The following is a 72,089-nucleotide window of genomic DNA, read 5'->3' as shown; positions in this document are numbered from 1 at the left end:
GACTTTGCAGGAATTTTTCTAAGTGACCTGATTTCAAAGCACTCCATTTCCCCAGCGCGGCCTTTTCTGTCACATCGTCCAACATCAACCTTGACATTTCCATATGTACTTCCACAAAAAAGGCTGTCCACGAACGTCTCCTGAGCAAGGCTTAAATAGAACAAGATTGAAAAGCTTGTCAGATGGTTTTCTCCTCTGCTTTGTTCAGAGAGAGGAACCTCCGCTGTGGTGGACAGATTCTGGATGCTCTTTCTCCACGCCTCTGCCTCTTCCTTCCACCGCTAATCTCTGTCTGCCTCAGGCTATGGGACCAGCTCTTGGGAATGAAAACTCTGGACAGTCTGAGCTCTTGGGGGTGCCATCAAATGCTGAGGACACAGCCTGAGTTCATTCTCAAGCTTTCTCAGCCAGTTGGTGACAACCCACAACCAACTTATGAAGGAACTTCAGAGTCACCAACCTGGCATTGGGTGTCTTCCTCCCTGCGGGGTGCACCCCATCTCCACTGCACTCAACAGCTCACTGTGCCACAGTCTTTTTGCTGGCTGGGGGTTCCAATTGTACATGCCACCCCCCCTCCCAGCGCAAAGTCCTCCTTCTCCTCCTGAAACCATACCTCACAAAACACCTGGGAAACTTAATTGTTCTCTGAATTCTCTTATCTTTTCATATTTACTGTTCTTTAGATCTTTATTTTCAATTTTTATTTTACCTGACACCATTTGTGTTCATATGTCAAGAGCCTGATATTCTTAATGCTTCAGAAGAGCCCGAACTCTCTTAATTCATGATCATATTTTTTATTTTATTATTTTCAGAATTTAGAATTTTTGATTGATATAATACTTGCACACATTATGAGGTATGATATATTTTGGAATATATTTTGGATAACTACCTAGTAGTTATCCACTCAGGGCGATTTGCATATCTATCACCTTCAATAGTTATCATTCTCTTCTGGTGAGGACATCCATAATCTTCTATATTTTGAGATATATAGTGTGTTATTGTTAATTATGTTTACTTGCTATACCACAGAACACCAGAACCTATTTCTTCTATCAAATAATAGTACTGTATCCGCTGACCAACCCATTGCTCTCTCCCCCATTCTGCACCTATTCTCCTTAGTCTCGTAACCAATATTCTATCATTGTCTACGAGCTGAATATATTTAAAGTCTACCTAAGAGTGAGATCATATCTTTTAACACAAGTAGAACACCTTGCCCACAACAGGTATTTCTGGCTCTGCCATGATCAAGATCGCTTGCTGCTCTAACATACAAGTTTCAAAATGTGCAATGGACCAATCATGGCAGAAGGCTGTTTGTCATTATAGATCACCTGAAATAAGTGACATTTTTCAGCAGGTGGCTTTCCTCCCTGTAGCAAGTCAAGAAATCCATGCTCCATTCATCGGGCATTCAGACTCTCCCCTGATGAGCTCCAGGCTCACCCTGGGGTTCATCTCCGTCCTAGAAGCTATAAGGGGGAAAGGCATGGAAGAGTGCTTATGGACTGGCACCATGTCTGCCACTCACATCCACTGACTGGAGCTCAGCCACACAGCCAAACCCACCGGCAAGTGGGCTAGAAATGCTGTCTAATTGAAGCCCAGAAAGAAAAGCAATGGCTTGGAGCCCGGAGTGCTGCCTCTGCTATAGGTCACCCTACAGCTGTGAGCTTCCTTCCCCAGGCTAGGCTGTGGAGGAAATGATAACGCACGTCAGGCAGTTGTAAATATTACATTGTATGACAGTCATAGAAACTTTCTTTTCTCTTGGAAAAATTAAAAAAAGATGAATGAAGTGATCCTTCTTTTCCTTTCACTGTTAACTAAAGGGACACTCAATTCAGCTCATCAGACTGTCCTACTACCCCACCAAGGGAGATAAGGGAAACTAGTGCAATGTTTTAGGGGGAAACACACACACACACGCACACAAAGATGTTCTCTGTTAATTCACTTAATCAGAAAATTGATTAATTAGTGACTAAGTGACTAATGGAAATTCTACTAAGCCTCGTGAGTGAAATGTGGGCCTGTGTGTGTGTGTGTACCCAACCTTCAACTGCCATCACCTATGCACTGACTGTGTCCCGTGCTTGGAATTTACACATTAGACTCTGAATTGCACCAATAGGACCTTCCCATAGAAGGCACTCCACAGATTGACACAAATCCTGGCCCAGAAACACATTGATCACGGTAGGCTGATGGCTGTAATGAACAGTCTAAATCTCGGTGGCCTGAAATAATAAAGCTTTACTGCTGGCTCATATCTCAGTTCAATATGGGCTGCGGCGGGAGTGAGGTTGGGGTGCCCTTACACATGCAGTCTTGGGGATCCATGTCCTTCCCTCATGGGCAGGACTTCTTTGCTTTCTCCAAGACACTTGGAATCCTCTACTGGATCCTAAGTCCCACTGAGGGATGAGGAAAAGCTGGAGTGCAAGAAAGCTACCCTCTTAACTTTGGCCAGGAGGTAAGACATCATTTTCAGTTACCTCCCATCAGTGGGAACTTACCATGTGCCTGAGAGGCAAAGGACTTGATATCTCTGAAATCAGTTTCCTCATCTATAAAAGAGAAATAAATGACAAAGCAACTGTGAACATAGCACACGGGAGGTGCCTAATAAATGTCTGTTGCTGCTGATTCTCAGTTTACTGAATGCAGTAGGAAATCCTTTTTGTTCTCAAGGACACACTGGAAAGCACTAAGCTAAGGCTTTTTAAAGAAATCCAAAGTACCATTAGAACGAAGGGTGAAGAACCAAGGGAAGAGGAGAGAAAATGAGCCAAAAGAAGAGAAGATGTAGCTAACCGAAGGTGTCAGTTGTACCAATGGTTGCTGCCCTGTTTTTCTCCATGCTTAATCTCAGGGAAGGTTTCGGGGTGACAAGGACCTATTACTCAGAATTCCCATGATGAGTCACAAAATAGGTGGAGGTAGGAATCATGTCGATGCTCGAGTCTTCAGCTAATTAACCACTAGACCAAGGGGGGAACTTGCATCAGGCCTACAGGAAAACAGTCACACTATTAATCTCTTTTATAAGAACAGTAACACCTAGAAGGCCACGCATCCTGGCCTCAGCAGAAGCAGCACTAGCCCAGTTTCCCACATGAATCACTCCCTTTGAAGGCAGACCCAGCCCCTGCAGAGACCTGGGACCTGTTTTTCCTCACCCTCCCTTTGGTTTCGTCTTTCACCACACTGTTCATGCCCAGCGTAGTGACCTATTTTGATTCCCTACAAATGCCTGGCGCTCTTGCACCTTAGATTTGCAAGGGCTCTTCCCTGACCCTAGACAATGCTTCAGTGTTTTCTTTCTCTTTCTTCTCCCCGAAGCCTCAGCCAAAAGATCACTGTCTCAGGGAGCTTCCTGTTCTACGTGGATGCTTACCCTGTGAGTTCTGGTGACTCCGTCTCACCTCTCCCAGCACCTGTGACAATAATGACACAAACAGACATTTCCCATACATGATGGATTTCCTCAGGATAAGACACTGACCTTTATGTACCAGTTGTGTGTCACATAACGCACATTGGGTCAAGTAACCATTACCATTCACAACGCTTTTCATTGAATGACATTTTTAATATCCACAATAACCCAAGAATGTAGGCACTATAAAAATTATGTTTATATATATTCTTTACAATAATAAGGTATTTGTGAATATATTACTTAGCATGTATTTATGCATATAAATGCATACTTAAATATAATTGTAATTCCAATTAAAATGAGAAAATAGAGCTTCTTTAGAAGTATATAAAGATGAGGTTCAAATGGACATCTGTTTAATTCCAAGGGAGCTGTAATTTCCTCAAAGAAAGAGACATCATCAATTAGTGGAATCAATATAATTAGTATGAAGAGTGTTACGGGGGATACAGTTCTGAGCTGTTTCCTGCCTGGGTTCTGGGCTATGGGTTTTCAACACTTTCCTCTGGGGTCACCACAGTCAGACTGGTGACTTGTGGCAGCTACAGGTGAGACACAACTTTCTTTCTTTCTTTCTTCTATTTATTTTATTCTGATTTGTTGTACATGATGGTAGAATGCAATTCATTTCTTATTACACATATAGAACACAATTTTTCGAGACACTGGTTGTACACAAAATATTTTCACACCATGCGTGTCTTATACATGTACTTAGGGTAATGATGTCTAACTCATTTCACCATCATTCCTACCTCTGTGCCCCCTCCCTTCCCCACCCTCCCCTTTGACCTATCTAAAGCTCCTCCATTCCTCCATGCTCCAACCCCAGTCACCATTATGCATCTGCATCCTAATACCAAAGAAAACATTCAGCCTTTGGTTTTTGGGGATTGCTTACTTCACTTAGCATTATATTCTCCAATTTCATCCATTTACCTGAACATGCCATGATTTTATTCTCTTTTAATGCTGAATAATGTTCCATTGTGTATGTATACCATAGTTTCCCTATCCATTCATCTACTGAAGGGCATCTAGGTTGGTTCCACAATTTAGCTATTGTGAATTGTGCTTCTACAAACATTAATGTGGCTGTGTCCCTGTAGTATGCTGTTTTTAAGTCCTTTGGCTATAAACTGAGAAGAGGGATAGCTGGGTCCAATGGTGGTTCCATTCCCAGTTTTCCAAGGAATCGCTGTACTGCTTTCCATATTGGCTTCACCAATTTGCAGTCCTATCAGCAATGTACAAGTGTGCCTTTTCCCCCACATCCTCACTAACACTTATTGTTGTTTGTATTCTTAATAGCTGCCATTCTGACTGGAGTGAGATGAAATCTTAGAGTAGTTTTGATTTGCATTTCTCTAATTTCTAGAGATGTTGAACATTTTTTTCATATTTGTTGATTGTATATCCTCTTCTGAGAAGTGTCTGTTCCATTCCTTGGCCCATTTATTGATTGGGTTATTTGTGCTTTTGGTGGCAAGGTTTTTGAGTGCTTTATATATTCTAGAGATTAGTGCTCTATCTGATGTGCTTGTGGTAAAGATTTTTTTTTTCCATTCTGTAGGCTGTCTATTCACCTCACTGATTATTTCTGTTGCTGAGAAGAGCTTTTTAGTTTGAATCCATCCCATTTATTGATTCTTGGTTTTAGTTCTTGCACTACAGAAGTTTTATTAAGAAAGTTGGGGCCTGACATGATGGAGATTAAGGCCTACTTTTTCTTTCATTAGGTGCAAGGTCTCTGGTTTAACTCCTAGGTCCACTTTGAGTTCTGTGCATGGTCTTTATAGAGGTAATTCAAGTAAAATGGGATCTTGAGAATGGGAACTTACCAAAAGTGACTGGCGTCAATAAGAAGAGATTAAGACTTGCTTAGAGGTGAGAGCCCATGAAGACCCAGGGAGAAGGTTGCAACCACATGCCAAGAAGAGAGGATGCAGAAGGAATCGACACTGCCAACACCTTGATCTTGGACTTCCAGCTTCCAGAACTAGAAGATAGAGAAAATCAATGTCTATTGCTTAAGCAACCCATTCTGTGGTACTTTGTTATGAAACCTCTAGCAAACTAATAGATCCTCCCTCATCCTTCAGTACCTTCCAAACAAGAGAATCAGGGGCACGTTGGGGAATAAAAATGGCTGACCTCATTTTTAGGGATGAGCCCATGGGTCCTGGATTCATAATCAATAAGTCTGATTCATTCATCTTTTTTTTATTGTAACTCATTTGCTTATCAACTAGTTGTTAGACGTTTACCAGGGGCCAAGCAGCCTACTTGTTAAAGAAACTCCAGCATCTTCCAGTCCTTTACGGGAATAGGACCAAACACAATTTAGGCTTCCAGATATCTCTCTAAGCTCCATTCTTCCTCCTTTCTCGTGAACACCATCTGGCTTTTTGAGTGTTGACATTATGGTAAGTGAACACCAGAACCCCATGTAGACAGAGGTGGCCACTTGACAAAATCTGGCCAATGGAATAGAAGTCCTGGGTGTAACATGGTGGACACTGGGACACCTCATATAGATCTTCCTTCAGCCAAAGGCTTGCTGCCCCAGCATCTGGAAGAACTGTGAGTGGACAGCCTTCGGGGGCCAGGTTCTTCAGGCATGGCCTCAGCTGTGGAGAGCTGCTGTCCTGGGATGGCCCATGAAGAGGCTCAGAGAGGCAGTGTCTTGGCCTAGTCATCTCAGCTGTGGCTCAGGAGCTGCGCAAGGAGTCCTCCATGGGCCTACGCAGAGGCTCTCCTTCCTCCTCTGCCAATTCCTGTTTCTGTCCCCCTCTTTCCAGAGTGTCAGTTCGATGGCACCCCTTAACCAACACCTCACACACCAACTCTTTCTCGTGTAGCTCCAGAAGCAGCTTCAGAAAGACGAGGCTGCTCCAGCTGGCATGCATTTTCCCCATCGTCCTATCCCCACTTCATACACTGATGCACATGGGCTGTGGTTCCAGCAGTCACCTTACAGCCATAAGGCAACGTCAAGAATGGAAGCCACACGCTACAGGATGTGGAGCAAAAACCAAAATAGCCAGGATCCCTGAAGACTACAAACCACCATGCTAGTTATTCTCGTCCTGCTTATCTCCACATGTCTTGTTACCCAATAAAAATGACACTCCTGATATGTTTAAACCACTGCTTTAGATTGTGGGTTTCTGTTAAATGCAGCCAAATATAATTTCCATCTGTACAAAGCATTAAACAGACATTAGTATAAATGATGGATTTGTTTTAATGCAAAGTCTACTATCAAGGAGAATTAATGTATCTAATAAGAATACGTAATTATGGATGGGGTGGGGCAACATTTTCCACCAGGGTTGAAAATGTCCCTTGAAGGTGGAAGGAGTTCAATGCTTTTAGTTTATTTTTAGCTTGTTTCTGATATTTTCTAATTCAAATAGTTGAGTCTTGACCAAAGAGGTAGGTAGATGGTAGATGAGGGATAGACATAGACAGATTGGCAAGAAGATTAAGGAGTGGATCCTCCAGTTTGCCCGGGTTCGCTCTGTATCCTTCTCTTCCCAGTTCTCTGCTCTGTGAAGCCAGCCTGCCTGGATACATCCATGGAAAGAGTGAGGACACTGGATAGCTATTACCCGGTTCCCTGCCTGTGGTACTTTCTGTGGGATGTCTGTGCCCGTCTACCAAAGGTCACTGTTCCTCTCGAGTGACTTCTTTATATGAAGCTGTCTTTACCTTAGATAGTGGTTAATCTAAGGTCTACAGATAGTCCAGGAGGTCTGTGAACTTTAATGGAGAATTTGAAAATACATGTTTATAATCACTAACCTCTAACCCACACTCATCACTGAGTTCAATGATCAAGTTAGGCTACACATCATACTGGAATTAGCAATGCCCATGGCTGGCTGCTGTAACACATCTTTTCATATCACTTCAAAAAAGGCGTAGTTACGTTGAAGATTCTTTTGTGCCCACCACTGCATCAGACCCACCACTAGATCTTTCATGTCGTGTGTTAATAATGAAGTTCCTCTGTTAATAAATTGCAAAGTTATTTGACTCAGACATTTTATTCATTGGATTCCAGTGTAATTAGCTTCTTTGGTAATTGTGAGTATTTTATCAAGTTCATTTAAAATCATTATCTCAGGATAGGACATTTGGAGTCTAGCAGAGTTACAAAAGGCTAGAAGCCCATGAATAAACATTTCTTCCCCTAGTTCTTTCAGCCTAGCAGCGGTAACTGCCTCTGTTGCATTCATCTTGTGGGGCTGCACCACCCCTTATGGTTTCCCTACATTCTCCACACCTCTGCAAGTCCTTCAGTTGTCCTAAGTTCAGCCCACACTGACTGTGTCTTTGTAGGATACTGATTGACAGACCCTACAAAGGATTTTGACATCCATGTCAAAAGTGGCACTGGAAGCTTGGATGGGTCACTGGATTGCTGTGAGCTTCTGTTTTTGTCATTTGTAAAAGGAAGAGAACACCCAACATCAAAGCATTCAGGCTGTTATTGATCAGGACGAATCAATGCAATACATTTGAATATTGTTTGACACACTGAAAGCATCACATATGTCACTTTGCTTATGGCCCCACTTTCTTTCCCTTCCTCTTCTACCCTTTTTGTTTAACCAGCAGGTTAGCAGGACCAAAATGGACCCCGACAGCCTAAAGATAGGTGGCATTTCGGGGAATAATTGGCACTTGTGTTGTTTCCATAGTTAGGACTTCAAGGCTGAGGCACAGAGAACTGTGTTCAGTCCCTTCCTCTGTAATTTTTTAATTACACGTCTGAATTAAGTAAGTTCTCATTTAAAAACCTAGAACAATATTCCTAAAGCATGGATAGCACATAGACACCCTTTCTAAGAACATTTAAAAACACAGAGTGATCTCTCAGTTTTGTCCCCTTGCTCCGATTTCAAGATTGCTCACATGTGTACAGATACGTTGAAGACATTCCCCATGCTTACCTTTCGTATACAGCTGCGAATCAAAATGAAGTTGCTGATTAACCACAGGAGAGGAGGTATTTAGATGATAGAACATATGTTGAAATGTCATTTTCCTACCTCAAATACATAGAAAAAATTATCTACAATATTGATGTAAAATAAGAATACTCCACAAAGACCAGAAATTATACAGAATTCCTGAGAGGCTTGAGGCAGATGGAATAAGTATAATTGACAAGCCATATAAATTTACCCAGGACGTCCATGCTTCCAATTGGGAGTGGTAGATGGTCTGTCTCGATGCTCAGGACAGGATGCTGGAGCCAGAGGAAGCTCTAGGGAACTCTCAGTAGTCAAGGTGACTTCTACAATGGAGAAACATGTCGTGCCTCCCTCCTCTCCTCACCATCACCCATTTGTGAGGGTCATGGAGGTGGGTCTGTACCTTGGCAGGAGCAGTAAACAGGGGCATCGGGGCTGAGAGGCAGGAGAGGCTTGATGCACTCAAGGAAAACAGAGTCTCCATCAGAATACAGGCACTGACCACACCAGTGAGTGACTCCTTCTCATCACTAGCAACAGGGAGTATAACCAAGGTGTCAAGTGGATAAGCAGAAACTCCAAAATGCAGAGACCATTACAAAATCAAGTATCACCAAACATTAAGAAAGTCAGTCTAATACGTGTAGACAGCACACCCAACTTAGTTCTTTGAGAACTACGAAAATCGAATGAACATACAGAGAGATGACGAGAGAAGGCATTGCATCCAAATGAAAAGAACCAACTAGAGAGCTTGGGTATAGAAAATCATTAACATAAAAGGGAAAATTAGTAGCTGTACTGAATGTCAGAATGTATAGAGCTGAGGGAGAAACAGTGACTGGAAAAGCCACTTGAAAAATATTCTGAGAATACCCCAAATGAAGACAGAAGTGGAAATATGAAAGAAAAATTAAGAAACTAGAAGGAGAATTCAAAAGTCCTTTAGAAGGGTTCTGGAAGAAAAGAACACAGAAAAATAGAAAAAAATGGTAAAATACAAACAGAACAATAAATTTGAAGAAGAAATGAGTATTCACCTTTAAAGGATCTACTAGGTACTGGCAGGAGGAATATGAAATGATCCCTATCAAGATGTATCATGGAACCAGGCACGGTGGTGTACGCCTGTAATTCCTGCCTCAGCCTCCTGAGTCACTGGGATTAACTCAGGAGGCTGAGGCAGGAAGAGTGTGAGTTAAAACTCAGCCTCAGCAACCTAGCAAGGCCCTAAGCAACTCAGCGAGACCCTGTCTCTAATAAAATATAAAGAAGGGGATGTGGCTCAGTGGTTAAGCACCCCTGGGTTCAATCCTTGGTACCAAATTAAAAAAAAAAATTATATATTGTGGAAAAAATTTCAGACCACCAAAGGAAAAGAGGAAATCCAAAAACATTTCAGATAAGAAAATTTCAGAAAACCCACCTACAAAAGAATCAGAATCATATTGACATAAATATTCTCATTCACAAAATTAGATGCAAGAATAAAATGTACAGTATCATCAGGTTTCTATACTCAGACAAACTATTGTTCAATCTGAATAGGAGGATAAAAAAGACACATATCAATCACTGACTTGGACATGTCATTTGATTGCTCTTGAACTCTAACTAGAAGTTTTACTTGGAAAAACAAACCACAATAAATCCAAGGGGGAAGATGTGTGGTAAAAGAAGAAAATGGAAATAGTAAAATATATTAATAATAAATAGCAGAGTTTGGTTTATTAAAAAGCCTGATAAATAAATCTCAGATGACCCCAATATAGTAGCTGAAAGTAGACCAAGGAAAAAGGGAAAATTAAAATATGGTTAGGTATTGTCCAATCTTGGAAGAAGCCATAGATACCAATTAACCTAGATGATAACAACAACAACAATAGACAACCGTGTTTAAAAGTGTGTGTTTGAATTGTGAACAAAGAACTTGCCAGAACTCTGTGCTCAGAGACTTGACTCTGCTTCATCCAGATTTCCACCCACATGAGGTCATGTCCCTGAAGACGGCCTCAGTAAACAGGCTGATTTTGTTCAAGAAAACACAATGCTGCTAGACCTATAAATGAACATTGCCCAGACCCACACCACCAAACCATTTTCAGATATTTCTATATGTCCCCTTCAGCAATTTTCCATTCTCTTTAGCCTCCCCTAGTCCCCACAGTTCCTTATTATCCTTCTTTGAAATCCCCTTCTGTTCCTTCCCTGTCCTCCCTTTAAAATCTTAGCCACATTTGTCTTAGCTGGAGTTAGTTCAGTTTATACTGGAGTCTCCTCTTCTGCAGTAGTCTGAATAAAACCTATCTTGGGGCCTTTAACAAGTATCTGGTGCTGTTTCTCACTGACAGTGTTTAAATATCTGGATAAGGATGTGTGTAATAAGTAGGGCGCAGTGGGGCATGTCTGTAATCTCAGTGGCTCCAGAGGGAGGCTGAGGCAGGAGGATCTAGAGTTCAAACCAGCCTCAGTAACAGGGAGGCACTAAGCAGTTCAGGGACACCCTGTTTTAAATAAAATACAAAAAAGGGCTGGGGATGTGGCTCAGTGGTTGAGTGCCCCGGGGGATCAATCACTGGTACCCTCTACCCCAAAAAGAATTAGTATGATAGACTATTTTCAGAGTCTGTGGTGACCTATGACCTACTTCAGAGAGTGTAGTCATTAAATAAGGTCCCTTTGAGGAGACACTGAAGCCAAGAGCCGAAGAACATAATGAGGCAGACTTCCCAGGAGCTGGGAAGAGGATTTCAGGAACAGGCTCAAGCAAATACAAAGGCTGGAGCCACAAGCAGAAGTTAAAATATGGGGGAAAAAAGAAAAGAAAAAGGGAAAAGTGAGCAAGAGGGAGAGTGGTTTGTGGGGAGTTTGGGGAGTAGCTAGAGGACCTTAGAGATCTTGGGGCTGCTTGATATTTTGGCCATCCATATTTCTGCCTCGAGGTTGGTGATGCTTCGGGATGCTTTTTGGCCCACCTGTGCCCTCATCCAGCTCTTGCCTCAGGTAGGAACTTAAAGAAACCAGGGACTGTGTCTCGTCCTTGACATTTTCCCATAATTCTACACATTGCTAGCTCATAACAAATGTTCAATAAACAAATAGCTATTCATCCCTGTGTTTTGATTTTATCTCTATTTAACAAAATTTGAAAATTCTGCCAGATTTGAAACGGAACAGAAAAGACAGGTACCACATACCTTCTAATGATTCTTCAAAGAAACCTTAGGCCATCTAGTAAGAAGAGCTATAGCTGCAGACAAACCCATTACGCAAGGTCCAGGCTTCAGTGGGAGGGCGCTCCCCAACATTTAACATGCTTCTGCTCTTTCCAGCCACACCCCACCATTACCTCCAATGTTCATCACCTCAACATTCAGGGAAGCTTAGACCCAGGAAGCTGGAAAACCCAGTCCCATTCTAAAATGCTAAGCACTGTGTGAACCACAGCTGACTTGGGACGCGTGCCCACAGCCTGCTCGCTGTCCCACTGGAACTATTCTTGCCAAATTCAAAGACTGACTCATGAAATTCTTCTCACCAGGACATCATTAGGCACCATGAGGCAGTGGGATGGATGGCGGTGGCAGTAGGCTGACCCTTCCACCTAGGAGAAGCATCTCAAAGGACTTTTGTACCCTTTGATCAAACAACGTGAAATTAGATGACATTTCACTCACTATGGTGAAAGATGCATTCAGATGAGAGTATCATCAAGGTATTGTTGACTAGCATCACGAGATGGATTTAGCCCCCTACCCTGAATCATGGAGGACATGAATCTGTTCTTTGAAAACGGAAGTCTTTTCATGTCTTACCTTGGAAACACTCAAAGGTGTTGTGAGCGCATGGCTTTGCATTTTATGAGGCTTTCTACTTACTCTTGTATGAGGGAAAAGTCTTTTGTCCCTTGAGGATATCTAGATAGTAGGCAAATTAGTTTTCTCCATATTAAGAAACAGAGTTATCTAAACTTTTAAATCAGTAAATACCCTCATCTCAGTCCATATTGCAGGTGATGCAGGCTGATGAGCAGAGAAGCCTCTGGCTTGGGCATTTTGAAAACAAAAATCTCACTGGATGATTCTGACACACCCTCATAATCAACTTATCATTTAAAAAAAACAGAATGTATTTTGACTTTCTTTTTATGCTTTTCTTGTGCTTGGGGTGTATGTGTGTGTGTGTGTGGTTGTGTGTGTGTGTGTGTGTGTGTTTGTGCTCACGGAGTGCCGGTGTGGAGGTGCATTTTGACTTGTGCTGCTCATTCTCTGGGGAAGGCAGTTTGAGAGGCATTGCACACTGGAATAAGTCCATGTGACAAATTTCCTTACTCAGCCTCTTATAACCTGGTTTAGACATGTCCATCATGAAGCCTTTTCTGATTCACCCAAGCAAATTTGATCCTGTTCCTCTTTTGACTCTGCTCTATTATGAGCAGACATTTACCAAGGGGCTTTTAACCCTGTGCAGTAACTGATGCCTATCTGTCTCCTCCAGCCTTTAAGGACCTCACGGCCTGTGTCGAATGTATCTCTCTCTAACTTCCATCCACCGTGAACGTTCGCTGATTAAATGAGCTTGAATGAGGTAGAAATAATTCCCAACCTTGGGGCTGCTGGTTCAGAGACAGACACAACAGCAATAAGTAAGATTCAAAAGCTATTTTTAGTGTTGAATAATTTTAGTGAATATTGCACATTTACTGCCACGAGTTTAGCTCTAGCTTCATGAAAGTTTATTTGGGTGGTAGTTGTTTTATCAACTTTGCTTTAATATTGCTGTCAGATGGGACATCGTTGGCTACAATTAAATCAATAATGAAATTATTAATCAGTCAATAAGATTTTCCTTTGTGGTAGGTAAAATCATTGAAAACATTATATCTTTGTAGGAAAAATAAAAATAGTAAAGAGAAGTAGACCACTGGAACTCAGGGGCCCATTGTCTCAGTAACCTGTAAGTAAGAGTTAGAGCTAGATGTGAGTGATTCCCTCAACTAACTGAAATAAAGCCAGACAGAGGAGCCTTCTGGGTTTAAAGGACCATGGAGATTTCTTGATTTCAAAATTTCCCCACACTCTCGCAAGGAGAAGCACAGAATCAACAAGCAGAACAAAGTTGTGTTGCTAGGCAACAGAGACCTAGCCTCCAATTCACTTGTGAGCAGAAGAGTAGAAAAGGGGAGGCCATGAGTCTCCAGAACAAGAGAACTTAGGCCACAAGCAAAATAAATCCAGAAATAGAAAGCCCCACAATAATTGCTAAAATACAAAATACAAGTTGTTTTGAAAGCACATGGCACTGTTCACGGAAAGGTTCTTCTGTGCACAAGAATGGAGGTGACATCATTTGAAAAATGTTACTCTGGAAGAGATATATATACAGAGAGAGGGGTGCCACCCGCTGGAGACAAACCATTGAAGGAAATAAGCAAAGAAGATAAAACACTCTTTTAGTGAAATAAACTCTCATGTGCTTCCTACCCCAATCATCCATTAAAGAAATTGCTCAAAGAGGGAGGAACTGAAAGAAAGGAGAGATCTTAAACAAGGAACCCCATTAAGGAAGGGAATAATAATCAGGAAAAACAGACCAAATCCCTTTAAAACTAACATAAATATTAAGAAAACAAGAATGAAAGTATTTCTGTTGATGAAAATTCTTACCAAGTAATCCAACCAACATGCAGAACAACCTGAGACATCTTTAATCAACACTTCAAACGGAAGCACTTTAGGAATATCGAAAAAGATCACAGGTCAGAAACATAAAAACTAGGAAGAGAAACAGACCGAAAAAGGAAAGTAAACAAATAAACAAACAAACCCACACAAAACCCAGAAAGAAACAAAATGAGCAAGAGTGGAATGGGAAAGACATAGATCCTAAGACAAAAATATATATGATGAAGACTAAATTACAAAGTACCTGGGAGGAAGATAGATTGAATACAAATTCAATGATGAATATAAAAGAAAAATAGGTAAACAATCAAAAAATTCAAATGAATAATACTGATATGAGGAACAAATTAAGAATATCAGAAGAGAAGTGGTAGAAATACAAAGGAGGTACAATACACCTATAACTGGCATCCCCAAATAAGAAAGCCAAAACAACAGACAGAGATAACATTTCAAATTATAAGTCCAGAAAAGTTACAGAAGTAAATGAGAAACTAAATTTACACATAATGATTTCTAGTGGGTACTAGAAAAATATTGGCCTGGTATTAGTAACTGTGGTACATAGACTAGAAAAATGAATAGACTTAAAAAAAGAAGAAGAAGAAGAGTTTTTTGAGTTTTTTGAGTTTTCTAGGCAAAAGATGGAGTAACTTAGGCAAGATAACCAGTTCATTATCAGACTTCTTAAAAACAGCCGGCAAAGCAGAGCAGCATTGGAGTAGCATTTTGTGTTCACTCAACCAAGACATAGCTGAGAGAACTTTGGCAAGAAGACTAATAAGAATAAAATATAGACATTACATCTTCTGACAAAGAAGAAAAAATGAAACTTTGAAGATGGTTGGAGCATCTGCTTTCTGGAAACATGGAAAAGACACCCTTTTCTGTATTCCTACTGTATATAATGCTGAAAACGTGAACATTGTATGTAGAACAAGGTAAGAATCAGCAAAGTGGGGAGAGGAGAAGAAAGCCTCCCTAGAGACTTCGAGATCCAACAGATGATATGGTGGTGTGTCCTGGGTTCTCCATTTCCTCCTGCAGCACAGGTTGGGTGCTGGAGAAGCCACAAGCTGGAAAAGCCAATGAGTACAGACAAAGCAGCTCTAGGACAGTCCTGCACTCCCTAGCCAAGTGCCAGACATGATAGCCAGCAAGAAAGGAAACTTTCAGACCAAACCACTGAACTCCCACAATACGTCACAGGAAGGCAAGGCATTGCTACTCCCAACCCCCATGGAAAAGACAAGTGGATGACCTGAATAAGATGTTTCAAGTACTGTAGAAACAAAACAAAACAAACAAACAAACAAAACCCCTGTTGATCCTAGAATTTAATTTAATCCTCTTTAGGAATAAAGCGTAAATTAAGGCATGTTATGAAGGAAAATTCAGAAAATTTTGTCTTTGAAGATCTACCCTAAAGGAACTTCTGTAAGAAACTTCCCCAAGTAAAATAATAATAAATAATGAGAAAAAGAATAAAGAGGAGAAATAATGAAACATCAGAAGGAGGAAAGATCAACGGAAATAGTAAAATTATGGGTAACTACAGCAGATTTCCTTAACTAGATGAAATGGTTCTCAGTGGATGAAGGAAAAATACATGACTATTGTATTATAAACTGGGACATCTAGGAATAGAAGTTCATTGGATTAGACAAAGGGGAATGAAGGGAAGAGAGAAGGGAGGGGAATAGGAAGAATGGTAGAATTAATTGGACATAACTTTCCCATCCTTGTATTTGAATACACAACCGGGGTAACTCTGCATCATGCACCACCACAAGAATAGAATCCTAATTAGAATACGTTCTATTTCATATATGTATAACATGCCCAAATACATTCTATTCTCATGCATCTCTAACAAGAACAAATAAAATAAAATAAATAAACTGGGGGCAGCCAGTAAAGGGACTTAAATGGAGGCAGGGGTTCTAGACTGTGATAAGTTACACATCTGTAATTTAGTGCCTACAGCAACCACTGACCAAGCTAACAAAGTGATACTGTCAAAAATGTACTCAGCCATAGAGAAGAATGAAATGATGGTATTTGCTGGTAAATGGATGGAACTGGAGAACATCATGCTAAGTGAAATAAGCCAGGCTCCAAAGTCAAATTTTTGTCTCATATGAGGAAGCTAGAGCAAAATGGGTGGGTGGGGGGAGTAGAGGTAGTCCTTATGAAAATAGAAAGGAGGGCAGCAGAATGAAAGAAGGGAACAGAGAAGGAGGGAGAAGGGGTGCAAAAAAGGAGGAACTGTGGAATGAGATTGATGAAATGATGCTGTGCACAATATATGAATATACCACAGTGAATTTTACTTTTACATATATCTATAAAGCACCAGTGAAAAAACAACAAATAAATAAAGACCAGTAGAGGAAGGGGAACTGGGAGAGGGAGGAAGGGAGGCAAAGAGGAATGACTGGAGACTGAAATGGAGCAAATTATATCCCATGCATGTATGATTATGTCAAAATGAAATAAGCCCCACTAGTATGTAGACTTATAAGGTACTAATAAAACTATGTTTAAAACATCCACCAAAAGCTGGAGAAAGAATATCTCAGACAGAAAACACAGCAAGTACAAATTCTCTGAGTCAGAAGCATGAAGCAAATCATACCAGGACTATCCTATAGATAAATCAAATTGGGATTCTCAGAAGTGTCCAATTAGCATATAGGAAAATAGAAAAAAAGAAAAGAAAATAGAAAAACAAAGGAAGCAAAACTATGGCAGACTCGAGTTTTATTGTGCCAATAATTGACAATAACAGTCTCCAAACCACAGAGATTCCTAGGGAAGGAGGATCAATTAGCAATCTCCAGTGTTTAGGAACTTGGGGAGGGAAGGAGAGGGTGGGATCATAAAGAGACAGCATCAGGAACCTCTCCGTGGTAATGGAATGATTTCGTATTTTTATTTCAGTGGTGATTATGCAAAGATACATACATGAAAAATGGGATAAAGCTATACATCATCATGCCAAGAGTAATTTGTGGTTTTGCTATGATATGAAAATGTTTATCAATTGTAATCATGTATTAGAAAATTGCAGACCTTTCTAACTTATAACTATTGGTAGAAACTGAGGGAAGGATGTTTGCAATTTCCTGTGGATCTAGAACTGGTTCATGAAGCTAATAAATAAATAAAACTCACAAAATAAGAGTATATAGTGGAAATGAGAATATATTTTTAAAATATGCTTTTAAAACTGACACAGAAAATAGTAAATATTAAGAAGGAAAATAGGAAATGAGTGGAATGTGAAAAAAAAGTAATAACAAGAGAAGTGCTATGCTAAAAATAATTTTGTTCTTCTAAAAATTGAAAGGGTGGGGGAAACATGCCAAATAGAGAATGAAACACAGTAACTATAATGCAATACTCACATACACCACACCATGAGGTAATAAGACAAAAGGGGGGACCACTGCATGTGGTCATGTCAATAAATGCAGATGGGTTTAACATATCTATGAAAAGAAAATGACTTCAAATTGGCTTACAATGGAAGAACTAACCTATAATATATACAGAGATATTTTTTAAAAAAATGAATGATTTTTAATAAATTACAAACAAAGGGATGGACAAAGATTATGTCAGGGAAATGGAAATAAATCAAGCCATGTACTTGTTGTAGAAGCCATTTAGTAATAAATCTCTGGCTCAGACTGCCTGGGCCTATCCCCACTTGTTCCCATCACCTGCTACTCCTCCCTCTAGCCATGCTGTCTTGCTGTCGCTCAGAAATTTCTCATACCTCTATCTCAGTGCCTTCTGCCAGGATCATTTCTTCTTGGGTACCCCACTTAATTTTTTCACCACTTTCTTTGTGTGTGCTTTCCTTAAGGAAGGAGATACCTAAGCCTATATGAAATAGTTATCTCTGGCACAGAAATATCGAATGGCAATCTCCATAGCACTTATCACTACTTGACATATGCCATGTATTAGTCATCTTGCTGCTGTAACAAAATCCCGTACACTAGGTGACTTACATAACTATAACTATAACTATACATATATATATATATATATATATATATATATATATATATATATATATATATATTATATATATAGATATTGGAAATAGATATATCATATATCAATATCTCTATCTATCTATCTATCTATATGTCAGAAAGAAAGCCCTAACCAGGAACTGAACACTGGTACACCTTGATCTGGAACTTCCAGCCTCCAGAACTGATATATATATAACTATATATGAACAAATATATATATATCCAAAACGTGTGTGTGTATGTATGTATGTATATGTATATATATATATACATCAGTTCTGGAGGCTGGAAGTTCCAGATCAAGGTGTACCAGTGTTCAATTCCTCAATTCCTGGTTAGGGCTTTCTTTATGATGTGTTCCAGGCCACCTCCTTATGGCAATTCTTGCATGTTCTTTCCTCAGAGAGAGCATGCTCTGAGTTTCTCCTTTTATATGGATACCTATTTTTATCAGATGAGAATTAGGACCACCCTTAAGACATCATTTAACCTTATTTATTTCCTAAATACCTTATCTCCAAGTACAGACACATAGGGCTTCCACATAGCACATTTGAGGGAAGACAGTTCAGTTCATAGAATGATGTATGTGTTTGTCATCTGTGTGATATGGGTTCCTTGAGGGCAAAAACCTGTCTTTGTTCTGCTCACTGCTATGTCCCCACTGTCTCAGAGATCACCTAACATAATCAAAGTTCCAGAAAAAGGAAAAAAAACTGAGCATTAACAAATACATGGAAAAAAATAGCTGATGACTTTAGGCATGTTCTTGCCCTCACTCATTTCTCCTCTCTTGCTTGTTAAAAGCAGATATTATGTAAACTGTCTCACAGTAGTGTTTAAAATTTAAGTGAGGCAATGCATGCAGAGCACTCTGCATTGTACCTGGCACATGGTAAGAGCACAAGGTAGATGAGTGTGGTTGTTCTTCTTGTCACCAATGTGACCGTTATGTTGAGGTTAATCCTTGCTGAGCTCCATTCCAAAGCTAAGAGGATGGAGGAGACAGGAGAGAGCGGGCAAGCGCAGTGCGAGGGATGCTGCTTACTGTTTCTGCGGGACATTATGGCAGGGGCTTTTCTTTTTCCCTAGTTTATACTTTGATGTGAAATTTGGATGTTTGCCTGGCTTCAGAATAAAGACACCCTGGGTTTTACAGCCAATGTAGGTAGTTAATATCCTGCACCACCATCCCATTTCAGGTTTTAGAATATTGCTCCCATCTGACCTCTACACAGGTCTCCATTTCCATGGGATGTGGAGACCTCATTTGAAACTCTGTGTGGAGGGAAATGTGGCCTTTTGCTCAGCTTCCCATCCAGAGCCACCTTGGCTGGGAGGACCTTGATAGTTCTGGACTGATCCTATGACACAGTTGACAGCCAATCATGCTTGGGTGGCCCAGACCCCTCAGAGCAAGAAAACCAACCAGGAACTCTCAGAGTTAGCCAGCTGCCTCACAGACATCTTTTTATTTCAATTTTATATCAGGAAAAAAAGAAAGCATCATTGTACCTTCCTGTCCATAATCCTCACTGTCCCACACCAACACCTGACAGAATTCTTGGTCAGAATCGAGACCCGGGTGAATCTAGACCTGTGCATGCTTGTGCTGGGGAACCTGAGAAGCATGTGCATGTGCATGTCACCCTCCTTCCTGCAGAGCTCAGGGAAATGTACAATGATGCCGGACTTTGGGGAAGGAAGTTGTCCCTAGCACCTGCTGATGAGAGATTTCTAGAGCATACAGGTGTCTATTTCAATCATCTAACCCAAAGGTGATATCCACTTCTCTGTACAGAAGGCAGCTGCAAATGCACAGACTTCTAGACCAAAATGTGGTCTGTCATACTGACAGACCTCTGATGTGCTTGTTGTGAGGTCCCAGGTTCCCTTGATGTCCACCTGGCAAGGTCCTCTGCCTCTGTTTGGGGGAATGAAAATATTGACAAAGCAACAGTTATCTTCTGATGACAAAAATGTTGAGAAAAGGCAAACCTTGAACAGTACCTTAAGCTATACTCAAAACAGAACAAACCACATCCAAAAGATCAGAATTACTACCGCTGTTACTTCAGACTGCCAGGAGATGGGGCCGCATCTAGTTTTTCTACATTCTTTTGCAAACTCCAGATATTGTAGGGAAAACCTCTATTTCTTAAGCTCATGCTATGGGGAACAAGTTAGTATAAACTGGTTTGCTCAACTTTGCCTTTGTGTCTTGCTTTTCTTTCGTATGAATATCACTGCATATTCATAGGGAATTATTAGACAGCTCCCCTCTCCCTCTTTTTCTTTTAAATACAAATGATGACAACTTCTCAAGCTGGGCTTTGAAAATAAATGAAATAGAAGTCACAATCCTTCCACTAGGGTGTCACCTCCTCCAGTCTTTTACTCAGGAAAATAGAGGTTTAACAGCATTTTCTGTACACATTTGGCAGGGCCTTATTTTCAGCCTCTGAAAGTCTCAGAAAAAAAGGAGAAACACCAGCAGACACAGTTATTATCCATCCCCAAGGACCTGGCCTGGGAGATCTCATTATCACCCCAGTCCACATCAGGAGGTAAAATAACAAAAGCTGGTGAAGCCGAGGCCATTGGTGAATGTGTTGAGGAGAAGGCAAGATCTTTGAAGGATGAAAAGGAGGATGTGGGAAGCAGGGAAAAGCAGGAGAAAAATACCCTGTTTTATTTTATTAAGTTTTATAATATACTGGATTCATTCTCTGAAATGTCCAATTGTGTGTGTGTGTGTGTGTGTGTGTGTGTGTGTGTGTTCTTCCATTAGTTAAGGTCTAATTTCCCCCTTAATGAAGGGGGAAAATTAAAAAAAAAAAAAATGACTGGAGCCTGGCAGGATGGGGCACGCCTGTAATTCCAGTGATTCAAGAGGCTCAGGCAGGAGGATCACAAGTTCAAGGTCAGCCTCAGCCATTTAGCAAGGCCTTAAGCAACTTATCACGACTGTTTCTCACAAAGAAAAATAAAAGAGGCTGAGGATGTGGCTGAGTGGTTAAGCACCCGTGTGAGTTCAATCCCAGTTCCAAAACAAACAAACAAAATGATTGGAATCAAGGATGGTGATAATTTTCACAACAATATCAAGAGTTTCAAAATCAAGTTCAGCACTTCTGAGTGAAATTACATAGTGGCTCCTGGAAAATCGGCCTCAGGGAGCAGATTCTGTGAAATCCTGATCTGGTTCCTAATCAGGACATGGCACACAGAGAATCCTTGTTATCAGAAGGGAGCATCTTTCCATGGGTTTGATTGGATGGTTGGACCAGCCCTTCTCAGACAACTTGGTAGCTCACATACAAGGAATTTGCAGATTTTACTGTCTAGTTTTGTTCATGATTAAGGTTCGAGAGTACGTAGTCCGGCTATGGCTAAATCATGCTTGGTTTGGAATCATTCTCAGGAGAAATCTCTCTCTCTCTAAATGGAATTAGCAGTTGGTTCATGTTTGTTTTTTTTGTTGTTGTTGTTTTGGATTTTTTTTTTTTTTTTGATGACACTCTGGTGTGGCTTAGAATCAGTCACGTCTTGGATTTCCACAGTTACATATGAGAGTGCACTGGCTAGAGATGGCATTTTCATGTGTCTGATTTCCTGGGCTAGCCCAGGGAATGTTCTTTGGGAGTCATTTCAATAGTAAGTCCTGAGTCACATTGTGGTCTGTTGGCGAGGTCAGTGATATTTCAGGGAATGCTAAAGCCTTGGGTGGTCACATCTAGATAAATCCTCCTAAGCCCAGGTTTTTGCCAGCCTCCAAACAATCCAATCAGAATGGCTAGGGCACTCACCAGTCACAGGTGTTACAGAGATTCCTATCAAAGCTCACCAATGACGTGAAGGCTGACCAACTGGCTAAGCCACCTTCAACTAACAATTCTTGAAAAATGTCATGCTTTGCCATTGACCTTGTGTTCCCACCAAGCAGGCAAAGGGGCAGGGGTGGAGGATAGTCCATCTCCTAACCTTTCTCCCTAGATCACTCCAAAGCTGGTGTACTTGTCAAGTCAGCTGACTTGAATCCCCATCTCGACTTTCCCCATCACTTCCTGGCCAGCTCTTATCTTTTCCTTTAAAGTGGGGAAATCACGGTAGCTGTGGTTGGCACTGTGCCTGGCACCTGATAGGATCCAGCACCCACGTTAGCCATTGCTCTCCTTCAACCTCATCTGCAGATGCAAGATGGGAAAACTGCAAGGGCTTTGTGAACCATCCATGTGATGATTTTCAGATTTTTTTGAACATAAACCCATGGAAAAAAAATCCAAGACTAACATTTCTGAAGAAGTAGTGGGACCTGAAAGATGAGGGATCCTGCTCGGCCCTGGTTCCTCTCCCTCTGCCCTGGAGCGTTCCTGAGAAGGTCTCCAAAACCCTAAGAATTCCAAGGTTTCTATTCCAACTGCCACTCATCAAACCCTAATCTACCATTTTAAAGTGATGGGCTGAGAGAAGGAAAGAGACGCATATGTTTCTAGATAGCTGTAGAAAGACCCAGTCAAACTGAAGAGTCTTTGTTACATACCCTTGAACTAGACCCTAGAGATAAAATATGTGGATCTTCATCTACTCTTTTCTGAAGTGAGCATCAGCTGTATGATTTTACAGCAAGCAAAATATTTTGATTCAAAATTGTCTGAACATTAAAGATGTTTGGTCACAGTTGATCCACTGTCCCCTGAGTTTATAAGCTGGCAGCTGAGACCAGCCATTGTCATGGAAACAATGACGAAGGCGTCCTCGGCTTAGAACCAAACATGTGGTCCCGACAACCCGATAGGATTCAGAAAGTGAAAATAATCCACAAAAGGCTTATGGGTCAGGCTTCATGAGGGACACCGTACCCTTGAAGGAAGCGTAGAATATCCACAAGGGGACAGAAGAACAAAGGCCATTCACTGCAGGCAAATCTTGTGGAAAGTTGAAGAAACTACGACTGCTCAGTTAGTTTGGTAGGAATGAGGATTCTAAATGCAAAGAAGTCGAATGGATAACATTGGAAGGACTGGGAAAACAATGGATTCCACCAAGCAGGACACTCCTGGAGACACTCAGCAGGGAGAAGCTGATGTGTAGCATCACGTTCCAGGGAGACGAACCAAGTCCTAAGTGGAGGGTGCACTTAGGGGAGGAATCAGGGAAACGAATTAGGAGGCAATTAGAGTAGATAGACATGACATCATGTGGGCCTGGACCTGGGGGGTGGCATTGAGACCAGAAGGAGGGGGAGGGCTGAGGAACTATGCAAAGGGAGAAACATACTTCAGTGACTCAGCGGATGGTGTGGGAGACAGAGGAGATGAGGATGAGCACAAGAGGTGAGGCCTGGGGGTGGCCAGCTCCGGTGATGGAAGCTGGGCAGAGCAAAGCACTTCAGAGGAGCCAGCTGGGTCTGTGGCTGGTTGAGTTTGCAGGGATGGGAGGACATGGATAAACCCAGAGGGTGTGTTTAGTACTGTGGTTAAGGCTAGGGGCCCAGGAGAGCCACGGATAGCTCTTCCGGTGGTTGTAAGGATGAACTAAGATAAGGAATATAAATCATAGCACAGTGACTGATACTGAGTAAGGATATCCTCTCTCTTTCTCTCTTTCTCTTTCTGTGCCTCCTCTGTCTCTCTCTCATCTGTGTATCTATTAATCTTGAAAGGATCATAGAATTCAAATCTAACACGGAACAAAGATAACTATATTGAAATCACTTGAGAGATGACAATTGAAGATGTTTCTTTCCTGGAGAAGAAGAGCGGGAGACGACTAAAGTCTCTATTGTTGCCAAGGGTCCTACAGGGAAGTCGGCAAAGAGGGACACACTGTCGACCCATCCACAATTTACTACAGAGGTGTTGGGCTGCGATTCTCCGTGGAGAGTTCTTGCTTAATGGAGAAGGACAGGCAGCAACACAGAGCTCCGGAGTCTGACCTTCACCGCAGGCCAGGCAGGTCTGCAGGCACTGGGTCCTTTCTTCTGGATCCCAGACTCTGGTCTGAGCCTCTGCCTGAGGTCTTACCATGCAAATAGTAATAAAAGGCAAAGTAGACCAAACCCAAGAGCAGAGCTGACCCCCAACACCATCGCTCTAGAAGCCAATGCCCATATTATTATAACTGCCATTTGGAGTTAAAGAGAGAAAGAAGGGGAGAGAGGAAGGAAGAAACCAGGAAGGAAGGGAGGGAGAAGAGTGTGATTTTATGATCAGCTCTCTCATTTGCTTACAAGAGCTCTCCTGTACCCCAGCGACTTTGCCCAATTATGTCCTTCCTGTGAGCAGTTCAGAGCCACCATCCTGGCCGGGTGTGCGGATGGTGCAAGAAGCAAGCTTCACCTCGTGCTATCCGTGAGCCACAGGGGGGTGGAAGTGAGTAGTTCAGAGACACAGAAGAGCAGCGTGTGGACAGGAAGAGAAAGTGGGCAGGGATGAAGCATGGGGAACAGAAAGTGGAAGGGGACCAGGGTGCACCCAAAGCCAAAGAGAGGATGGGAACAGGGCAGCAGGGGCTGGAGAAGCACAGTTGCTCCAGGGGGCCACCTCTGCCACTTAGGTGAAGTAAGCGTCACTCAGGATCGACGCTGGGTGGACATCTGTCTAAAGCCCCAAGGCTCCAAGTGGGGCTCTTGGAACCACCATCTTGGTTCAAAATTTGGGTGACCCCAGGAAAAAATGATTTGGCATGAGCACCGTATGCCAAGACAGCTGGACACCAGATTAGAAGCTCCAGGCATTCCCTCGTCACCACTAATCATCTCTGGAGCAGACCCCTGTGTTGGGGCCAAGGATGTCATCATCCATCACCACAAGCAAACAGCAGTTAATATGGTGTTTGCTATAAAATGACCTTGTAACAAAAAATGATAACAGAAAATAACTCCTATTGGTTTTGTTTCTAGCAATAAAAGATTGCTAAAGCCCCTGGCATATGATTTAGAGCTTGATATTTTTTTTTCCCCATGGTTTGATTCAAAGTTTACCTCTCAGGTCATAACATTTAAAACCCTAAGCACCTGGAGGTTTGGTCCAGGAGGAAGGGTCCCGCTGTGATGCAGAAAATCAGCTTCTGATGCCTGCCCCACCTTTCCTACTTTGTGACCTTAAGCCTGTAACAGCTTCTCTGAGCCACAGTTTTCTCCATAATAAGTGGAATGGAAGATATATCTCCTGGATCTTGCCCAGGCTTGTGGTGAGAAGCAAAAGAAATAAAAGGTAGAGTGTGATCTGGAACATAAATAAACTGGTTAGAAACACACAGAATATATTCAACCATTTGTTCCTACATCACTCATTAAACTCTGCTAGTTCTTAGTAGCAGTCGGTGCTGCAGCCAACCTTCCATCTGAAAGACCACTTTGGGCAAATGCTCTCAATAACATGTGTGTAGTTAGTAACAGATTTAAACTTGTTCCTTCAAGATCTAATAGTTTATGTTGGAAAAATAAATTAGGAACTTTGAAACAACAAAGGTTTATTTCTTGTTCTCATTGCATGCTTATCACTAGATTCCACTCCTGCCAATCACCTGGGGCTGGAACCAGTGGAGGCCCCGCTGTCCCCAGGCTGGTCACCGCACCTGAGGAATGTTGTTTTAGGGTTCTCATGTCTGTAATTGAATGCCCAACCAGAAGTGACAACTCTCGCTTCCATGCAATAATTTATTGGCCACAGAACTGACCAGGGAAGATCATGCTACCTGGAAATCAGAGAAATGGAAGCCTTTGGGGGGCAGCATTGTTAGGAACCACAAGTCACCTTGTATCCAGCCACAGAGATTCAACGTTGGGACACAGGTGGTGTTGACAGAGGCAATGCCTGTCTGCGTTGTATAACGAACGTTCACTGAGCACCTCCTAGCCATCAGAAACAGTGCTCAGCACAGGGGATGCAAACCTCAGACAAGTTCTGTGTCCTTGGGTGACATACTAGAAATACCCACTGGACATTTCTGTGCACCTCAACTAGCCACTTCATACAGTCCGAGGGCAGAGGAATGCATTCCTGGAGGTGGCGGGTCCTACTGGAGCAGTTGCCAATAAAGAGATGGGGATGAAAGGGGTTCTGGGAGATAAGGGCAGCACAAAGCAAGGGGCAACCTCCTCCAGCGTGGACTTGGTGCTGGGGGAGCATCAGGTGGGGCCAGAATGGTCAGAAAGAGAGTCTGTGTGAAGAGAGGACCAATCAGGAGACAGGGACAGCAAGGGGTTGGGGGAGAGACCTGCTATTGGACAGTAAAGGGGACAGAGGCAAAGAGACAGGCAAAAGAACCCTGGAATGCTGGCCTTCAGCTCTGAGCTCCCCAGAAACAGGGTGTAGCATGCTCGTGGGAGGGAGCCCGCTGCTGCGTCCACCTGCCTGGAAGCCACACTGAATGGCTGTGTTACCTGGACATGCGATTTGCCCTCTTCAAGGTTTAGTTTCTCCATCTTGGAAATAGGAACAATAGACAGCGCACTCGCATGTCTGAGATTCACCGAATTAGTATGGACAGAGAACGCTGGCCGTGGACGCTGGAGTCTGGCCAGGATTGCGGAAGTATGGACCGTGTTCGCAGTGGGGGGGTTCCCGCCTCTCCCAGCCAGGCCCAGCCTGCTCTGCCAGCTGAAGTGTCCACATGGGCGGCTCCTGACTGAAATCCAGGCCGACAAAGGACACTGTGCACCCAGGGGACCTGAGCAGGGTCCCCTCTGTTTGCCTCCCAGAGGCCTTCCTTTTCTGGAAGCAGCTGCTGGAGGGTCCGCGGGCTCTGAGCCGCAGGCTGTTTTCTGCTGAGTCACCTGCTGGGCTCTGGCGGGTGTGCAAGGTCCTAGCCCAAGGAGCCCGCTCCCAGAGCTGTTCTGTTTTGGGGGTGGGCCGGGGAGGGTGGTAGTCTTTTCTTTTATAAGGGTGATCAAAAGCCTCCAGTGAAACAATAGAGGTTGTTTTATGGGTTTGGTGGGCTGTGTGCCAGCGCTTGGCCTGCCAAAGCATGCCAGCAGAGGAGGGACTCTTGTCTCTGGGCTCCTTGCCATGAATTTGCATCAGCCCTCCATAGAAGGAGGCAACAGCCTGGGAGGGCTCGGGTTCCCATCTGATTTTTACAGCAGAGAAATGATGTGCCTTCAGTGGAGATTTGGAGACTCACAGCTTCCACAACTGTGCACACTGGGTAAAAAATGCTTGCTGGCTTCTCAAAGAAGTTGGTATGTGCCAAGCTCCTCTCCAGGACTTCAAAGCACCCTCTCATCCAGTCTTTACCAACTGGTAAACTAGGTTCTCTTCTTATTCCTATCTCACCTATGAGGATAGCAACTCTCAGAGAGGTTAAGTTGCTTGCATGAGGTCACACAGCCCGATGCCAGGACCCATATCCTGAGAGATATGGTTTCCAGGGGGCTGAGGGGACTCATGAGACGCGTGTATCAGCAAGTCTTACATACAGCGGGTGTGCAAGAAATGACCTCCATTGCTGTTATTGCTACTAACTAGTTCTTGGAACAAACAGACAACAGCAGTGAACAACCTCACTATGTTGTCTTGCGAAGCTGGTTTTATTCATGGAGGGCAGGAGAGCAGAGACCCCAGGGACATGGACACACTCTTCCCTCCTACTTTGCCCTGGTTCTATGTACTTCTGGACTATCTCAGGCTGACCTTGTTTGCAAGCCAAATGACCTTCAGTCTCTATATCCTCATTTCATGGTTCAGGACCCAAGTGTGTAGGTCGTAGAAATTTCACAAATTCCAGACAGGCTTACGGCATTTAAAGTGCAGCTAACAAATATGTAACGCCTGCCTTTTTTTTTTTTTTTTTTTTTTTAACCTCCGTGTGGGTCAGAGACGATTCTCAGGGAGCAAGAACTTTGCTAAAGCAACCGGGCTCTGGTCCAATTTGCTCGCCAGCTTGTGACCCGATAATACCAAAGCTGCTCAGGATGCTTTGGAGGGTGTCCTGGGAGAGAGCTTTTCTCTTCTGCCTGTCTCTCCTCCCAGCCCATGAGAAACTGGCCTTGGCTGCTGACACCCACTGCACTTTCTTCACTTGGTTACCATCACAATCAAATTACAGAGCAAGCAGGTGCTGATGAGGCCTGTCACTACACAAAATTAATTTAAAAAATTTTTTTAAAAAAGGAAGTGACCCAGTTTCCTGAGGCTTGTGCCTCCGGGGCTCTGAGCACGCCCTTCCCCCTGAAGTGCATCAGGGAGTGATGTCAGTGCACTCTGCAAGCCACAGAGAGAGAGAGACGGGCTGGCGAGAGCAGCAGTGAGCAGCCTGGGAGCTCAGTGCCATTTGGGCTCCTGTCCCCGCTACCGCCGAGACCATTAATCTTCAACCTACAGTGGAGCCTTCTCAGGGCTCTGAGTTTTCTTGTTGTGTTTTGTTCAGCAAGGCGTTCAAGATTCCTTCACAGACATCTGTGGTGGGGCCGGGAAATGCTGTGTGAGCTATGTCCTCCTGAAGTCACCATCTGGCCAATATCCATCTTGCTTAACGAAACACCAAGGATGTCCTTCAGCACAGATGCTGCAGGGCCAGAACACAGCACACAAGTGACCGCAGCCATAAACCAACATGCAATCAAGTGTAATTAACGCACCTGGTGCCTGCTCCGGCGTTCCAATCCCTGGCTCTAAGTGGGATGGCTTCATTTTTCATATGTGGCTTCTGTTGTTTTCCTCTTAGGGTCCTTAGGGTCAGGGGAGAGGTTTGTCGCTTCAATCAGCCCCAGTATCTCCTGCAGTAAATAAGCCGCAGACAAGTCACGGGGCTGGTGCAAATAGGAGTGTTTGAGCTCGGTCAAGAGGCTGCATCACGCGCAAACAATACAATACTGAGCGGCTTTCCAGGTTGTGAAAGGGCCATTGTCCCGGGCGTGTGGAATCTGCCCTGCTGTTGGTGCCCGCAGGATCCAGACCCACTACTGCCCTACATGGGCTTGTGCGCCAGATGGAAGAGTAAAGGCATCCCAAGCTTAGAAAAATAAAAGACAAAAGTTCCAAGCAGTTCACCCTGATTCCGCTGTCAGCAGAATTTCCCAGCCTCCCTCCTTCGCTTCCATGCCTGACCTGACTTGGCCGGGGTTTTGAAATGGTGATGGGGAAGGTGAAGTGTCTTGCCTCTGTGAAATGGAAAGTCGCAGGCTCTCTCTTTGGACAGCAATCAGCAAGGGTTAGCACACAGGGTCGGGGTGGCGGGCAGAAGTTTCAGAAGGGCCAGAGTAACCATGATGTCTCTGATCCCCAGAGCCCACTTATAGTCCAAGGGCCATGCAAGGCGTGGAGCAGGGGAGTCAGGCAAAGCCTGAACCTGGGGTTCAGGGACATAGGGAAAGAGACCCAGTCTCCTTTGCAGTGTTCCTGCTCTGTCCAGAGCCGGGGCATGCTGTTCCCATGGTGACCTTGCACAATCTGGGGGCATATGGAACTCTGGGCTCATCCTCTTGTGTCACTTGTACACTATTTAGAAATTGCAAAATTGCAGGCAGCAATTAAAGGTTTCAAAGGCCCTTGAGTGTCATTAGGGGCTTGTCACTGCTTTTCTCTGAGCTCCAGGATGAATGACTCCCAATTGTCTCCTATCAAATTAAAGCTCCTTATCATAGGCTGTAGCATCCTCTGCTAATTGGCTCCTGCTTACCCAATTCATCTTTTATTCCAAAGCACCTTGTCCCATGTCTGGGAGCCATCTCTGAAGCCTTCTAATTGCCAGCACTCTTCAAATCAATTCTATTCAACAGATGTGCCTTGCATTTCTTCTCCAGTGTCAGGCCCTGATACAGGGGGAGGCAGGAAGGTATATGAGCCAGAGGACCCAGGCATTACAGTATAGGGCAGCTTTCAGTAGCGCCTGGGAGTCGAAGGCAGTAGTTTGAGCCTTGGTCTAAATGTAGGTGCTGAATCATCTCAGGCAAGTTACTTAAACCCTCTGAGCCTTTGTTTGAGAAGCCTGGAGATAAAATGAGATACTTATGCAGAACTACTGTAAGAAGTTAATGTGGATTTCATTCATCTCTTGTCTCTCATCTGCTGATCTCTATATATCTCACTTATAAATGTTTCACACACACACACACACACACATACACACACACACACATTCCTGAAGATCTGTCATCATTTTCACTGGCTCCAGATGGGGCATGAAAGAGCAATAGTCACCTCTGCCTGCAGAAATCTGCAAAGCCTTCCTAGAAGGGAAGAGACTGGAGCCAAGTTTTTCTTCTTTGGTAGACCTGAGAGTTGAAGGTGGCTCTAGAGAGGCCCTGGGGGGGGGTGCACATCCTCCAGGCCCACCTCATCTGACTTCAAGATAAGCCTCCCCGTGTGGTGCTGGGCCATGCTGTCCTCCATGCTTCTCAAACTCTGCTTTTCTGTTCTATTTTACCTTCCAAGTTCAAGTGAGCCCCGAGCACCACTCAGGGCTGTGGCCAAACATCCTATGTCACCTCTCTGTGTTCGGCTGGGAAAGTCTTCCAGGATGGGGGCCTCGACTGGGATTCCCCCACAGCCACATTTCAACAGCCCTTTGCCTACAAGAGCACTGTCACTTCTCAGCAGGCTTAATTAGAGGATGGGGAAGAGGACAGGGAGGAAGAGGCTCGGGGTGGGGAGCAGAACCCAGATAGGAATCTGACACCCTTTTTCCAGTGACCTCAAATGAGTCACTACTTTCTTTGATCCTAAATCTTGTACCACCACTACAAGGACCTCTTGTTCTCCAGCAGATGCAGAGGGAAAGGTGCAGCCTAAAGAGAACCTTTATTTCCCCAAGGGAAAGAGCCCGTCCGGTTCATACTGGTGTGTTCACCTGGAAGGGCCTGGAGTCCCTAGAGCTGCCCACCTTCCCTCTCCTTCCCAGGTAAATGAAGACCCATTGGGGGCCCTTTTCACCAGTCACAGGGTGCTGATGTCACCTTTGGGCCCCCTTTATCAGAAGGTGGGGTACATGGTGGTAACCTGCACAGCTCCAGTGAGAAGCCTCAGAAAACCCGGGAAGGAGAATCTCTGCTTGGAGAGATTGACACTCGCCCAGGTTTCCCTACCAGTAAGTGACTGAGCTGGGATGGCACTGAGACTTTTCTGACACCACTCTGTCCACCAGCCCAACCAAAAAGGACGTCCATCCTGCTCCCAACTCGGAGCACCACGATGTCACTAGAGAAAAGCATGGGACCAGGAACGACATGGGGAACAACCCCAGGGTTGGAGCTTTCAAGATTCAAACTTGAAAAGTGAAGGGCAGAGTCACCACAGAGGGCTGGGGGTGCAGGGGTGACCCCTTGTGTGGTGGGTGAATGCTGTGTGGGGTTTAGAAATTGGGAGTCTAGACCACCAGGGAGAAGAAACAGGGGTATTGGAGAGAGGGTGCGACTGCGATTAGCATCTTTCAGAATGTACTTAGGAGCATGAGCAAGCACAGATCTGTGAGCGTATAGAGGAGAAAGAGGAGCAGGGTGTTCTCTCCCTTTACTTACATCCGAGGTGTCCGGGAGGCACCCGGGCTCCACCAGTTTTAATCTACAAAGTCTGGCTGTTAACACCCACACCAGGGGACCCACCCGGTGGGAGCAGTGTCTCCATTGTCCCTGCTCCATGCAGAATTGCCCAGGGCAGGGCTGCTAGGTGTTTCCCTCTCTTCTGAAGTCTCTTTCTCCTCTTCCCTGTCTTTGCATGGTGGGGGGCCTCCATCAGAACGTGGGGGAGCCCTGCCTGCCCTCTTTCTGCAGCCTGCAGCAGTGCTGATGGGTCTTCCAAACTTAAACCTTCTGACTCTTCCCAGAGGAACTCCCGCCACGCAGGTAAAGACTGCCCATTTTAACTTTTCCATCTGTCTCTTCGTATAACTTCACCGGGGCATTATCCCCACAGAATCCTGTCCATTTATTTCCTTGGTATTAATGAACAGTTCCTCCCCACAAAGGGCGAGAGGAAGAGGAAAAAGTTGTTGAGAGACAAAGGACAATTATGAAAAGCCTTGAAATGGGGAGACATCCCTGGCTTCCCCAGGCTGAGTGGACATGGGTCACACTTGGCCACAAGCTCAGCGGGTGCACCTGCAGTGTTGGGTGTGATTGATTCGTTTGTGTTCCTCTCAATGGACTCTGAGCTCACAGGACTGGCCCCCTCTTTATTCATGTTCCATGAAGATGCATAGTAAGGCCTCCGTAAGCACTGGGTGAGTTGAACACATAATGTAAGGTATGGTAGCCTCATTAGAGTGTTGCCTTAGGGCTTAGGCATTTCACATCCAGCAGTGTGGACCCTCCACCAGCATGCCTAGGTGGGAATTCACCCTCTCCTACTCAGCCGCATGACTTCAGACAATTCTCAGATCTTCCTAGTTTCTAAAACTATAAGACATAGGCAACAATGATACATACTTCATAAAGTTGTGGTACACATCAGATGAGATTATTCATGTAAATAGCCCTGGGCCTCTACTAAATGCACAACAAAGTTCAGGAGAGAGAGAGAGAGAGAGAGAGAGAGAGAGAGAGAAAGGTCGGTAGCTTTGTATCACGATTAAGGACATGGATGAGGCTAGACTTGAACTGACCTTGGTGGGCAGGGGGAGATAGTATGGGACACACGATGTGTTCTACGAGTCGGATTTTTGTCCCCACAACAAAATATCTGAGAAAATCAACTTAAAAAGAAGAAAGGTTTGTTTGGACTCATAGTTTTAGAGGTTTCAGTCCATAAGCAGTTGGCCCCAGTGCTTTGGGGTGTGTGGTGAGGCAGTAACTACACCATGGCAGGAGCACGTGGTGGAGGAAGAAGCTCACTTCGTGGCAGCCACAAGGCAAAGGGCGAGAAACGCTCCTTCAGGCTCCGCCACCTCCCCAAAGCACCTGCTGGGATGAAGACTTCGACCCATAGCCCTTTGGGGGAGATTCAAGATGCAGATTGTAGCTCATGACTGGTGTTTGTAGGATTTCAGTGTCTGGATGCTCTGCAAACTGCAGTCATGTCCTGTTTATAAAAACTGCCACCTCCGCCAAGAGAGCTCCCCTGACTATACAGTGCTGCTGGGCAGGCACTGTCCCAAGAGGCTGCGTCCTGGCCCTCCTCAGTGGGCTTCCCCAGAGCTGCAGTGGCTCCACAGTACAATTTCTTCCACACACGATGACCTCACCGCTCAGAACTTGTTTCCTTTTGCAAAATAGGGAGCACACAGAGTCCTCTGCTCCGTGTTGACCTTCGGAGTGAGCATGTGTGTGTGAAAAGTGCAAGGTCGCCCTCCAGGCCCTCCATTTGCCGTCTTGATGACCTGCCCCCTCCTAGTCCCACTCCAAGGTAGACTTCATTAAATCCAATAATTAGTTTCCACTTGAGAAATGGGTAGGGCACCAGTCGGCCCTGGGAATGCAGAAGTAAAACAGAAACGGTTCTGTCCTGAAACTTCTCTCTTGAATAGAGGAATCCCAAACATCAAGGAAAATGACCAAAGGCAGCCCAGATTCTTCCTCCTCAGCCCTCCCAACACTTGCGCAGCTGCCATGGGCACTTTCTAAGTACAAAACACCAGCTTCATTAATCATTCAAACAATGTTGCACCAGAGAAGTGTGCCCAGGGCCACCCAACCCCTGAAGGCCCAGTCAGAATTCAAACCCTGTCCCCCACCTTGAAACTGTCCTTCTGCAAACTAGTCCTATCTTGGTCAAACTCTTCTCTCCCGCCTCCCTGCCACTCTCCACCCTCACTGTGGCTACCCACACTGTGGCCACCCAGGCCAGGGCCCCCATTTCCAACAGATGACTCAAATCCCCAGTGCCCTGGGCTCCCTGCAATTCTCTTGTGAATTCTCAAGCCTCCCCCAACCACGGTCGCTGGAGTGAGACTTCTTAAATTCAGATGGCATCATGTCAGTGCTACTGAAGACTCTTCAGTGGCCTTCTGAGGGCCCAGGGAAAGGTCTAAGTTCCTTGATGTGCATCCAGAGCCCTCTCCCACCTTCCTGTGGAACCTTCTCCTGTGCCTCCCTGCCCCCTCCAGTTGAGAACACCAAACTAAAGTCAGCGCCCACCATGACCACTTCCTTGGGTCTCTGCTGGGTTTCTGCTTTCTCCCTCATCCTTCGGGGAAATCCTACTCATGTCTCTTCTTACAGGAATTTCCTTGGAGACACCATGTGCTCAGTGAGCCAACCCACCCTGCGACTTCCTGTCTACTCTAACTGCTAGTTATATTAGGAGGCAGAGGAGCTGGTGAACGAGAAAACCAGGGTGTCCCTGACACGAGGTGGGGTACAGGGAGGGTCCTTTAACTCCGTCATTGGTAGTGGTCTTGGGGAACACAGCTCACATTTGGTATCAGTGCTGGACTTGGAGGAAGAATTGGATTGCATTTAGGTCATCAGGCCCTGGATTCCCAGCTGTCACCAAGGAGAGTGTCAATATTGAAGCCTGTGGAGTAGGACGGAAAGTCCTCTAAATAAACCGCGATGGCCGTGTCTTTTGTCACCAGCTGGTGGCAACCCGCCAGGTGTCCTGCAGCACACTGACATTGTAAGAGATCTGGAACGAACAGCAAGTATGGGTGAATTTGATATTTATCAAGGTTCATTCTCTCTAGAAATATCACGTTCCGTCCATCAAGGAGGGGACCGACCGTGACTGTTGACGTTATTATTTTACTGACCAGGGACATCTTCTGTTGCCATCGGAAAACAAATGCCAACCCTCTGCCTTTGCCTTGAGCAGCCCCACGACTCTCCTAAAAGGACACTCTCAGGGCTGTTTGTCTCTGGGCCACCAGAAGCAGGTTCCGTGAGCCCCACTTCTGCCATCCAGTCACAAAGGGAACACAACACAGTCACCCCGTAGACATCACACTCTGTCTTTTAGGAGCCTCTGTCTGATTGCTGGATCTGACTTCTGTTTGGTTCTATCTAACTTTAAACATGCCAAAAAAGGAAGGCCTCCTTCCCGGGAAGTTGGTTCTCTATTTATGCACATTCATATTTAAATTTTATTGCAACCCGTCTTTCAGACATTTTTTCCCCTTTTAAAATTCTGACAACATATCTCCTATTCCAACCCCTTCATCTGCGTCCACGTGAGCCCCGACTGGCCTTGTTCATGGATTCTGAATACACACAGGCTATAATTGTATCTTTTGTCTCCAACACGTTTTTTTTTTTTCCCCCAGGTCTTACTTTCTTTTTGTTAATGTCAACCCTTCTATTCTCTCACTTTATTTACAGTGCTTCTGCCCTTTTTAGAACATGGGGCTTGCTAGAAGGGTTATTAATTCCCTGCCGCTAAGGCTGGACTAGGCCATCTGTCACGGATGCTCACCTGATAAGACAACATTAACAGCAACCAGCACTTAAGAAGGGCTTTGTACTCGCTGGTCTCTGTGTGATTCTTGATCCAAATTCATTGTCTTGTTTATTGTTAGAGTGACCCCAAAGGCTTGGTATTTCTATTGTTCCCAGCTCACAGGTCTGAGAAGGAGGCTCAGAGAGGTTGATTGACATGTTCAAGGTCCGTCAGGGAAGGGCAGCATTTGCCTGCCTGTGACCCAACATTTTATCTCGTACTTTTGTTGATGACTGTTTTTATTTCTCCTTCTTTAGAATATCCACAATAAATCAATGATGACAATTAGTACAGAAAAATAAGCTCTGGGAGTCCAACACTCCTGGACACCCTGTGATTTTTCTCACTCCTCCTTTAAGGTCTCCCAGTAGAGGTGAAATCTCATTTCCTTGTTTAAATCCGTTCAAATTCGTTTTTAGAAGTTACAATTCGACAAGCAGCTCCAACGACACACTGAAGTGGAGTCTGGGACTGCAGACGCCTAGCAGGTCTGCCACGGTCTCTGTTCCTCTCTGTTTTCCTGGCGTGATTGTCCTTAAAAACCAGCCTCGTCTGGGAATAGTGTGCATTTGTTAATTACCTTTGCGGAGCCAGCAGATGGTGCAGAAGGGTCTGCAGTGTCGGAGGACCTAAGCCAAAAGAGAGCGGGAGACGGGGTGGCATCTGTTTATTTGTTTAATTTCTTTGCGAGGGAAATGGTGGGTATAAAAATAAAGCCAGTCATCAGTAGGCATTTTAAAATGAGAAATGCTTTCACCAGTGGTTTAAAATAAAATCCCCTTTCCTGCCTCTAAAGCCTTGGCCATCAACAGCAGTATCTGAAACCCACAACTGGCCATGTTGAACTCAGTGCAGGTCCATTAGCCAGTCTTGGATCCCAGGCAAGTTTTACTGTCAGATGCAAATGAAGCTGCTCCATCACAGGTATGGCACCCCCCACCCTAGAAGTTCCCACATACAGGCTACCTGCCACCTCCTTCTCCTTCAGCCAGTGGCCAGGTCAGGTTAAATTAACAGAGGATAGTGGCCTCTCCACAAGTTTGGTGGTAGATGTCCAAAATGTAAATCTACACTACCATCCTTAGAGTCAGAGAACATTCCAGAATATTAAGCTCACCCAAATAGAAATAACTCATTTCAGAGAGTAAGAGTCTGGCACCCAAAGCGGCTGAAGCCTTTACTGCTGTCACTGAGGGCTGAAGCCTTTACTGCTGTCACTGAGCTATTCAGTGGCTGTCCTAGCCTACACGGAGCTGCTGTAACAGAGTGCCTGAGACTTTATGAAGAAACAGCATTAATTTCTTACAGTTCTGCAGGATGAGCAGTCTGTCAGCTTGGCCACAGCCTGTGGGGAGAGCTCTTCTGGTGCACCCTGCGGCAGTAGGGCAAGCCACACATGTACAGGAGAGCACGAGAGGCCTGCTCGTGTCAGACCACACTCTAGATAATGGGCTTCATCCATACACGAGGAGGAGCCCGGGGGACCCCAGCAGCTTCCAGCAGGCCCCTACATGGTCGCGTTGCGGATTGAGTTTCCAATGCATACACTTCAACATCCAGGCCACAGAAGTGGCTCAAATAGAATTAGAATTAGGCTCCAGGGCTCAGCTTGCTCCCAGACCCCCACTCATCAGGCAAGCAGAAGAAGGGGAGGGCCAGGGCTGTCAGGAGGGCAGAGTGGCCAAGCCTGCACAGGTGGCGGCCACCTGGCTCAAGAGACAATGACCTGGAATGACTGACATCAGGTGTGGGAGGTGCGAGAGAGGGGGTTGGGCCTGGCTGCAAGGGCCTGTGGTCATGGAAGGGCACCAAGGAAAGTGAGTGGGAAGGGCCCTGGCTGGGCAGGGAGAGGACGGGACCGGGACACACCCAGAGCCCAGGCGAGAAGCTCTGAGCCAGCATGGTGGGGAGCAAGTGCATAGGCTCTTCTCTGCTCAAGGTCACCCATGACCTTGGGCTCCCACACCCGGTGGTACCTTTTCTGACTCCACCTTCTTCCACAGTCAGTCACCAGCTTCTTCAGAGACTTCCTCTTCTCAGCTCCCAGGGCCCTGCCCTCCTCTGGTTCCCTCCTTCCTTGGAGGCCAGGCCCTGTCCACTGGTTCCTCTTCCTCTGTGGTGTCCCTGAACACGGGTGTCCACAGGGTTCTCTTCCTGGACTCCTCCTCTTCATCTGACTCTTCCCAGACGTCGTCAATGGACCAGTAATCCCCAGTCTTACGTCCCCAGCAGTGATCTCCGCCTTCCTGTGTAGACTCACAGAGCCGATGGCTCATCTTTTGTAATCGTCTCGACCTGCGGAGCACAGAGGTATCAGATCAGAAGGCTCTGCTCATGTCACACGTCACCTCCACAGATGGTAGTTTCCACTGTGTTCTCACATGGCACAGGGGCTAGCTCACCAAAGGCTCTTTTCATTATGGGTATGAGTTCCATTGGCGGGTGCTCCGCCATCTTGCCCTAACCAGCCCCCAGAGACTCTCTGTCCAAACTATGGCCTTGGAGTTAGATTGCCACAGATTAACTTGGGGCACACAGAGGCGGAGGCCATAGAAATGATCATTCCAATTCACATTCCCGCTAGCAGTGTGCCTGAGTTCTTCCTGTTTCACATCTTTGCCAACACTTGGCATTGTCAGAATTTAAATTTTTGTCAATTATATGATCATAATTTCACATCACATTAGGATCTTGATTTGTATTTCCTTGATTACTAATGAGGTTGAGTAGCATTTTAATGTTTATTAATTGCATGTGGTTCTTATTTATAACGTCTTTTCCTGTTGGTTTATCATATTGCATTAAATTATAAGAATTAAAATATTACATATATTTTGATATTTTATATTTTGATCCTTTATTGATTCTATTTACAAATTTATCAACATAATTTTTTGATTATATTGTACTTAAATTTAGCAGTGTCTTATGATGAGTGCTTTATGTCTCTTAAAATATTCCTTTCCTACCTTAAAGCAAGAAAGATATTTTTCTTTATATTGGATAAAAGTTTGAAAGCTCTTAGAATGAATCTTGGGTATTCAATTCGTCTGAAATCCTCTCTCAGTTTAGTGTAAGGAAACTATCTCATTTCACACCTTTTTCCCTTTTCAGTAGGAACAACAATTTCACCAGGACCCTTAATAAGTAACTTCTCATTTCCCCCCCCGGACCTGCCACGCCACCCCTCATATGATCAGGTCCTGCGTGTGTGCTGGCTTGTTACCTCCGCCCCTCTGAATGCATGGATGTAGTTTATCGCCTGCCCGTCCAACCCTCCTTTCCTTTTATTCTGGGTGACAGTCTTTTCTTTTTTCTTGATACTGTCCCTTCCCTACTTCCATAGCGTGAAAAAATTATGTATGGAAATCTAATCTCATTGGTGTTGGGATTCATGCCAATCCTAATACCAATTAAGAGTAGGTGCCCTCTGATTAAGTAATAATGGCTCCACCTTCATGAATGGATAAGTGTCCTAAAAAAAAAAAAGCTGGAAGAAACTACCTCAGACCAGCATTTACCCTCTCCTGTGAATGCAGTAACAAAGTGCTATCTTGGAAACAGAGACGGGGTCTTTAGCAAGCCCCAAAATTGCTACCCCCTTCACTTTGACTTCTGGCCACCAGAACTATGAGGAATATTTTTCTGTTTATAAATTATCTCAGGTATTTTATTATAGAAGTACAGACCAAAACACTTACCTACTGACCTTATAGCGCATGTAGACATATGACCCAAGCAGTTCAGTTAGCATTCTCCAACCTCCAGTCAAAGGATTAGTTGAAAATTGGTCCCCTGAAACTGACTTTTGAAAGTCAACCCAAGAAAAATTATAGCTGAGTGGGAACAGAGGTAACACTTTGATGATAGGTTTTTGAACACCTGGATCCAGCCATGCCTGAAGCAAGTGACTCTTTGAACTTTTCAGTGACATAAAACAGATAATGCCTCTCTTTGATAAATACATTTCAGGAGGGCTTTTTATCTCTTATGATGAACAAATACAGATGGCCATGCCATATCTACCTGCAGATGAATCAAGGGAACGAACATTCATGGCAGAGTAAATATTTTCCTCAATTCTCTTTCTCTGCTCCTACCTAAAGACATGTGGACTTCATAATGTGTGATCACAAACTGTGTGGCCTAAAGCAGCAGGAATGCATTGTCTCACAGTTCTGGAGGTTAGAGACCCAGACCTCCAGAGGCGTGGCTGAGGATATTCTCTAAGGAAAACCTGTTCCTTATTCCCTCCTGCCCCTGGTGGTCACTGACCAGCCTCAGCTTGTGGACTCATGGATCCCATCTCTACCTCCATTAGCTTCTTTTCTGTGTGTCTCTTATAAGGACATTTGTCATTGGACTTGGGACATATTTAGACAATGTAGGGTGATCACATTCTGAGACTCTTAGTTTATTCCAGGGACTTCGATGTGGACTTGTTGTTTGGAGAACCACCATTGGGCCTCTGACAGAGAGACTTTTATCTTTTTATTTTCTTTCTGAGGCTCAGAGATAGTAACATTTCCAAGGTTACACAGCTAGCTAGTAATGGGTGAAAACAGGATTCAAATCCCAGGCAGACTACCTTAGCCCAAGGTCCTAATCATCATTTTAAACAACCAACGATTGAAAACCAATGGCCAGAAGGCTAGATCAAGTCTTCACCTGAATGAAGAGTTTACTAAAATTATAGTAGCTGCTTAGATATCAACAATTTAGGATATCTTATGTAAAATTCTGGATTTTCAGCTATGTAGCAATAACACCAAAAAGACACCACACAGTGCTTCTTTGTGGGAGTGGCAAAGCCTTTGACCAGAGCTTGTTCCATAATCCACCATGCCCGCACCCTCTGGGTTGGGTTCCCGCTATTGCCTCTGCTCTTCATTTGATGGGCTGGGACCACCATTGATGGGCTTAACATGTGGTGCCAGAACAGAACTGAAGTCCCGGGCGACCTGGAGACCTCCTCCAGGAAGTCTTACCTAAGGGGCATCCGTCCCTGCCAAGTCTCAGGGCAACATCCTCTTCTGCTGCTTTTGCCCCTCTATTGTCCAGGCCAACTTCTGTGACCTTGACCTTGACCTTGAGCCATGGGTAACACCGACCATACTCTTGCCCCAGAGAACTCCTTGGCTTGGCTTTAGGCCACTCGCCTTTTCCCCTGCAGGTAAGATTTCTGGGAGCAGTGCTGGTCACATTGGCTTTTCAATTCCCCAAATAACAGCTTCCTCCTGGTATGTCACTGGACCTTTGCCACCTTGTATTTTGGTGGCCCTTTTTCTGTCTCTTGTACCTGCCCCTATTTGCCATTTGGAGTCTCAATTTAAATTCCACGTCCTTACTTTTTTGTCCAAATTAATAGCAAAAACATATGATTGAAAGAATTAGAGGAAATTTGGGGACGGTTTTGGTATTGGATGCTATTAAGGAATACTCAAATGTGTTAATGAGATCAGTTTTTAAGTTTATTTTTTAAAGTCTGTTAAAAATGCTTAAGTGTTTATGGGAGAAATGATGTGCTATCTTGGATTTTCTATAAAATACTCTAAGAATAGCAAAAAAAAAAAAAAAAAATGAAAGTATAGGGAAGGTAAGGGAGATAGATGGAAAGAGGTGGCCAAGATATTGAAGACCACTGATGCTGGGGTCCTGGGGGTGCGTCACCGGACCTTTGTGGATGCTTAAGAAATGTCATAATAAAAAGGCGGGGTGTATGTGCATGTGTGCACGTGTGGCTCTGTGTGTGTATGTGTGTGTGTGTGTGAGAGAGAGAGAGAGAGAGAGAGAGACAGAGACAGAGACAGAGACAGAAACAGAGAGACAGAGAGAGATAGAGACAGAGAGATTGAGCCTCACACTCTCCAGCAGGCCTCCCAGTGCACAGTCTAAAGTCAGGACTAACCACTCACCAAAACAACCTCCTGTTTTAATTCTCAGCACCCATCTTACCTATATTTTATTGTTTTCCTACTGGTTTGGATTTGTGTGTACACTTCATTATATCTCCTTTTGGCACTTGCCCTTCCAGAATTTTATGTCTAGTTCCCCCAACTAGAAATCCCACACTGTGAGCTCAGGGACATTTGTTTTTCTTGTGTTCACTGGTTCACCTCTAAGCAGCCCGTAGCACGTATTGACTATGAAGTCAACCAATCCAGATGACTGGGCTCTAGCACTCTGCTTTCTGAACTCCTAAACTGTGTCCTTAGGAACAGGGGTTAGAGAAAGGCTTCTCTTTGCTGGGCCATGCCTCCTAACAGCCTTCCCCCAGTCTGGCTTATCCTTGTGTGTGAAAGTAGTTTGAGGACCGAGATGGAGACCTGGGGGACTAGGGCCATGTTCTGAAGAATGCTTTAGGAATTCTTAAAATTATTCCTTAGTTATTTCTCTTATACCTTTGACACTGCTTTGAAAAAACAACACACACTTAAATGTCTCAGATTAAACTTTAGCTCAGCCAAGGCTACCAGTGAGTTACTTTTGGTTGTTAGCGGTGTCATTTTGGAGAAGGCCTTCTATGGACCTTTCCTGATATTTGTATTTGAAATTTTTAAAATGTGCCATTGACTCAGAAAGCCTCTTGTTTCTTTATCAGATCCTCTCACATAAAATTGCTTATATAAAGATAGTTTTTTAATGCAGTTAGGCATTCACATGTACTAGGAGAGGAAAATTGAAATGTAAGAAATAGTGTACCTTACATGGCAATCATCGCAGCACAGGCAATTTCTTAGCTGACTGTACACTCAAGCACTGACCATCTGATTTGGACATTTAAGTTTATGACAAAGATTGTAGGGTTGTAGTTAAATATTAAGAGAAATTCAGCTCTGACTCTTGGACTAGTTTTGCTAAACCCCAACTATGCCAAGTCTTCAAGATGAGCATCTGAGAACTGCTAATCCTTTGCAATGACTTATCTGCATAGAAAAGGAGTTTGTTTAATTCCATCCAATGAAAGCAAGACTTAAAATGAATGCCGAGGCTTACAGAAAACTGTAACGGTCTGAAATGACTCTTGGGTTTTATCCACTAAATGAATGGCAAAAGTTGAAACAAATAGAATGTTTATATTAGCATACCACCTACAGTTTGAGAGATAGTGTGCCTATTAGTGGTCTATCTAAGATTTAACTTGAAGACAATACTTTATAGGAAAATAAAAAGAGAGAAAAAACACTGGGCTGGTGGAGAGAGTGAAATTTCAAGTTGATGGTCTTGGGTTCAAATTCAAGCTTGTCCAGTACAATTTCCATAGCTATTAACGTCAAAAGTGTGGGCCAGGGAATGGTGACTTCTCCAGGATCCTTTCTTTTCTAAGTCATGCAGGGCCTAAGATCCTCTGGGTTCTCCTGTTTTACCTACTATTTCAGGAAACTTCTCATGTAAGACTGATGTGACCCTGCATATCAATCTAGAGGGACAAGAAACATTCATGAAAAAGCCCTGGGTCATCAGTCCTGTCTGGATCTGAGCCCAAGTGGGCAGCTCAGCTCCTTGGAGGGTTTTGTCTCTCCGAAAGGAGGCTTCCAGGACAATACAGGCCTTATGCTAAGTCAACTGACCAGACCTCACCTCCTGCTGCCACCCCCACCCCCCGCCCCAGCTTTGGGCACTGCCCATAATCTGTCTACCAGGGACAGTAACAAAGGCCAGTCTATTTCCCTCCACACTGGAGATGCCATCAGGGAAAACAGTGCATGTTTTCTTCAAGGTCAGCAATATTCAGTTTTCAGCCAGAAGGCTGCACTGGTTGAACTGGGAGGCAGTGGGAGCAGATGGGAAGCTGGGGGTGGCCACAGGTTTTCTAGCTTTAGATGGAGCTCAGGCTCCAGTGAGTCGGTGTGGGTGGGGCTCCAGGACAAGAAGGAGGAGGAGGGGACTGTGCCAGACTGGCTGGCTGCACCAAGCACATTCTTGGCAAGCAGATGGAGCCTTTGGATGAGGAATCACAAGAACCTGCAGGGTAGTCTTTTCTCTGCCCATGTGTTTGTGCAATGTGAAAGGCAATCACATGCTTTATTAGATTCTAAGCCAGAAAGTTGATCCTCTGCAAAAATAAAGCTGTAAAACAAAACCAAGATATCTAAAATAGGTCATCAGAAAAGAGACTCCTTGGCATTGACCATAGAATTTCCTCTTCAAGTTTCCTTTGTCGGCATGAAGTCTGTCTTGTTGTCATGCTGGGTCAGCTTCCTGCTCGGCCACCCTGACCCCGTGATCATTCTCTGCTGCCTGTTATGTGCATCTTAGGTGGCATTTTGATGATGCCATTGCAGGGCTCTAACTTTCTGTTTCTCCCCATTGTTTGCAAAACAGCCTTAGACTCTTGATCTCACCTTCAAAGTCTTCCTTAGTCTGCTCCCACACTGCTTTTTCAATCTTAATTGTTCCTGTTGCTTTAAAAGCGTATTCACAATTAATATTGCTTTTGGTTTTCTGTTCATGCACCCTGCTCTCCAAATCCACGTCTCACCTACTGCAGTTTCACTCTGTTCCCAAAAGACACTCTCCCGACTTCTTATGTCCAAGTGCTACCTACTCTAAAACATGTACTTTGTTATTTCACCTTCTTCAAAGGCTTCTCAGGGAACATCGATCATGAAAATGACCCTAACTCCGGATTTCCATTTTCATCTGCTAGCACTATGATTGGGGGCTGGTTAGGTAACTTCTCTGAGCCTCCATTTTTATCAGCTATAAAATGAGATAAGTTTACAGGGTGATGTGCAGTTTTACTGAGAGAATCTTATAGGTGTTCTGAGCATAGTGCCTGGCGTGTAGTGCTTAAAAATGTCTCTTTATAAATTTATTATTATGCTTACTTCGTTCTACCTTATTTTATGGTGGCAAGAAATATACGCCTATAGCTTTGTTCTGCCTTTGAAAAAATCCCCGCAAGAGTCTAGAAAGCCAGTGAAAGAATCCACATAATCATGAGGCAACTTCAGGCTTAAACGTGTTCATCCCCGGGCGCTACTCTGCTCATTCACACGTGGAATCCTGGTGTGGTGTCTGATTTACCACCTATGTCTCCACTAACCATTATATTTTACCTGCTCCCCAAAGGTGCTGTAAAACCACCACTTGCACGACTGTAGGAGTCTTGTTTCCTGCTCAGATTTCTTTCCAGAACATATCATCCCACATTTATAAAACCCTTCAGAGTTTTCAAACTGTAAGTCTTATGTGGGCACCACCATCCTGGGAGTGAGGGGTGCGCAGCACCATTTCACAGACGAGCAAAGACAGACCGTGATGAACTGAGACCACCAGGCTGATGTCACAGAAATAAGAATAATACAAGTCATGTGGGCTTGCTGTAGGTGCTCCGTGAGAATTCATGAAATGGATGAATGAATGAAGTGAGCGGACATCGCTTTTGCTGAGAGAATTCACTGGAGTTGGGAGAAAGTAATATTTATCCACAAAGTGGCTAAATAAATAAATAAATAAATAAATAAATTTTGAAGTAAAATCTGGATGGGTGATAGATAGCAACCTAACTCAAAAAATATTTATCCTAAAAATTTTTAGGAAGAACTGCATCTGCCAGGGCAACATCAGTTTTGATGGGGGTACTGTGCACACTTGCTTAAGACAAAGTGAGATTGACTGGTTCCTGTAGATGGAAACACTGGGACAGAGCTGTCTCCTGAGGAGGAGTTGATTCAGGGCTCAGGTGAAGTCATCTGTCCTCCCCCGTGTTGTGTGTGTGTGTGTGTGTGTGTGTGTGTGTCTGTCTGTCTCTCTCTCTCACACACACACACACACACACACACACACAATTCTGCCAGACAGATGTCCCCTCTGCAAAAGGGACAAGAGCTCTGTCACCTCACATCCTTCCTTCCCAAGGACAGGATGGTAACAAGGGGAGGGGAATGTGTCCTAAAACAAGGCCCTGGAGACTCTGTCTTGAAGTGCGTTAGAGTCTTTCGGGGGATGTCCAATGACCATTCGTTTTCTTCTGGATTTGTGTTTTCCATTCTAACACTGATAGCTGGGGAGGTCTCTGATGGTTAGTCCTGTGAACACCGACCCCTTCTTTTGTAACTGTGTAGTATCTCATTGATCCCGTCAAGCGACCCCATAAGGCGGCTCTGTTCTCATCGACCTGTATCAATGAGGAAACAGGTACATTAAAATACTTCTCCAAGGCATTACAGCTATTAAGTGGTAGAAGTGGGTATTCAACTAGACAGCTAGGGAGTTAGATGGGCAAGTCTGGACGGTCCAGCTCCAGGTTCCATGTTCCTACCCCCCACACAACCATCTCTCAGCACCATCTGTGTGACTGGTATATTTACCTGATCTTACAGTAAAATCTTCACTCTTTATCAGTGATTTCCATACTTAGTAGAAGAAATAATACAAGTGTCCCTGACATATGACACATGCTAGGGACTCAGTGCTATCTAAAGCTTTATTCCAAGAAGATGCTTGCTTATGGATTCTACTACAACTTAGGAGATTCACAGGAGAGACGTGGCAACAAGGACCAGAATCCTCGGTGGTTTCTAGATCTTTGTGTTAATAAGACTGTCCATGATATAAGGGTGCAATGTTAGACTATATAATTTTGAAGTAAAATCTGGATGGGTGATAGATAGCAACCTAACTCAAGTTGGCTGAATCCAGAAAGAGGAATTTGTGCCTTCTCACAAATGACACGGGTCAGGCTAGATGCAGCGTTTCTTTTTAGAATTATCTTTCAGTTTTAATTTCCTCTATGTTGCATATTTCTTTAGGTGGTCTCTATAGATTATCTCTCCACATTATCCCATTGTTTGTCACATGGACCCCCATCCCCAGGAAAAGAGGACATCTTCTGCCAATGTCTATCAAAATTCCTGCACAATCTCCCGTTGGTCTGGCTTGAGTCACACGCTCAACCCTGAAGCAATGATGATGGCTGAGGGATACAGTGTTCTGATTGGCCCCAAGCAGCTCCCCAGCTCACTCTCAGCTCCACACAGGGAATCTCTTCCAAGAGAAGGAGGAAAGAAAGACCCGGAGCAGGTGAAACCAAGACTTCCATCTTGAACCAAGGTGGAAAATTCCACAGGAGGCAGAGTTCTTGAGTTTCCTTTGAAGAAGGCAATGCCTTACAAGAAGTTGAGAAAGAAGAAAATTGGCCTCAATTTTTTTTCACAGCACATTCTTCATCCATTCAACATTTATTTATTAAGCACCTGCCGTATGGTCGATATTATGAAAAGAACTGAGGATACAAAAAGGAACAAACACAAGAAGGACCTGCTCTTCTAGAGCTCCCAGTCAAACTGTAAGTCTACCTACAGCTTTACAGATTTACACTGGAGATAGACAACCAATGTCTGGGTAGGGTAAATATTCAAATGTTAAATATGAAACTGTTAAATCACTAGAAATAAATATATATATATATATATATATATATATATATATACACACACACACACACTTATGTACATGCTAATTAACTTATGTCATGAGCTAAAGAAAAATATCTTCCCTAAAATCTTTCAGAAGATAGTGTTATACTTGATTAGAAGAAATACTGGGGAAGCGGCTTGGGTTCCAGGCCGAGGCTCTCAAGGAATGTTTACACACTAAAAGGCAACCAACCCACTAACTGCTCTGCAGAATGAAAGAACTTTTGGTGCCCATTCAAGAAAGAAATGGAGGTTTTGCAAGAAGAGGAAGAGGTTGTGAAATGCCTTGGACTTAATGGTGACCTTTCCTTTATCATAAAGCCCTCCCCTGGTACCTTATCCCAACCTCCACAGAGCAATCGGTGTGAGTGTACTTGTTGGGACTGGTGAAGGAAGCAAGCCACACTCGTGCCACAGTGGCAGTGTCTGTGCTGACATCTGGCTTCATTCACTTCATCACAGGTTGGTGCTGGGCTCTCCAAGTGTGACCCCAGAGAAAGAAAGCATAAGGGAACTAGGGATAGATGTGGCTGTGTGACACACAAGATTCTCAGTGGTTGACACATCAGACACCAGATCAAAATGTCGAAGACAAACTCAAGTGAATTTTGTGATCAAAGCTTGTCTTTTTAAAAATAATATGATATCACTAAAATACAAGGCAAATACTGAGAAAGAGAATATGAAATAATAGTTTCAAAAGAAAAAAAATCAGGTTGGGGATATAGTTCAGTTGGTAGAGTGCTTGCCTTTCATGCACAAAGTCCTGGATTCAATCCCCAACACCCTCCCCCCCAAAAAAAAATTGTGAATGCTCCATAAATATATTAGAAAGCCTAATATCATCAAAATAATGAAGGAAATATAACTTATAAGAAAGCAATAATGAAATACCATTGTTTGTCCATTATATTGGGAGAAAAGAAGAGAATGAAAATTTCTAGCGTTTGCTAGGTGCTAGGGAAGGGGACAACTGGAAAAATCACTCAGAAACATTTTGACAATATATCCTAAATCCTTAAAGATGTATCTACATTTAATGAAAAATTCAGTTCTGAGGATTCATTCTAAAGAAATATTTAGGCAAGCGGTAATGGTTTGAACATGGTGATATTCACTGTAATTTGCTTATAGAAGCAGGGAATTAGAAGTAAAGACCACAGATTGGTTATAAAAACCATGTTGCGGATGAACACAGTGAAGTCCTGAGCAGCCCAGTAACTATTACCGTACAGATGGATCCATGTGGACATTAAAGTTGAAGTCTAATGTAGATGTTAGGGCGGTACAAAGCAGGCTGGGAAATGATTTGCAGATTGTGAGCCTGAATTTGGTCATACACTCAGACACACAAACCACACATAGGAAAAAAAAAATGCCTGGAGAGCATCAAGCAGACAGTTTAGAGGTTCCTTTTTAGTCATTCGATTACAGAGGTGTCCTGTCCATTTGTGCTGCTCTAGCAGAATTCCACAGACTGAGCAATAGACGAAGAACAGAAACTTACTTTTCTCAGTTCTAGAAGTGAAGAAGTTCAAGACGGAGGTGCTGATGGGCTCAGTTGTCTGAGGGCTGCTCCTCGTTCCAACGTGGGATCTTATTGCTGCATTCTCTCGAGGAAGGAGTGCTGTGTTTCTCAAGACAGGTGGGGGAAGAACGAGAGGACAGATGCTCCCTGAAGCTTCCTTTACAACGGTTTCAATTGCATTCTCTAGGGAAGAACTCTTGCTGTCTACTCACCTCTCAGAGGTCCACCTCTTAAAACCACGTCGTTGACAACACCCGAATTTTGGGAAGGACACTTTCAAATCATATCAAGGTGTTAATTACTATAATATATAGGTATATTTAGAAGATATATATTCATTTATAAAATGTATATATTTATAAAATATATATCATATATATGTATATTAATTGGTCTCCATGTTCTAAATCTCCTAAAAGGAAAGCTAGATTCTGACATCTTAAAACAAAATAAATAAATAAATACAGAGAAGAGTGGATGGTGGGGCCTTGGAAGGCAGAAGCCCCGTGTATTGTAGGAGCACAAGAAGGAGCCTCATCACCCCCAGGGGAAACTCAGATATGCATCTGAGCCACCTTCCTTGGCCATTTCTCTTTCCTTAAGTTCTCTCTCCTACCACAGCCTGGCCTCCTCAAGCAGCATGTGTCTTCCCTCCACACCTGGACATCGCCAGTGACCCAGACGACCCTGGACTCTAGGCTCCCACCACAACTTACCCACCCCCTTCTACCTACATTGTTACTTTTACCCACAAAAGCCACTCTCCATTCTTTGCCCAGTGATCTCCTTAAAGACTGTTTAAATGTCAGAATCTCCACAAACACTTTCTGGGTAGAAGGAACTGATATGTTCCTTAAGGTCTTGCCACTCCTTTGTTCTAGCATGTTCTGCACCTTACTCTTTGCTGTTTGGAGGCCAGAAGTCCCCGTTGACTATAAACTCCCAACTGCATGACTGTTCCCCGTCATGCCCTTGATATTTGGGAACTGTGATTCTGCTGTACCATAAGACCAAATTGAAATAAGATACTGTTCCTTACTCACAAAGTTGAACTGGCCACCTTTGTGGGAGGGAGACATAGAACCCCTTCTGCATTATTGCTTGGAACAAAATTCAATTCCTTCATCATGGCTGATGAGGCTCTCTTGGGTCTGCCACTGCTTTGTGGACCTGCTTTCCACTATTGTTTCTGTCCTCGTACCTTTGGTATATGGTCACTGCTAAGGTTTAAATGTGAGATGTTCCTCAAAAGCTCATGTGTGAGACAATGCAAGAAGGTTTGGGGGAGTAATGATTGGGTTATGAAAGCCTTAACGATGGGATTAACTGGGTGGTGAGTGAAGGTTGGCAGGGTGTGGCTGGAGGAGGTGGGATATATATTTTGTATCTGGTGAGCAGAGTCTTTTTCTCTGTGATCATCATGTGAGCTGCTTCCTTCCCACCATACTCTTCTGCCTTGATGTTCTGCCTCTCCTCCAGCCCTGAGGAATGAAGCCTGCTGTCTATGGACTGAGACCTCTGAAACTGTGAGCCCCAAATAAACTTTTCCTCCTGAAATTGTTCTTATCAGGTCTTTTACAACAACAAAACAACCAAAAAACAAAACAAAACAAAACCCAAAAAACTGATTAAAACAACCACCATGTAGAACTAGAGTGGGATGTGAGATGCAAGGGGCGTGGGAAATCACTGCTTCTAGTAGGCTAACCAAAGCCTCAGGACCAGACACATGCCTGATTGTTAGGGGCAGCCCCGTGTCCAGGGACGTGCAGACTGACAGCCTGAGGAGGCTCATCCACCCCCCTACCATTCAACACTGCCTTTTTTTTTTTTTCCTTTCAGTGATTATAGGCTACTGGATTTATCAGCCACATGGTTTTTGAAAACAGAATTCGATGCCATTCCTCAGTCCATATGAATCTTTCTTAAAGAATTCCCCTGTGTTTTCTGAGACTGATAAAGCCTGCACCCTGATGGAACTGTGAGTCAGTTTTGGAAATGCTTGATTGGAGGTGACTTTCAGGACAGCCCTTAGAATGAGCGGAAGTGAAGGGGGATCATTCAGGAGACCCTGTCTCTCAGTTGGTCTGGACAAGACCATAGTCGGAATCTATTAGGGATCTATTTTGGAAGTAAAGTTGGCAGGTCCTGCTGATAGAAGGTGAAGTTAAAAAAGGAAAAAAAAAACATGGAAAACTGTTTGCTTTGGACTGAGCAAACCCAAAAGATGCTGTATTTACTGAGGCAAAGGCGTCGAACAGGGTGGGGAACTGCTTGAACCAGCTCATGGAACACCAGAGGTGGGAGGAAGAAGGGCGATGTTTCCATCACATGGCATTTGAGATGTCTGAGACGTTCAATGAGGAAGCCCCCGAGCACACACCAAAACTCCCAGGGAATCCAGGAAGAGGATTAAAACAGAGCAGAAAACTCCCAAACCAGTAAATGTATAAACAAATGAAACTCAGAACTCTATCAATTCAAAACAAAAGATTAAAAAACAGGACATAATAAAGTCTAGATAGTATGACAGAAATAATTCCAAATAGATCATGATTACAACATATAAAATTCTATACATCTTCCAGAAATAGAGTGGGTAAAAATTAAAATCATGGACTGGGGCAATGGCTCAGTGGTAGAGCACTTGCCTAGTACATGTGAGGCACTGGGTTCAATTCTCTAAATAAGTAAAATAAGTAAAATGAAGGTCCATTGACAACTAAAATATTTTTAAAAATATTAAAATCATTATTAACGGAACATAGTTAAAACAAAAGAACACAGAAAATTTGAATGTTGGCCTAGGATTATAGCTCAGTGGTAGAGTGCTCACCTAGCATGTGTGAGGTACTGGGTTCAATCCTTAGCACCACATAAAAGTAAATAAATAAATAAAATAAAGGTTAAAAAAAAGAAAATTTGAATGTTACTTGTCGGAAGAAAAAAAAAGCAGGCAAATCCTCTTCAAAACCAAACTGTTGCAGCTATATTAATAACAGAGAAAATAAACCAAGGTAGAAGAAAATATCTTGTCACTATGTAATGATAAAAATTGAAACCACCTTGAAGGTACAATCATTCTAGACTTCAGTACACACATTAATATAGCTTGAAAATACATCCAGCAAAAGTGGGGAAACAACTATGAGGAAAACGATACAGCTACAACCCATGTAATGAAATTTAAACTAACTTGTCTCAGTAATTGGCAAATTAAACCATAAGTCATCTAGGAACTAGAATATTTGGGTAATATAATTAAAAATTGATTTAATAGATAGCTAATCCTTTTATTCAACAAATCCTTTTATTCAACACTTTTTTTAAAAGAACATTTGTGAAACTGCCTGTTAGGCCACAACATCAAGTCGCAAATAATATTTAAAAGTCAGTTCTGTAGAAACTGTGTTCTTTGACAGCAAAGACATTGAGTTAAAAATCAGTTAAAATAAAATGAAAACATTTATTTATACCTACTTTTGCTAAATAATTTGAATTAGGGGTTAAAAAAAATCTATAATCTAACTTTTCCCTACTCCCGATACACAAACATCCAAATGACGTAGGATCAAACGGGAACACGTTTTTCTAAAGGCCTGTAAGCATGCCCAGCCATCCTTTCTTACTACTCAGGACACATTTCCTGCTGAATTTTCATTAAGTTTTGACATGTTTGGGGCTTTTTAAAGGGGTACTCTAACCTCTTTGAAGGAATTAGAATTGGTGAAAAAGCAGAAAGAATGGGAAGGAGGTTCAGGTGAAAGTGGGACAGAGTCAATGTTCCAAGCAAAAGGGTCGTGCTGCTAGTGTACAGCACCAGGGAAAGAAGTGCACAGCTGACTTTTTCCTCACTCTCCCAGACAAGGTTCCCAAGTATTACCATCATCCTATTCAGTAACATCACAGATCGCCCTGGGGGACTTCTCAACCCTGCAGTTGGCGGAGGAAGGAGCTCCAGCAGCCCATATTCTAAACAGAACCTCCGAGAAAGGCCAGAACCGCGCGTGTTAACCCAGCTTCCTTAAGGGGTGGCAGAATTAGCCTTACCAGCACCCTGAGCCACCACTTCACACCTCTCTCTGCTATGCCTTAAATATAATTTGTCCTCACCCAAACTCCTGTTGAGGTTTGGTGCCAAGGTGACTGTGTTGAGAGGTGGTGGAACCTTGAAGAGGTTATTAGTCATGGGGCTCCTTCTTCATGAAGGGACTCATGTAGTTGCTCAGAGAAAGACCAGTTTTCGCAAGTGTAGGATGTTGTAAAGCAGGCCGGGCACCTTCCTTGGGTCTCCCGTGCACAGGTGCTCTTCCAGGGGATTGGGACCTGGCATTTTGTGATTCCACTAAATGCACATCACATTTCTAAGGAGGGTCTTCTGAGGTCTGGTCAGCAGTCCTGTGGCCTCTGGACCGGATGCCTTGGAAGTACTGAAAATAAGTGGAAATCTTGCACAGGGAGAGAGGTGGGAAAACTTCCTCCAAGATGCCAGTTTTCATGCCACCCTGACGCCAGAGTTGCCTCCAAACATCAGGAGTCCCTGGTCATTAAGGCCTGACTACCCATTCAGCCAAGTCAGCAAGCTCGGAGCCAGGACATCTTCATTACCCGGGTGACACAATTCAGGCTCTGCCATGAGTGCCACATTCCAGAGGAGGACAGACGCAGGCGTGCAGGCAGTGAGCTGGTACATAGAGCAGTGCTTCTCAGAAAGCAGCCCAGGGGACATCACAAAAGCCACGTTGACCTCAGTCTAATATTTGCAGTCCTAGGATTCCCCATCTGCAAACAGCAGGGCTGAGCTGGTGGTCATGGACACAGCCTGGCTGAGTGCTGCTTCTTGCTCTTTATGACTTTTCCATGAAGACTGCTGTGTTCTGCAGACGTTACATGATCTGTCTTCCAAGTTTCTCTCTCCTCCCCTGTCCCCTCCTGGATCCTCCCCCTCACACACAGAAGGGCTAGAAAGCAGACGTGGGCACAACAATATTGAGTGATGCCTGTATTCTAGGCATTGCTTTAGGAACGCAATGCTTTTTCTTTTAATTCTCATGATAGTCCTGTGACAAGGGATATATTAACTCCTTTGTCAGGTAAGAATAATAAAGTTCAGAGATGTTCAGTAACATGTCAAAAGTCACACGGCTCATAAGAAAAGGTTATGCTCTCGATTCTCTGCTCTGTCTGCCTCGTCTTTCTGGCAGAAGGCTGAAGCAAGGGAAAGGCAGATGCTAGGGGAGAGCAGCTGGATGTCCTCTCTGGAACAGAGCCTGAGATGAAACCCCATTCTCTTTCTGTCTACCTGGAACCCAACTCTGGAACCACAGTGCTATTTGAAGGACAACTGGGGAAGGCCAGAGGGACAACTTCTCCCCTGCATCATGCCGCCAGGCAACACAATATCTGAGGACCTAAGGATCACCTGCAGGATAGGTGAGGTGAAAAAGATTGATTGATTCCATTTAATCATCTTTACAAATGGCAATGATGCTTCGGCTATTGTTTTAGTGATGAAAATAAAAAGGTGAATGAGCAAATTCTAGTATGTGCATGCTATTGCCAACACGCACAATATGGCTTGACCCTTATTTGATCTAAACGGTGTCATGAGGATGCCGTGAGCATGCACATTTCATGCAACAGAAGAGCAAGAGTTGGGTGGCTGTACAAAACTCATGGTCCATAGGGACCCAAGGCTGTACCAGTGGTGCAATGGCAGTCAGTTCCAAGTTCATCCTGGCAGTGAGGGGTCCTGTCCTGGGAAGGCAGTGGTAGGGTTCAATTTTTGAAGACAATTGAAAATCAGCACTAAAGTTGCTAAAAGTTTTTTTTTTTTAATTATCATTATGTCCTGATGATGCTGTGCAATGTCAGTGATGAAATAATCCATTCACCTTCCCCCCCAGAAAAAATCTTTTTCTGGTCAAATTTATAAATAGTTCTGAAGTTATGATTGAGTTTTAACATATCTGATTAAAATCATCACATTTGGATTACCTATGCTTTAATAAATGGCATTTTCTACACAGGAGTTAACTCAGAAGTTTCCTAGGTAGGGAGCTGGTCCTGGACACCCAGGGACTCAGCTTCATGGCCTTGCTTCACAAGTGCATTTGCAATGGTTTGCAGTTGCTCAAGCTTGCTTTGGGGGCAGGTCTTGCCTCCAACCCATTACACTTTAGCTGTCAGTGATTACTGAGAACCCACTGGGTAGCAGGTCCTGTGTCAGTCATGGAGAAGACAGATGAAGTCCCATCTCCCAGGGACTGGCTATCTCCTGGAGAATGTGTCGGTTAACTCTATGTGACAATTGAATGGGTTAATGGATACCCAGATAGATGGTGAAATGTTATTTCTGGGTGTGTCTGTGAGGGTGTTTTTGGAAGATGTGAGCCTTTCAATCAGTAGACTGAGTAAATAAAGTCTGCTCACACCAAGGTGAGCTGGTTCATCCAGTCCTCTGAGTTCCACATGGAAAAAAGTCAAGGTGGGAGAAGGACAAAGTCCCATTCTCTTCCTGAGCAATGGTATCCATTTCTTCCTGGATGTCCTCAGATTTCAGGCTTGGACTGAGAGGTCCCACTAGCTTTCATGATTGTCCTGCTTGCAGATGGCTTCTCATGGGACTTCCTGGCCTCTATAGTTGCATGAGTCCATTTCTATGATGAGTCTTCTCTTTGCATCTCTTTCTTTTATATCATCTCTAGCTACCCCCAACAGGTTCCTTCACTTTAGAGAACCTTGACTAACACTGGAGACAGACACGGAAAATAAGGTGAAGCAAAAAATAATTTTAAAGAATGAAAAATGCTCTAAAAGAAAAGTACAAATGTCTGGAAGAAGCATAATAAGATGTCTCAGATTGGCCTTGACACTGCTGGTGATGTGACCTAAGCTACTTTGAGGCAAATTCACCTGGATCTGCCATCCTGGGTTTACTCTCCCCATCGGTGCAGCTGCTCTTTCCCAGAGGTGTTGGTGCCCATACTGCCAGGCCTCAAAGGAGCTTGTGATCATACTAAAATCACTTTGAAGATCGAGGAAGTTCAGTCCATAGAAGAAGCTGGTGGCTGCATTGGGAGCTGGGCATGAAGTCAATGAAATCTTCAGTCCAACACAAGAATAATTCAACCATGAACCCAAGCGAGACCTCAAGGTGATAATGGCACATGTCCCATTAACTCACGGTGGCTTGAAAAGCCCCAGGAACTTCTGCATGTGGAACGGTGATTGCAAACCAAGGAAAGAGGGAGGCGCTGGGAACAGCTTAGGAACCTAGTTAGCATTGATTAACTTCCTCATCAAATTAAAATTAATTAGCCTGGAAGCCAGTTGAGTTGGAACACATGTTTGTTAATAAGAAATAGGGCCTAACAAGGACCCCCTTTGAGGACTTTGGAAATGATTTGGCTACAGAAATGGCGTCATGGAAGGAGCCAGAGGAAAAGGAAGAAAGTGGTTCATCATAGCTGCCTTAATTCATAGAAACTGAGTAGCCTGCTAAGACTGCAAAGTGAGACAATGTGTCAAAATACATTGTAGCCTAAAAATGCTCTAAAGTGTGCAGCAATATTATTCAGCTCAAAACCCAAATTTAAAAATGATGACTGGAAGCCCAGAGAAAGGCTTACAGCAAGTTAGTGAACCACTGTAGGACTGGAAGCTGTGTCCCTGACTCCCATTTTTCTCTTTTGTAGCCTGATACCTTTATGACCACAAATACAATGGTTCCCATTTACATGGAGTGGTTTGCACACTTTTCTCACTAAATCCTCACAAGAAGCTGGGGCGATCCCATGGTTCCCTTCATTCTCCAGGTGGAAGGCTGAGAAGCTCATTTGTGTCACGGAAGTGGGAGGACAGAGAGCTGTGTACCTCTGGTTCTATGGTCCCCTCTGAGCCACTGCACTGCTTTGCCTCCTGGAGATTCCCTCAGGGAACAGCTCTCAACTGTATCAGAAAATCAGTAGGACTGACCCCTGGAAAGCATTTGCTACCTTGCAGGAACCAGGTCAGCTACTTCACAAGCCTTAACTCACCTCATTCTCACAACCCAGGAGAATAGACCTGTACCCAGGGAGCAGGGATGTCACCTGTTAGAAACCAGGGAGCTTACCTGAGGCCCAAGAGCAGTGGGACTGCACTTTTGCCGGACTCCAACAAAATCCCCTTCTTATCTTGACTGCCCTGCAGATATTGCAAATAAGTTAATAATCGTGTCATTTATAAACAGTCTATAGCAATGGCCAATCTCTCTAACTGATCACTGAGGCAGATGGACTGGGGTCGAGGTAGAAGAAAGATGAAATAGCAGTAGTGTGAAAAGAGGGAACATCTTTCACGAGGCATTTCCCAACGTGAACCTATTAAAAGTATGTTGAGAGATAGTGATAGTTCTTCAATGAAACATGGACTTGGAACCAAAAAAAGTTTGTAAAATAATATTGCAACATCATATTGTTGTGTCGTCAGTGAGCTTGTAGGTATGAGCATGTAGGTAGGCTTGCTTTCTTGCAGGACTCCAGAATCGCTTTGGCTTTTGATTGGTTAGAGTAAAATGCAAATGGAATATAGCACTTCTTGAACTTATTTAACCCCTTCCTGCCCTCTCCCCTCTCTCTCAGAATACTGATTACTATGTAGAACAGGGTAGCAAATTTACCTGTAGGGATCACGGAGTAAATATTTTTGGCTATAGGATCATACAGCCTTTGTAGCAATTCCTTCACTCTGACAAGCAGCATAAGATCACTGTTTGATAATCCATACATGAATAGGCACAGCTGTGACCCAATAAGACCATGTTTACAAAAATAGGTGGTGAAGGGGGGTATTTGTCCAGGGGTCTTAGATTTTCAAACCCTAACATAAGAGCACATTTGTTCCCTAAAATGCAGGTTAGATGACGGTGTCTCTCATCACACACACTGATTGTTTACGAACTTCTAGAATAAAACACACAGATAACTAGGTTTCTCCCACTTCATGTATTAAAATCTTGAGTTTAGGAGGTGATACCCATGTAATAAAGGTATCTGTGAAACACTGGAGAGGGCCTTTAACTAAGACTTAAGAATGATAGTTTTTAGAGATATGAAAAAGAACTCTAGGCTACTCTTAGACAAAAGAAAGTTGGCTTTGTGGTGGAGCGCTTGCCTAGCACGCTATTGTATCTGGATATGAGGTGTCCCCTCAAAGCTTCTGTATTAATGCAGGAATATTCAGAGGTGAGATGAGTGAATTATGAGGGCTGTAACCTATTTTGAATGGACTGACTGGGTACAACTGTAGGCACCTGGGGCATGGCTGGAGGAGTTGGGTCACTGGGGATGTGCCCTTGAAGAGGAAATCAGTCCCTTCTCCTCTCTCTGCTTCTTGCCCATCCCAGAGCAATGAGTCGACCCACCACAACCTAAACCTCTGAAAACTATGCACCCAAATCAACACTTGCTCCTCTTAGGTGTTCTTGTCAGGTGAAAACATAACTAACACAAATACATGAGGCTGTAGGTTTTATTCCTAGTGTTACAAAAAAATAAAAAGAAAAACAGAAACAGAGTAGACTCTGTTATTAGTCTCCTAAAAATAAATAATATACAAAAAATAATGGTGTTAAAATTACCATAAATAAAATTTAATTTCTATTAATAATAAAAATACTAATTATGTGAGGACTTGACGTCTACATCATTAGCATGACAAAGTTTATCCCCAAATGGCCAATACTGAGGTTGAATATAAAATACCAGTAGTTACTTCGTTGAAATTAAGAAGAAACCTAAGCTTCTGCCATCCAATAATTATTTATGTGTATTTCGCATGTCCTGGACTTCTAATTAATCCGAAACAGAAGTAAGTGTCGTAAGCATAAGAAGGGATAAAATTACATAAGGATGATAGAATTTGTTACTTCTGAAAATCCAAGTGAATCAACCAGAATGTTATTTGAATTGATAAGCATCATGACTATGAAGGGCAGAGGGATGATAAATATATGAAACTTAGTGGCATTCTTTCAAATCAGCAAACTAAGTGGAAAGCAAAAGGAAAATATAAAATAAATGCATATGACAATTCATTATAAAACATCAAGTCGTAATCTTGACCAAGTATACATCTTTACCAAGGTAAGAATACAATATGAATAAAAACCTCCCTCAGCCAGGAGCAGGAAAGGGATTGAAACTAAGCCTCACCCACCCCGTGGGGACTTCATGGACTTTCTCCCTATTGGGTGTCAACATCAACAGAAGAATGGTGGTGAGGGGCTGGGCCTTTCATGTCAGTGAGCAGCCTTGCTGGTCATGAACATTCTAGGGTCATTAACAGAAAGGAGATTGCACTGTGTGGTAAAGAATTTCTCTGCTATTTGACCATACTCTCTGGCACAGAGTTCGTAAAACCTTTGTGACCTCCCAAGTGATAAAACTGTGTTTGTTATTCTAAAGTCCCTTGGGCCATACCTGAGTTTATGCCAATGAGGTCACTCAGAGTCAGACCCTTGATAGCTTCAGGATGGGGGCTGGTCACCAGGAAGACCAGCCATACTCTTGGACGGCTAGGACTTTGAGCCAGCCCGATCTACAGTGAAGGGTCAGTCGAGGGCCTGGAGACTGAGCTCAATCATGGGACTATTGATTTAATCAGTCATGCCTATGCAATGAAACCCCAATAAAAACCGTGGACATTGGTGCTTGCTGGAGCTTCCTGGTTGGTGAAGTTGTCAATGTGCTGGGAGGGGGGATGTGTCCTGATTCCATGGGGTGAGGGCACAGAAGCTGTGAGCTCAGGACCCTCCCAGACCTTGCCTTTTGCATCTCTTCTGGAGCTCTTCCTAAGTTGCATCCTTTATAATAATAAATCTGTAATTACATATATAACATTTTCTTGAATCCTAAGAGTCATTTTAGAAGACTACTGAATGAGAAAGTGTCATGAGAAAACCCGAATTGTAGCCCGTTTGTCCCAAGTGCAGGCGGCCTGCAGACCAGAATGTTGTTGGGGGCTGTGCCCATTCATTGGTGGGATCTTCACTGATTCTGGGTGACTGGTGCAGGAATTGAACTATGGTACACAATTTGGTGTCAGAATCGATGGAAAACATCTTCCTCTGAGCAAACAGTCATGTTTATTTGCCTGTTAAACCGTTCTACAGTATGTCTCTTAGCCTCTAATGACAGTTCACATTCTTTTATATGAAATCCTTGGAGCTGAATTTTTTTTTCAGAATTTAAAATTTTTAGAAAGATATCTGCTCAAATACCTAACAGAATCTGCCAGTACCTCATAATCAATCACTGATATTTTTACAGTGATACATATGAAAATTGATACGGAGATCAATAAGGACTTCAAGTAGCCTCATTTTAGTTCAAGTGAGGGGTGGCTGCCACGTGTGTTCAGTGGTGCTTTGGATTCAGAATTTCCTGGAGTTCGGACTTATGGTCAGGGGATCCAGGACCTCCACATGAATGTGTCTGACAGTGTTCTGGGAAGAAACTGCAGCACAGCCCAAACTCATTTGGCCAGGGAAAATGGTTTTTGTTTTGTGTTTTTTTTCCCAGAGCACAGACAATGGTAACGGAGACAAAACAATATTTAAAATGTGTAGATTCAGAATTCATCTTTGGAAAATTCTTTCAATCTTGTCATAGAAAATTGCCAACAGATGACTTGGCACTCATCAATGCCTACTCAAAGCCGAAGTTCTTCTGCTAGGAATATAGACAAGTCCCCATGTCAACGGGGAAAGATACGCAGAGGACCAGGCTCTCCAAAGGAAGGAGTTTTTTGGGGAGTGACTAACAGAGGATTGTCGTGGGATAGATGTACTGTGGCGAGCCCTGGGGGTGCAGAGGCATACCCAGGGAAGCAGGGTTTCAAAGACAAAAGGAGAATTACATAAGTAGTGTGGAGACAAAGAGGATGGTGGTGACAGGGACTCAGCCCAGGAGTCAGCATGAGTTCACTAGTGGAGGCAGGTCAAGCAAGCATTTATACGTCCATCCAACTGTCCCTGGGACTTGAACTGAGAGCTGTGTTTGGTGTCCTTTTGCACTCAGTTCTGTTATCAGACTGACCCTCATGAAGACAGACTAACCCAGAGAGCCTTTATGTTCTTTTTTTTTTTAATTTCCATACCCCTATTTCAGTGAATAATGACCCCAAATGCAAACTCATTGTGCAGTATAGTGTCATGATTGTTCTGCTTCATTGTTAATCATCTTTGTTAATCTCTTACTACACATAATTTGTAAAATTAAACTTTATCGTAGGTATGTATACAGGGGAAACAGGACATATCAGGTTTGGTACTCTCTGGAGTTTCAGGTATTAAGAGTCTTGAATGTATCCCCCGCAGACAAGGGGGCCCTGTCACATGAGGAAAGGCAACATGTACACGTATCATTTGGAAGAGAATCACACCAGCCAGAACCAAGGCCATCATGTCTCAGCTAGACAGAATAACAATAGACACCCAAGATTCCCAGCCCTGGTCTACACACGCCTTCCTCCAGGTATTCAGTCAAACAATCATATGGGTACTGCTTGGAAAGGATTTTGTAGATGTAATTAAGGTCTTCAAATATGGAGACTATCCACAGTCACCATATCTTAATCACATGAGCCTTTTTAAAGTTGAGAGGTTTTTTTTTCTGCCTGGTAGAAGAACAGAAAAATCTATGGACTCGCCCCAACTAGCTTAGGGAGAAAGCAAACACCCACATTACAAGCTTTTCATTGTGGTGACATGGCTTCAGGCAGCCTCTAGATGCTGAGAGGGGTCTTGGGCTAACAGCTACAGAAAATGGGAGCCTTGTTGCTACGGCTGCAAAAAAACAAATCTGGTAGCAACCAATGAAGCCAGTGAGCATGGAAGAGCACACTGCACCTCAAATAAGAGCTGCCATCCTGGCTGACACTTGGAGTTCCATACAGTGAGGCCCTGAGCAAGTCGAGCTACACTGTGCCTAGACTTCAGACCTGTAGACACTTGTGAGATTATAGACTTGTATTGTTTGAAGCCACAAAATTGATGATAATCTGTTTGCTACACAGCAGTAGAAAATGTCTACAGTACCCAGCAGGGATGAGATCTGCCAAGTCATGGGCCTTAGGCAGCACTCACAGATCTGGCCTGTCCTGTCCCGTCAAGTGGACATTCCGGCTGAGAGAGTGCTCAGAATTGCCACCAAGAAAGTGAAGCCATCCAGAGACAAGTGCTCCAGGGACTAAAGACCCTAGCTGATAAATCAGTGTATGTAATCAAATGGTGACTTGATTACCTATAATTAGGGACTTCAATAGTATTTTATTATATGATTTGGATTATTTTCGTGTGTGTCCTAAATTTTGTCTATTCTTCAGAATTATTAGTTGTTCTAGTCAGCTTTTTTTGATGCTGAAAGACTTGATAAGATAATAGAGGGACTCACAGTTTCAGAGAGCTCAGTCCAGAGACAACTGGCTCCTCTGCTCTAGGCCTGAGGTGACCTGAGGTGAGGTAGGACATCGTGGCAGAAGAGTGTAGTGGAGAAAAGTAGCTCAGAACATGGAACCAGGAAGGAGAGAGAGAGAGAGAGAGAGAGAGAGAGAGAGAGATCTCCTCATCACAACAAAATATAAACACCAAAGTGCTGAGAGTCACAGCCGAGTCGGAATGGCCCCTGGCGTTTTGCCAATAGTATTGGTTGAGAGGCGAGCCATTAAGATGATGCTGGATTGATTCAATTGTATATTAGACCTTTACTGTCTGCTACTTTGGAGTTCTTGTGGGGATTCCTGGAGAGTTCACATTGGTTGGGGAAGTGCTGGAGGAGGGATTTCCGGTTGGTGGTTCCTGGAGGAGCTGCATGGGTGGTTCGGGAGAGTTCCTGGGGAGTGTGTGTGGAGTGTGCTGGTGGAGTTCAGAAATAAAGTTTGTTCCTGCTTGGGTGGCTCATGATTTGTGCCCAGCCAGACTGCGGCACCAAAGGCCCACCCCAGTGACCCGTCTCCTCCCGTCTGCAGTTACTACCTACATGTCTGCAGTTACTACCCAGGTAATCTCTGCCAGGGGATTACTGCCCTGATTAGATTAAGACTTTTATAACCCAATCGTTTCACCTCTGAACTTTCTTGCATTGCTTACACATGAGCTTTTGAGGGGCACCATATCTAAACCATAACTTGGTTATACTAGTTGAAATATATATTATATGTAGGTAGAAATGATAACTCAAACATTATGCTATTTTTCTAATTGTGACATTTATGGTAATTTGTTAGATTTCTAAAATAAGTAATTTGATGTACTTTTTCATTTTGAATATTCTTTCATGTTTAATTTAATATTAGCTACTTTCTATTATTTTATAAAAAGAGAGTCTCTCAAATAGCACAAGATTCAGTAACTATATAAACCTGGACATGCAACCAAGGATATGCTCTATGATTTTTGTGCCTCAAAACACAATTTGAGGAAATCTTTTGGAGCAGTCGCCATTTTTCTTCAACAGCCAATACCCCTATCCTGGCTCCCTATTTCTCAGATTGTATTATTTACTTGCCCATCTTCTTGTGATTCAGTGAAGGTTGCCATCCCAGGCCCCCAAATGTAACTGTTGCTTTGCAAAGCCAATCAGCAATTCCTTCCCCTCACCTCTGCTTGGAGAAGGCATGGTCCCATGACGAGAGCCTGGCCAGTGGGTTGTATGGGGAAGACTACTGACAAAAACATCAGGACAGAACAGCACTTGAAGGAGGAACTGCCTTACATAGCTCTGGGATTTAGGAGAGCATAACATGATGGCCTGGTCAGGGCTGAAGCAGATGTCTGCTCAACACTCTCTGTCAGATGGGTCAACAGAAAAATGCAGAGCCTGGGAGACATCATGGAGCTGGTAGATCAAGCCAGGAGAGTCCTGCTCTGGGGTTTCCTGTTACCAAGGGCTCAAGGTTTAGGACCCTTCATTTTTGGGTGTTCTGTTAGTTGGAGCAGAAAATCTCAGGATATAGTGAGAATGCCAGAAATAAAGACCACAAGGTTTTTGGAAACTTTCATAAGCTAATGCATTTGGTGGTGTGACTTTATCCTGGAGGATGACTTCCTGGGCATGGATAAGAAAATCTGATTTATTTATAAAATACATGTCCCATCAAAATCCTAAAGGCATTTTTTTCTTTAGAAAATTAACAAAATGATTCAAGTGATTCCAAAATTCACACGGAAATGTAAGCAGAATATACAATTAAAATTTTTTTCAAAAGATGTATTTTTATGACTAGTCCTTCAAAATATTAAGATATGTAAAACTTATAATATGTGACTGCTTGTGGTTCATGTCCACGTGTATCTGACAGATGAATGACAACAGAGAGTACAGAAAAGACCCCATTGCCCAATAATAACCGAGGAAATACAAATTAAATTAATATATGGTTTTTCATTTCATCATATAACTTAAAAAATAATTCTAGATTCATGATGCTCGTTGATGTGTGTGCAAAGTTTACTCTCATATTCTGCTGGGGGGAATGTAAGTTGGGAAGACTTTTCTAGAAAACTGGAAGTGTGTAGCAAGAGCCATAAGTAAGTTTGAACACTTTGATACAATTATTCCACTTTGGGAAAAATGTCCTAAGGAAATAATTCTAAATATGTGGAATCCTGTATGCAGGCAGATGCTTATTACTATAATAATGAAAAATGGAAACAAATTTGGTTTGCAGCATGCAGGGGGTGTTTAAGTCAATTATGACACATTTGCTCTCATGCAAGTATTAAATATGATAGTTATGAAGTCTAAATTAACAATGAGAAATGTCTATAATTTAACGTGAAAAACGAGGATACAAAATTAGATATGGCATAATTACACCTTTGAAAAATAGCAACTATGATATTTGAAGCGAAATGTTGGAAAGAAATACAACAAAATATAAACAATAGTTGATTTGAAGAGAGGGGTTATTATTTCCCCCCTTTAAAAACTCTCTGAATGCTACTTTTGTAGTGAATAATTCTTTTTTTTTTTAATTCAGCATAACTGCCTTCAAAAATATAAAATGTCTTGTGCTACTCCAGCTTCTTGGGAGAAACAGAACCAAAAATGACCGACAATAAGAAATGGCTGTTGCCTCTCTTCAACCCTCTGAGCATTAGTAGAATGTTTTGAATATTTGGAAATGGTCCTCAGAGGAGAAGGGGAATTTGCTGAGGTTTTTCAGTGGCTAAAGCACAGGGATCAAGGTCCAACAGGCTTATGACTTTGTCTCAAATCTGACACCGACCAGGGTCTCATCTCTCTGCGTCTCACTTGACACAACTGTGGAATGGGGTTGACAGTAGTCCTGCCTTCGGGGGTTGCTCTGAGGACCAAATGTGACTCTGAGCAGAACAGATGTCAGGATTCTTGACACTGAGGTTCAACCCGTGCCTCTGGCCGTGAGTGGGTATACCGTCCTCATACTTATTTGACTTCTTACAAAATTATGCCACTACACAAAATGAAATGGACACAATCATGTGATATTGAAGAGGAGACCATTCCTCACAACTACCTTGCACACAAGGGAGTCCACCCACACCCCAGAACAGCAGCTCCTTCTCTTTCCAAAGACCTTCATGTGGTCAGGGGATCCCAGTGCCAGGGAGCAGCCTCCCCCCGGAGGGAACACAGCCCTGCTCTGTTCCTCCTCCCGGGCTGGTCCCCCTTCTCCTAAGGCCAGTTTCCCTGAGGGTGTCATATGTCTTCCCAAAATGGACCACTGCCACCTAGGGAACAGTGTGCCAAGGACGGAACAAAGGCTCTGTTTAGGTTTTTACTCTTTGGAGAGCCAAAACCAAGGGTCAAATTCCGTTTTGAGTTTCTCCATGTTATGTTGCATCTCTATTCACATTAGCACGTATTTTTGAAGAATTCAGATTAAAAGCCTCTCCTCATTCCACCCATCCCCCAAACACCATGGCTCTGTCTGGACACTTCTATTTCTCCATCGGTGCCTGGTGGACCTTCCTTTTGGTTGAAGAAACTTCCGTCTCTAGTTGGGAAACACATTCCTTCCATAAAATTGCAGTGCATCTCCATAACCCCACGTGACCTCATGGAGAGAGGGTATTTCCGTTTCACTACTAGACACTGGCACTCTGACTTAGGATTGGAAGGGCCTTTAAGGACCACGTGACACTCCTTTATAATTCTTTAGGGCACTTGATAGTATCAATGCTCAGAGGTGACCTTGGACCTTCACTCTACTCCACCATTTACTTATTCCAATTTCAAACAGCTTCAACCAGCCAGAAAGTTCTTTCTATACGAACTGAGTGGGCATATCTTTCTTATAGCGGTCTTTATGTCACCAAATAAGAATGTCGGTAGGATCTGTACTGGCTAGAAGAGCATGTCGTGTGCGTTATTCGGTCCCAAGATAGGAGCTAACAGTCTCTGGGGGAACACTCCAACATTTTCCATTGGTTCCTCCAGATTTCATTCTCAACAGCCCTTGCCCTGCTCTGTGACAGAAGAGGCTGTTATGGACTCCATCACTGGCCACCCTTATCATCTGACTTCCTGTTGCTTTCAGTGCGATCAGGACATGTCTTGTCCTGAATTCTTCCAAAAGCAGGGTCCAAAAATAGGGTTCATGGGCAGGTAGTTTATTTTAGGAACGATAATAGGAAGCAGGAGGGAAGGGCTGTGGAGAGTAAAATAAGGGAGGAAACAAGGTCAATGTGTAAGAGTCTATTGTCAGGTTGGCTGCTGTAGGGAACAGGGGGTGTTTAATCTTGGTTCTGGGAAGAAACAGCAGATGTCTCAGCATTTTCCACCAAAAAATGAAAAGGAGAAGCAATTAATCATTGCCTCCAGTCACAGGAGTAAAGAAGACCTGGGTGGGAGTCGGGAACAAGAGGGAAGAACAGCCATACGGAGGTCTGAAGCACTCTCGGCAGGTGAAAACGGAATCATTCACCAAGCTCTGGCTGGAAGTGCAAGTGAGGACAAGAGTATGTGAGTTGGTGACAAGAGCAAGACATGGACTGTATGTTCCAACCCTTGGGTCCCTCTGGGCAAGGTCACTACAGGTTACTTGTGTCATTCTACCAGAACTGGGATCTGAGCCAACCAACTTCTGGCTTAGAAAATCCATCTCTGAATGCTCCATATGACAAGAGACCGGAGGTGCCAAAATAAAACCTGTATCTGGACTGACAAATCCAGTACTGCAGGAAATAGCAACTATCAAACCAGCAGATTCAGAAGCATCATAAGACTGAAAAAAGAAACCAAAACCTTTCTCAAGATGAATCTGAAAACAAACATTTTAAACTATATGATCAAAGCAATCATCAGGAAAGAGCCTACAAACTCCAAGAGCAGGAGAATTTTGGGTTGAGGAACTCTAATAGAGTCATCTTCCAAACAGAATCATAAGTATTAAATCATCAAAACAATAAGGGAAAACATATTATTTATAAAGAAAGAACAAGAAATTACAAAATAAAAACAGGCAGAAATGAACCAAGAACACAACACTTTGGGGGGATGGAATGTCTGGTTTTAATAAACTATTTTCAAAGAGTTTTACATTTAAAGTATTATTGGGAAGAAAGTACAGAGTCCCCATATGTCTTGCTATGGTTTGGGTGTGTTTCAATCAACAGCATCTCCGAAGACCCATCGTGGTTGAAGTCTTGATCCATGTGGTGGTGATGTTGGGAGACAGTAGAATCTTTGGGAGATCATTAGGGCCATTGAAATTGTACCCTTGAAGGGGATTATGGGCCCTCAGCCTCTCATTTTCTCTCTGTTCCATTTTTAGATATGGGTTCCTGATTTGATGTGCCAATATCTGCTGCTCTCAATAGAAGCCAAACTAAAGGGACGGCCACTTCTTGAACTTTGATCCTTCAAAGCTGTGAGCTGAATAGATCTTTTCTCCTTATATAGTAAATTTTTTAAAGTTTTTTTTTTTTTTTTTTTTTTTTTTTTGTACTAATGCAAAGCTAACAGAGAAAACTGTTCCTAAGGAATGGTACTTTACTATAAGTATACCTAAAGATGTGGAGGAGCCTTTGGAATTGGTTTATGGGATGGAGAGGAACAGGCTAGAGAAAAACCCAGAATCCAGCTGGCAGAGTGTTCTAGGTGATTCTACTTGGGATCGGGGATTAGGTCAGAATGCTAATAAAAACATGCTGATGCGTCTCAGGTGGAAATGAGGATTTTATTGGGGTTTGGGTGAAAGGCACTCTTTTTACACGATGGCCAAGAACATGACTGCAGTGTGTCCGTGTCTGAAGACGTTGCGGAAGGCGGACGCTGGGAATGACAAACTAACTTATTTGGTGGAAGAGATTTCAAAACAGTAGCTCATTGAGGCTGAGGCATGGGTATTGCTGGTTACATTCAGTCTGTTTTGCAGTGAGAATCAGGAGCCAAAAGAGGATAATGAAAAGATTTGAAAAATTTTTTGCCTGGCCAAAAAATGGAGCACAGCCAAGGAGAAAGTGGTTGCTAAGCAGATTAAGGCAGATCAAAAGAGGCCAAGTGCTTAGCTTGGGGACAATAGGAAAAGTGCCCCGAGGACATCTCAGAAGCCTTGGGAGCCACCTCTCTCACAGCACCATCAGAGGCCTAGAAGTACAAGTTTGTTTTAAAAAAACTTCTAGGGAAGATATGTTTCAGGAAAGAGCCCCATGTTTACCCAAGAAATTTTCTCCCTATATTTAACTGCCAAACCCTCCCTGGCTACAGCCAGTGGGGGAAGCTGGCCCTGGTGCAGCTCATGCCGTGGCTGGCCTTAGTGTCGTCCATGTGCTGCTGGTTTACCAAGTGAGCAGAATGTGAGTTTGGAATTGGTTTATGGGAGTCGAGGCGGTTTACCCTGAAACTTCAGACTTCAGGGGACAGCCTGGGAGGTCAGACAATGTACTGCAGGGTCAAAGAGCCTTCAGGGAGGCCCCAGTGGAGTATATCATAGTGCATCTGTGGGTAGGAGGCTACAGTGGAGGTCCCAAGATGGTAGAGGTGTCAGCGACAGGCAATGCTCACCAGGGAAAACTGTAGTCGGTATGCAAAACCAGCCTCAGAGGGTCACTAGAGGAGCCATGACCAAAGGTGTTTTCCAAAATTTGAGGGCTCATCCTTTGCCACAGTGTGCCCAGATTTTGGGCATGAAGCTTCAGCACTTAATGATATCCTGGCTAGATTCCAATCTTGTTTCGGACTAATTCTTCCTTCCTATTTCCCTCCCCTTCCCTTTGGGATAGGAATGTTTTTCCTGTATCTGTCCCAACATTGTACCTTGGAAGTAGGTGTTTCAGTTGGCTTTTGCATCACCATGACCAAAATACCTGACAAGAACAATTTGGAGGAAGAATGTTTATTTTAGTTCACTGTTGCTGAGGTTCAGTCCATGGTTGGCCGACTCCATAGCTCTAGGCCTGAGGAGCTGCAAAACAACATGGTGGGAGGCCAGGGTAGAGAAAGCAGCTCAGGATATGACAACCAGGAAGCAGAGAGAGCTCCACACACCAGGAACAAAATGTAAACTCCAAAGACACTCCCCAGGTGTATCCACGCCCTGCCTACAGTTACCACCAAGTTAATCCATATCAGTGAGTTAATTCACTGATTAGGTTATAGCTCTCAAAATCTAGTCATTTCACCTCTGAACATTCTTGCTTGCACTGACTTATATGTGAGACTTGGGGGAACATCTCATCCAAAACCATATAGTAGGTAACTTGATTGTTTTATTTTTAAAAGGGATCAAAGCTGAGGATTTGTCTTGCATCTCACATGAAACTTTGGAGTTGGACTTTTGAGCAATGCTAGAACAGTCAAGAGTTTGGGACGCTTGGGATGGAATTAGTGCATTTGCTTTAGGAGATGGACATGAATCCTTGTAAATCAGGGTTATGAAGCTGTGATTTGGGTATGCTTTAATTATTTAATTATGTCACCCAAAGGTCAACTGTGAAGACTTGGTCCATAGGGTGATGCTATTGGGAGTTTGTAGAGCCTTTGAGAGAGAGGGTGATTAGAACAAGGTGTGACATATTTCGAGGAGGAAAAGCACAGAGGTACAGTGCCACTTTTATCACATTATACCAAGAATACATATTATCAATATTACTCACAAAAGGATAAATTTTAATGGCCCCAAATAAATTCTGGGTGAGAAAAATAAATAAATAAAAATTTCAGTTTCATAGAAAGAGTGAATACAAGAGCAAAGATACAATTAGTGAATAAGAAGATAGTAGTGAATAATTCATGCAAAATGCAGTATAGAGAGAGATCAAGAAATGAAAAAGACAAAATAGGAAACATGACTGATAAGTTCCCACAGGTGTTAATGGAAGCTTCAATCAGCAGAGAATCCAGGAATGGCTGAAAGTTAAATATTTCAGAAGTAGCTGAATCATGGCTTAAAGAAAGACACAATCTCTCAGTTAAAAAGTGCAAACTAATTCTAGTAATTTGTGTCAAACTTCATGTTGAGAGTAACTAGACAAATTGGACAAAATTTTTTATTAATATCTTTCCTTGAAAGTTTTAGGGAGCTGTTAAGGCATGAAGAATTATGAATCCAAAATCCAGGAAATCCAAACAACTGGGGGCTGGCACTTGAGGTCACTTAACCTCTACAGTTTCCTGGTGACTCTGGAAGAGGCAAGTGCAATTCCAAGAAGCCAAGAAATACTTTTGATAGCCATGTGCAGTCAAGAAGACAAACACTGTAGTCCCCTGGCATGTAAATGAGTGAAATACCTGGAAGCCATCATTGCTTGAACTCTAGAATACAGGTCTTAAAAGTGACAAAATAATTTAATTTGGATCAAAAGGGTGCCTGATAAAATAAATATACATATTCTTTTGGAGAAAACAAAATTATCATAGGCCTCATGGTCTTTGTATAAGTTTTTTTTTTTTTTAATTTTTTTATGCAGTACCTTTTTTGTCCCCTTGGGATGCCATGACAAACTACCACAAATTGGGTGGTAGTTCTGGAGGTTGAGAGCTCAAGATCCAGATTTCCACAGATTCAGTGACTGATTATAGCAAAATCTCTGCTTCAGAGATGGCACTTTCTTGCTATATCCTCACATCATGTGTGTGTGGTGGGGGGGACCAGTTAGCTCACATGTATACTTTTGATAAGGGCCATAATCCCATTCAAAAAGGTGCAGTCTTTATGATTTAGTTATCCCTCAAAAGAATACGCCTCCTAAGACCATCACGTTGGGGAATAAGTATTGATAGTTTGGCCTTTTTCATGCTGTTAAATATTTAGAATCATATTGTATGTAGCATTTCCAGATTGGTTTCTTACACTTAGCATGATAGCTCATTTCCTTTTATTTAGATATACCACGGATTACCGATTTACTTACTGAAGGATGTTTGGTTATTTTCAAGTTTGGTGATAGTGAATATAGTTTTATATACATTAAAAAGAAAGAAGTTGAGCCCAGCATTGTGGTGCACACCTGTAATCCCAGCAGCTTGGGAGGCTGAGGCAGGAAGATCATGAGTTCAAAGCCAGCTTCAGCAACCTTAAGGCATTAAGAAACTCAGTGAGACCCTGTCTCTAAATAAAATACAAAAAATGGCTGAGGATGTGGCTCAATGGTTGAGTGCCCCTGAGTTCAATCCTTGGTACCTTCCCTCCCCTCCCCCACAAAAAAGAAGTTGAAAGAGTAAAACCTAGGACCACAATTTTAACATAAAGGTAAATCATTAAATTTAATGAGTTTAACAAAGTTGCTAGATACCAGGTAATATGCAAAAATTTTTAAAAATTCTATATTGTACTCACAAATATTAGGAAATTGAAGTTAAGTAAAGATGCCATTAAAATCACATGAAATATTAAAAATCTAGATTCTAATAAAAGATATGTAGACTTCTATATATAAATTATAAAATTTTGGAAAGAATAATGGGGCCTCTACCATCTTCATGAAATGGTATAAAACCTCTATATTATGCTCACAAATATTGGGAAATAGAAGTTCAATGCACACTTTGTATGTATTTAAGGCTCCTCCATAATTTTTCATGGTTTGAGAGCCTTTTGGGAGGCTGGAAACCCAAGATGAAGGTGCCAGCAGGGTTAGTTCCTGGTTGGACTCTTTCCTTGGCTTTCAGATGGACTCTTCTTGTTGTCTTCACAGAGACCTTTCCCTATGCACATATGTGGAGAGAGAGATAGGAAGGGAGAGAAAGAGAGAGATGGGAAGGGGAGAATGTTCTGGTATCCATCTTATTGTAAGTGTACTGATCCTATTAGATCAGGGCCCCATCCTTATGATCTCACCTAACCTTAATTACCTCCTTAAAGCCCCTGCCGCCAAATACAGAGTGGAGCTTAGTGATTTCTCATGAATTTTGGAAAGGCACAGTTGAGTCTACAAGCAAAGAAAGGCAGAATCATTATCCTCAGATATAAAAAGGGAAACAAGGCTTCAGATCCTACAGACATTTTAAAAATTCAATAAGAAAATATTGTAAATGATAAAAAAATACATTAATCCAGAAAATAGGCTTCTAAATATCCTTAAAAATTAATAAAATATAGAAAAAGTAAATTGTATAACTATTAAAGTAAATGAAATTTTAACACAAAATCCAGACCCAAAGTTTTAGCCAGTGAAT

The sequence above is a fragment of the Callospermophilus lateralis genome, chromosome 8 (genome assembly GCF_048772815.1).
Source record: "Callospermophilus lateralis isolate mCalLat2 chromosome 8, mCalLat2.hap1, whole genome shotgun sequence".
Lineage (NCBI taxonomy): Eukaryota > Metazoa > Chordata > Mammalia > Rodentia > Sciuridae > Callospermophilus > Callospermophilus lateralis.
Note: the sequence above shows the minus strand (reverse complement) of the source record.